We start from the raw sequence: 69,967 nt of genomic DNA, 5'->3' as shown, positions 1-69,967 counted from the left end.
CAAATGCCACAAGTATATAATAAAGCAATTAAAGCCAATAAACTAAACAACCTGAGATTGCTTCCAGCTATAATTCTATGCTACAATGTTGATCCCAGGTCAGAAAAGCAAATCGATTGGCCCTACACTTACCTGGTCTTATTACTCTCTTCCTCCCCATTCCCACCTTGGGAGTCTACAGATTCCCCAGTCCAGCCTTGTCCTTCCCAGATGACCTTGTTTTCTGAAGCCAAGGTCATCAGGCCATTGGGTTCCTTTCATTCTCTTTCCATGTCAACCTGGGTCTCGCCTCTCCCTGGCTTTCAAAACTCAACCACCAGGCCGTCCTGATCCTACCTGTTCCGGTAATGTATCCCAATCATGCCCCTACCTTTACTTTCTTTGTTCATTTCTGTCTACAAACATGTTCAAATCTTTTTACCCCCAATGAATCTCCTCAATCCTGCTAGGCTTGCAAGTCACTACTCACTTTCCCTCTTCACTTTCTTCCAAGTCATCTACAAGAGGCTACTCTTCAGCTTCACCACTTCTGTTCTACACAGGCTCTTGTCCTGAAGCTGACCTTAGTATCTAGACTACTCAAACGCCCATTTCTAACTCTCCCATCCTTTCCAGTCAATCTTGAAAATGTGAAATAGGCCCGAGGCTACCTATATTTCTCCTCTATTATCCTCCAATATAAACTATGATTTCAGGCAAACAGCTGTGTGCCTAAATTAATCTCATGGTTCACAGCTGCCTCTGCACTATCATGTAATTCCTCTACTTATACTCCTAGGTCTTATTTTCTATATTATGTTACAGCCCCTTACGAGGCAAGTTTTATGTTTTACTTTGCATCCTCCACCCTTTCCACCCTGCCCCAGGCTCAAGCTGTAGGTTGACAGATTTGCCAGACGTGAAAACTATCAGACCTAGGTTTTAGGGCATCAGACACAGCCTCTAGGGATGTTTTTTAGAAGGCATTAGGTTGGACGTTCAGCAGTATATTTTCACCTCTAGAAAATGGAGTAACCTCATAACTTTGTTTTTAAGTGTCTGGCTAGTAAAGTGAATCTAGGCCTCTTCTTCAGAGCAGACAGGACCATGGGTGCTAGGAATTTCTTTGACTTGGTCATTTTAGAGTCATTCTTCTATCCCTGTACGATTTCAAAAAGTAACAATTGGTAATCCTAAATATGTTGGCATATCACCACCCAAATACTCACCTTTCTTTGGAATCTTTAATGTAAGTGTCAATGAGGAGACTATACATTTCAGAATGTATGTTTTCCATGGCAATTTGGAAGCCATAGAAACAACGGGCTTCCGTAATCTGAACTTCTTGGCTAAACCGCTCCACCTAGTGGTAAAACACAAAGGTCAGTTTAAGGAAAATCTACCAGCAGCAACTCAGTCAGTGAACACTGGTTGCATCACACTTCCTCTTTTGTATCATCCTAAGGTAGAAATAGCAATTCATTCTTCTTAATTCATCGCAAGGAGGATGCACTCAACAAGACATATATGCAACCAAATTACTAAAACAGCAAAGCCACAAAAAGGAGAGCAAATAGACAGCTACCAGGGTTGTAGATCTATTACTACCACTGAACATCGTCTTTGAGCTTCTCTACAGTTGGGGGAAAAAATACCGTAAGGAAGAAATAACTGCAAAGTATATTATAGAACAGGAAATGCCATGGAATATAAATACTAGCTTACAGATATATACACATTCAGTGTGGAAAAATTTAAAAGACGAAAAAAGAAAATTATTAGTTCTCTTAAGTCTTGAAATGCATAAAAGGAGACTTTATTTTTGGAAACTCACCAAGTTTTCATTTACTATGCCATCACTTGCTGCAAAGAAAGCCAGCACATGCGAAATGAAATATCTCTCCTCAGGCTTCAGGGCTTCCCAGTGCTGAATGTCCTTGGAAAGGTCCACCTGGAGTACAGAAGTTCACAAGGGGTTCAAACGTGCAGGACCTCACACATATGCGTAATTCTTCAACTTTAAGTCTACTAGTATCGCTTGATCAATATACCCCTCACGCACTTTGCCAGGGAGAACATCTAATATCCTCCCTCTGTGGGCAAGCATTCCCAAGAGGAACACGAGGAAAGCAAAGCACATTTCACACAAGTTATAACCGGCACTGCAGGGGTCTTCCTCTAGAGTTAGGGGCAATGCTTCCAACTGCCTTTTAAGTCTCCTAGTTCCTGAATCCGATTACCTCCTCAGCTGTCCAAAAGGAAGCCTCAGCTTTCTTATACATCTGCCAAATATCATGGTATTCGATAGGAAAGATGACAAAGCGGCGGGGGTTTTCTTTCAGAAGTGGTTCCTCCTCCACACTGGGGGCAGATAGCTTAGGGTTCTGCTGGGGGAGAAAGGATGGAAAATGTTAAGTAGAGGGCGAACCACGAAACTGCCTTTTTTTTTTTAAGCAAAGTATGTCCAATTATCGGGAATTTCATGCGGTTTAATGTATGTCGCTTGTCACACATGGGTTCTGTACATAGCAGAGCAGGACTATAGTAGAGACATAATGGGAAAATGTCCAGATGTGTAAAGTAGTGAATGATCGGGAAGAGACTTTGGCGGGAAAGGAGCGCGGGCCCGGGAGGGGGTAGGGTTTGAGAGGAGACAATGAGGCTTTGGCGCCAAGCGCAGGCTCCTCCTGCACCGCCTGCCTGCAGCGCCCCCTCGCCGGGCGCCCCCAGCCCGCCCACTCACTGGCTCGGCGGGCTCCTGGAAGATCCTCCTCGCGGTCTTGCTGGCCAGCACGCGGGTCCCGCTGAGGGACGGGGGCTGCAGGGAGACGCGTGGTGAGAGGCCTGCCCGCGTCCTTCAGGACCCCGCCGCCCTGTCCCGCCCCTCGCCCCTGCGCGCTCACAGTGTTCTCCTTGTCCGCCAGGCTGAGCCCCTTCATGGGCGAGAGCTGGAGGGGATGCTGCTGCTGCGGGTCAGCGATGGTGGCGAGAGGGACACGGACGGAGAGCATGGCTGCGTACGACTCGTCTAAATGGGGCTGCGCGCAGGTACTGGAAGCCCCTTCACGCCGGCGCCGGAAATTTAAAGGATCCCTCACAGGAGAGCGCCGTGGGCGTGGCCGTTTCCCATTGGATGGATGCCGGCCGCTGGCCACGCCTCCCGCAGCAGATTCCTGAGCCGCGCGCGGACGCCGGTCGCCCTGCTCTCCTGGGAGCCTCGGGACCTACCCCTCCCGGACCTCTGTGGGCCGCAGGCTGGGCTGGGGGCGTCACCGCCCATATCCCTGAGAGCCCCATAGGACAAAGTCTGCAGGCCCTGCGCGCTCCGGTGGCCCTGGCGCGCGCGGGCACTCGCTCGTACCGGAAAGGTTTGGGATTGAATGAAGCAACGCGATTGGAGCCCGCCCGCCGGAGAGCGGGAGAGGATTCCCCACCCCGCCGAGCCCCACCTCTCTGAAAACGTCTCTTGAACCCGTTTCGCGGTTCCGGGTAAATGGTTTTGCAAATGAGGTTGGTGCAAATGCCAGTACAAAGCCCCTGGCTGCGAGGGAACGTGGCTGCGGCGACTTAGATACGTGTAGCTGGGCGGGGGTGCAAGCAGGGTCCCTGAGGTCGGGCAAATGTGTGGGGTGGTCGGTGGTGAACGTACCGTCCAAACGGTTAGGGGCGTGGGCTGCTGAGTCACTAGGACACGTCATCTGACAAAGATTTGGTGCCCTCGTCGGTAAATTGGGCCTCGTAGCCATACCTGACCTGTGGGATCACTAATAAAATGAAAGGATTAAATGAGATAATTCACGTAAAATGCGAACTTTGCAAACTTTCAAGTTAATAACAGAGAGAGGGCCTTTGGTGCAGTTTCCCCCTGAAATCGTGTCTGCTGTCGGACTCCTGTCCTCTATGTCGACATTGTTTTAAAAATTGCAAACTGGGCAAATGTCGACATTGTTTTAAAAATTGCAAACTGAGCAAAAATTCCTGAGAAAAAGTTCAGAGAATGATTGAAGAACTAGGAATTCATTTACTGCTTATTGGGCATCAAAGAGCCTAAAGGGGGGGTTGAAAACCTCCATTCGGATGAGGGTGGAGACATGAACTTAGTAACAGTTCTCATTTTACTTCGTACGCGGTCTTTCAGATTTGCCAGTGACTTCTGCTCTGCATCTGGCAAAACGCCAAAAATGATTGAAGCGAAAGAAGTGTTAAGATCCAGGAAAAAAAAAGATTAACCAGGAAAAGCTCCAACAGCTGAACACAGTCAGGGCTGTCTCTGAGTGAGACTGGACATTTTACAATGTCTTTTCTATATAATACTTTAAAGAGGTGGGGGGTAGAGAAGATACCCTCCCCACAGAGGTCTATTTCTCTTAAAGTACTGTGTTTAAAGTATTCTCTAGCCTCAGAAGAAAGATCAGTGACCATCACATCTCTTAGACAAAGCAACAACTAAAACTTTGGTCTGTCATTTGTTTTAAAGCAACTCGCAGACATTGTCAATTTCCCCGTCAGCATGCACCTCCAGAAAATGGATACTTTTATTGAAGACGTGATAATGGCTTTATCAGCCATAAAACTAACAAAACTATCAGTGATTCCTTGGTATCCGCTAATACCTAATAAACATCCAGTTTCGGGTAATCAATATCCGACGTACTCCTTTTGGTTGCTGTCCCAGGCACCATGTACTTATCAGCTCCTGCTATACTCTGTATGTACAGGAACTGTAAAGTGTAACTCTGTGAGCTAGCCAGAAGCTATTACTTCATTTTCGGTTGAACTGCCACGAGGCGGGGTGGGGGGGAAGCCACCATCCTCCGCCTCACCGCCTCCCACCTCTGAGTCATTCGGGCGTGTCCCGTCCTCCCCCTACATCGGGTTTTTACTTCACAAAGGAGGAAGCAGGGGCAGAAGTCTACGTGGTTCTGCCGAGCGGTCACGCCGGGAGGAGACAGCCGGGTCGGGGTTCTGGTCTGCAGTTCCCCCTCTCTTTGCCTGGGTATCGGAGACGCAAAGGGCCCGGGCGGACCAGGCGGACCAGTCCGGGGGAGGGAGGACCCTCCCCGCAGCGGCCTAGCGCCAAGCCCTGGGATCCGCCTGCGATCTTCTCCTTTTCCCTTCGGCGCGCGTTTTGACAGCTACTCCGCTACTGGTCCGCGAGACAGAGACTCCGCCCCCAACTTCAGAGAGGCTGCGCTCTTCCAAGGCTGTGGGATCCTACGCCGAGCCACCGCAAGCTCCGCCCCCGCAAGCTCCGCCCCCGCTTCCGCAGCCCGCGCTCCGGCCGCCACGCCCCCAGCAGTCGCACTATTACCGTCTCGCGAGGGGGTGTGCGGTGGCCTCTACGGGGCCCCTCACCCCACACCAGGCGGCGTCACTGAGGCCCGGGGAGCCCAAGTGATTTTTCCCAAAGCCACTCATCCCTCTATATACCTGACACCGTGCTGGGGACTGTCACAATAATACTAATGACAACTCCACAGCCACTGGGCAACTGGACCACTGGACCAGGTGATTTACACTTTTAATCCAGACGACAGTGTGGAGTAGGTGTTTTTAGCTCTGTTCTTTAGATGAGACTAAGGCCTGAGAGGCCAGGAGGGTGCCCACGGTCACACAGCTCCTTACATTGCGCAGGTGGAACCTTTCTCTCCCAACGTTTTATTAAGAATATTTTCAACATACAGAAAAATGGAAAGAAGTCTACAGTGTTCACCCACCACCTAGGATTCAACGGTTGTTTCCCTTCCGCCATATTTGCTTTATCCCTCTTTACGGGTGTGTGAGGCTTTTGTTTTTTCTGGATCTTTTTTTTTTAAATAAATTTATTTGATTTATTTATTTTTGGTTGCGTTGGGTGTTCGTTGCTGCCTGCGGGCTTCTCATTGCCGTTGGCTTTTCTTGTTGCAGAGCACGGGCTCTAGACCGCGGGCTCAGTAGTTCTGACGCACGGGCTCAGTTGCTCCGTGGCATGTGGGATCTTCCCGGACCAGGGCTCGAACTCATGTCGCCTGCATTGGCAGGCGAATTCTTAACCACTGCACCACCAGGGAAGCCCTTTTCTGGATCATTTGAACCTGGGTTGTAGATATGACACTTCACCCCGAGATATTGCAGTGTATTGCACAAGTAGCTCCTAAAAATAAGGACATTCTCTAACATAACCACAGTACCATATTCAGACCTAAGAAAACTAACATTATTTCTCTAATGTCACTTAATATCTTGTCCATAATCAAATCTCCCCAGTCATTTCAAATATGTCTTTTAATTTGGTTTGTTCATTTTTGATGCAGGATCCTATTAAACGCATGCAGTACATTTGGTTATTGTGCCTTTTTAGTCTCTTATTTTTTTAATACAGTTCTTGAATTTGTCACAGTTTTATTTGCCTTGGGGCATTCTTTTTTTTTGGCTGCGTTGGGTCTTCGTTGCCGTGCAGGCTTTCTCTAGTTGCGGCGGGCGGGGGCTACTCTTCATTGTGGTGCGCCGGCTTCTCATCGCGGTGGCTTCTCTTGCTGCGGAGCACAGGATCTAGGCGCTTGGGCTTCAGTAGTTGTAGCTCGCAGGCTCAGTAGTTGTGGCTTGCGAGCTCTAGAGCACAGCCTCAGTAGTTGTGGTGCGCGGGCTTAGTTGCTCTGCGGCATGTGGGATCTTCCCGGACCAGGGATCAAACCCATGTCCCCTACATTGGCAGACAGATTCTTAACCACTGCGCCACCAGGGAAGTTCTTTTTTAGTCTCTTTTAATTCAAACAACTACTCCATTTTTTCCCCCATGAGGTTGACTTTTCAAAGTTCAGGCCAGTTTTCTTGTAGAATGTCCCACATTCTACATTTGCCTAATGTGTCTTCACAGTGTCACTTAATTTGTTCTGTTAATCCCTGTTTTTACTGTAAACTGAAAGTTAGATCTAAAGGCTTTATTAGATTTAGCTTATCTTTTTTTTGTACATAAGCTAAAAACTACCATTTGAACCATTTTCAAGCATGCAGTTCAGTCGTAGTAAGCACATATACAGCCTTATGCAACCATCACCACTATCCGTCTCCAGAACTTTTATCATCCCATTAAACACTAGTTCCCCATTCCTCCCTCCCATCAACTTCTTGTAAAAACCATTCTACTTTCTGTCTATGTGAATCTGAGTACCTCGTACAAGTGCAATCTTACATTATTTGTCCTTTTGTGTCTGACTTTTTTCACATAGCATAATGTCTTCAGCATTCATCTATGTTGTAGCTTGTGTCAGAATTTCATTCCTTTTTAAGGCTGGATAATATTCCACTGTGTGGATATCCCACAGTTTGTTTATAAGATTTCCTTTCTGCAATCCATCAGCCCCTTCCCTCCATGGAGTTCTTTTGTTTCCCAACTACTAGGAAGCAAGGTCAACCCTCCTCTGAACGGAGCTACTCCCTGTGTGACTCCAGAGCACCTCCTTCTTCTTTCTGAACTTGACATTCCACTTTCAGACCTTCAGGATGCTCAGAGTTCTCCGTTAAGGAAAAAGGGTGCAGGTTCTAGACCCAGGCTGCCTGCGTGTGCATCCCAGCTTACCCACTGGCTAATTTCCCCAGTTGTAAAACAGGCATAATAACAGCATCTAGAACCTACTTCATAGGGTGGTTGTGAGGATTAAATCGAGTTATTACGTGTAAAATACTCATGAAAGTTCCTGGAACATCGAAAGCAACAGGTAAATATTAGTTGCCATTATCATAATTTGTCCAACCAGCCCTCTGTAACACGTATGCAGGCCATCTCCAGTTTTTCACTATTATAAACAACACTGCGGGAATTCCATGGCGGTCCAATGGTTAGGACTCCACGCTCTTACTGCCAACGGCTGGGGTTCAATCCCCAGTCGGGGAACTAAGATGCCACAAGCCGCGCAGTACAGCCAAACAGACAAACCAAAAACAGTGCTGCAATGGACATCTCTGTGTTTCCTAGAAGCAGAGTTACTGGGTCCAAAGGTGTAAGCATTTAGAACTTGGATAGGTACCATCAAGTTGCGTGTTAGAATGCTGGCCAGTCTCCACTCTCGCTGGCAGTGTCTAGGAGTGGCCCTTTCTCTGTATCCTGGCCGTTAATCTTTATGGATGGAAGCTCACACTTCCTTGCCTTAATCTGAATGTATGTGATTATTAGTGAGATTGAATATGGACATACGGACATTTATATTTCTTCTCTGAATTTCCTGATATTTATCTACGTATTGATTGAGCTATTTATTTTCATAGTCATTTTTAAGAGCTCTATACGTTTTGGATGGTACCTCTTTTTCTATTATATATGTTGCAGTTATGTTTCCTGGTTTTTCATTTGTGTCTTTTTTCTGTCTTTTTTTTTTTTTAGATTATAAGTTTTTATTTTGAAAGAGTTTAAGACACACAAGAAGTTGCAAAATTAGTACAGAGAGTTCTGGTGAACATTTCACCCAGGTTCCCTTCGTAACTTACACAACCGTGTGCATTGTTTAAATCAGGAAGCTGACATTCATTCAATCCTATTAAGTTAATTATCAACCTTATTTGGATTTCACCAGTTCCTACCCATACTCGTGCGTGCGTGCGTGCGTGTGTGTGTGTATACACATGGTTCTTGGAAATACTATCACATATGTAGATTTGAGTTCATCACCAGAAGGAAACTCCCTGTGCTAGTCCTTAACACTTATACCCTCCCACGACCCTGACTCCTGGGAACCACCCGCCTGGTCTCCATTCCCACAATTTTGTCATTTAGAGAATATCATACAAATGGAATCCCGGTGTGTACCCTTTGAGATTGGCTTTTTTCACTCAACATAGTTCCCTTAAGATGACCGAGGTTGCCGAGTGGATCAGTAGTTTGTTCCTTTTCATTGCCGAGTGGTGTCCACGGTATGCATGTGCCACCTGGTGCAGGACATCTGGGTCTTCTCCAGATTTTGGCTAGGACGGATCAAGCTGTTAGGAATGTTTGCATACAGGTTTTGGTGTGAACATTCGTTTTTATTTCTCTAGGAAAAATACGCCAGGGTGTCATTGCTGCATCATGTGGCGAGGGGATATTTAACTTTACAAGAAACTGAAACTGTCTGGCAGAGTGGTTGTACCATTTGCATCCTCACCAGCGATGAACGAGAGCGCCAATCGCTCCCCTTCCTCGCGAACACCTGGTATTATCAGTGTTTTATTATTTTAGCCGTTCTAATAGGCGTTTAGCATTATCTTATCAGAGCTTTATTTTTTATTTTCCTTATGGCTAATGATATTGAACATCTTTTCATGTGCATTTATTTTCAGTCCTTGTCTCCTTCTCATGGTTGATTTCTAATTCAGTGGTTCTCGTCTAGGGGTGATTTGAACCCGCAGGGGACATCAGCAATGTCTGGGGACATTTTTGGTTCTTTTCTTCCTGTTGAGTTTAGAGAGGTGTTTTTTTTTTTTTTCTATGCATGTCCTTTGTTGGGTATATGGTTTGCAAATATTTTCTCCCAGTCTGTGGCTTGTTCATGTATCGTTTAATATCATTTATGGTGTCTATTACCATTCAGAAATTTACAAATTTTTCTGTGGTAGAACTGTTAAAGTTTTCCTTTTCGAAAGGTTTCTGGTTTTGCTGTCCTGCTCAAACACGATACAAAGATACATTTTCTCATATAACATTGATAGCTTATTTTTTATACTTGAATCTCTGATTTGCTGAATAAGGTTGAGACCAAGCTCTACTTTTTTTCTTTAATTGATAGCTAATTGTTCCAGTATCCTTATCGAATAATCCATTTAGCCTTTCTATTCTAATTTTAAATATATCTTTATCCTTTAGAGTACAATACTAAATTTCCATATGTACATGGTCTATTTCTGGATTCTCAGTTATGTTTCACCGATCTATCACAGCGCTGCTCCATATTCTTCTCTTTTTTTTGATTTATTTATTTAATTTATTTATTTTTGGCTGCATTGGGTCTTCGTTGCTGTGCGCGGGCTTCCACTAGTTGCGGGAGGCGGGGGCTACTCTTCATTGTGGTGCGTGGGCTTCTCATTGAGGTGGCTTCTCTTGTTGCAGAGCAGGGGCTCTAGGCGTGTGGTCTTCAGTAGTTGTGGCATGCGGGCTCAGTAGTTGTGGCTCATGGGCTCTAGAGCACAGGCTCTGTAGTTGTGGCTCACGGGCTTAGTTGCTCCGCGGCATGTGGGATCTTCCTGGACCAGGGCTTGAACCCGTGTCCCCTGCATTGGCAGGCAGATTCTAAACCACTGCGCCAACCAGGGAAGACCCTGTCTAGGTGAATCTTACAATTTATTTGTCAAGTTCCAAATTAAAACCACTAATGGAATTTAAAAATTGTAATTGCAATCTAATTGCATTGATTTTATAGATTATTTGGGGGAAGATAATATCTTAGTGTGTCTTCCTGTTCATAAACATAGTATACTCCTTCATTAAGGTTTTGTTCAATGACCACCAGTAGAGTTTTATAATATTCTTCTTGTAGGTTTTGCATATTTCTTGTAGGGTTTAATTCTCCGTCTCTTTATAGCTTAGTTCATGGTCCTTCTTTCTGTCCTGAGGCCATTACAACCTGACTCCCACTTAGAGCTGTTGCAGTAGCTGGTCTCAGGGCCTGAGATGCCCTTTCTCGCAGCCTCTTTCATGGCTGACTCACTCTTCTCATTCAGATATCAGCCTCCTGTCACCTGCTCGGTCACGCTGTAACACACCACCCTATTTCAATGTTTTACACAGTACTTGTCAGTCTCTGAATTTTTTCCTTTTAAAATGTAAGCTCACGAGAGCAAGGACCCAGTGAGCTGTGTTTACTGCTGCAGCCCCAGCGCGGGATCCCAGTATGTTCTTGATAAATATTCATTGAATGAATGACAGGAGAGTGAATCAAGTGAGTCTATGATCTGGGCTTCACTTCACTCTCTTTACCCAGCAGTATCTGTTGATGTTTGACACACATTTTTACAATAAATTTTAATATTTTCCCAGATCACAGAGAGTTTTTATAAGTTGAATTTAATCAAAAACTCTTTTGACATCTGCCAATAAAATGGTATGACTTTTCTCCGTAAATTTATTGATGCAGTTGCTTCATTGCATCCTGGAATGATATTAATGATAATAGCCAACTCATACACAGCATTTACTATACACCAGGACTGTCCTAAGCACGTTAAAAATATATTTATTTAGGGGCTTCCCTGGTGGCGCAGTGGTTGAGAGTCCGCCTGCTGATGCAGGGGACATGGGTTCGTGCCCCGGTCCGGAAGGATCCCACATGCCGCGGAGCGGCTGGGCCCGTGAGCCACGGCCGCTGAGCCTGCACGTCTGGAGCCTGTGCTCCGCATCGGGAGAGGCCACAACAGTGAGAGGCCCACGTACCGCAAAAAAAAAAAGAAAAAAAAAAAATATATATATATATATATATATATATATTTATTTAGGCTGCACCTGTTCTTAGTTGCGGCGTGTGGACTCCTTAGTTGCAGCATGTGGACTCTCAGTTGCGGCATGTGAGATCTAGTTCCCCGACCAGGGATCGAACCTGGGCTCCCTGCATTGGGAGCTCAGATTCTTGCCCACTGGACCACCAGGGAAGCCACCTAAGCACTTTCTGCATTTACTTATTTTAACTCATAACAACCCCATGAAGTAGGTACATCATCATCCCCCTTTTACATATGAAGAAAGTGAAACAGACGGATTAAGTAACTGACCCAAAATCAAGCTGGTGAAGCCACGTTTGAACGTCCATGTCTTATTCCTGAATCTGTGCTTTTAACTACAAAGTTAGTCTGTATCTGTCATGGTCTTTTATTCTTTTATTACTCTACTAGAACCAGTAGGATTATTTAGATTATTGCATCATTCATAAATAAAATTGTTAGTTTTTTATTATGTTCTCTATTCTCACGTAGTCTGGAATCCAAGTAGTTTCATTAGAATAAAATAAGAATTTTAACATATTTTCTTTGCTCTGATATAGTTTAAATGATCTATCTTTGGTAAGTTTGATAGAATTTGCCTGTAAAAACTATCAAGGATTATCACCTTTTTTTGGGCAGAGGGAGCTAAATATTTGACAACTTTTTCACTTCCTTCTATGGGGTGAATAGATTCAGTGTTTCTATCTGCACCTCAGTTAGGGGTCAGTTGAGAATAACAGAAACTACTATAGCCAATTTAAGCAGAAAAGGATTTACTAGAGGGAATTAGTGCTTATAAAATTATTGGAAGGGCTAGAGGGGTGGGTGCCAGGGGCAACTCCCAGAACGCTATAGAACTCCCCACGGGAGCTTCCACCAGTGCCTTGGTCAGCAGACTGGTATGAGGAAGCCAGTGCCCAATTGCAGGGTTCCGGTCCACACTACTTGTCACCAGCTGGATGCGCTATGCCCTTCCTCTTGACACCCATGTAGCTATAAACTGCTATCTTTTACTTTGAACTTTGTATTTGGGAATAATTTTAGATTTACGGAAAAATTGCAAAGATGTTACAGAAAGTACCTGTATTGACATCTATTTAGCTTCCCCTAATATTAACATCTTACGTTTATTAAAAGTAAAAAACTAATGTTGGCACCAAACTATTAACTACAGACTTTATTCAGATTCCATTAGATTTCTCACTAATGTCCTTTCTCTGTTCCAGGATCCAATCCAGGATCCCCCACTGCATTTAGCAATTTTTAAAAATGAAATCATTAACGCCCTTGCGCATTCTTTTGAGTATCCTTTGGGCAAATCCCACAGGTTTTAATAGGTAGTGATCTCATTTTTGCACTTTTCTAAATAGTCTGAATTTTTGGTTTTGATTTCCACCTTGATCTGAGTTACATAGAACGTCAAAAATGTTCATAATCCATGTTGGTTTGATTTCAGTTTGGGCTATCTTTTAATTTCCACTCTGTTTTTATTGCATTGTGATCAGAAAATGTGGCATGTTTTTCTCTCTCATTAAGAAAATGTTGTTAAGTATGGAGAATAATCTAATTTTTAATTTTTTGAACAATTGCCATATTGTTTTCCACAGTGGCTGCATCACTTTACAGTCCCAAGAGTGCACAGGGTTCCAGTTTCTCTACCTCCTCACCAACATTTGTTATTTTATGTTTTTTAGAAAAAAATAACCGTTGTGGCTTTGATGTACATTTCCATCATTAACGTTTATAGGAGTATTTTAATAGGTGGACAATGTAGAGTTTGGAATAAAACTGATACTATTATCTGCTGCATATCACATAACCCTACCTAGTGAAAAAGGTTGAAAAAGTTCAACAGGAGACCAGATTCGTCTGAGGTGGGACATTGAAACGGAGGCGCCGTGACGTTAGTGCACGGCCTTTGGAGCCAGACACACCCAGGTGGATCCTGCCTGCCACATCCTAGCTGTGTAACTGAGCAAGTTGCTTTTTCAGCAAGCTTTACCTCCTCATCTGTGAAATGGGGATTCGTGCTGTGGTAGGATGTTGTGCGGCTTGAGTGAGAATTCATGGCAGGTCTAGCCCAGTGCTTGGCACGTTGTGATCCTCAATAAATGGTAGCTGTTATGATCATTGTGAGCTTTGCTCCAGGAGTTTCCAAGACCCCACCCCATACCCCCCATCCAAAAGCTCCACCACCGTGTTGCTTCAGGAGACCCAGCAGAGGTGTCGCTGTTCTCTCTCTGCCTGTGCCTGATGGGAAGCTTATCTTGGCCCAGCCCCGTGCGGTGCAGGGAGATTAGACAGGTTGGTGGCTGGGCCTGGCAGATGCACATTTTTAAAAACCTGCAGAATCACATTTAGGGTGGGTTGACACACCCCAAAGTGGCAAGAAAATGTTCCAGGAAGTAGAGGGACAGGATGAGGTCATGGAGCGAGTGTGGACAGGGGGCCAAGATGCCTGGGTTCCACACTCAGCGCTGGTCCTGACGCACTTTGCCCTCATCTGTCTCGTCCCACACAGAGCAGAAGTGCAAGTCCTTACGAGGCCCACAAGGCTCATGAGGTTTAAGCGGGTCAGCTCCCCACCTGTCCTCCTTGCCCTTGAAGATGTGGGAGAGGGACATGACCTTGGTAATTTCTAGTCTCTTGACCCATTCAGGAATGGCGACCAACTCAGACCTTCCTAAGGAAGCCCGATTTCAGGCTGATCGTGGGGGGCAGGGGGAGGGCGAAGAGAAGCTCTGACTTCTGCTGCATTTGGAGCTTGGAGAATTAAGCCTGAGGCTCTTGGGAGCACAGAGTGGGAAGTGGAATCTACGTAGAGGAAAGCAGAACAGAGATGGAGCGGGAGACTGTTGTTAGAACTCTTCTGGCTGCAAGTGGTCGACACTTAAGCATAAAGGGTGTTACTGGTTTATGTGCCTGAACAGTCCGGAGGAGACGTCCCGCCGTGTCTGCCCCCAGCACCTGCGGTGCCATCAGCCTGGCCCCGCCTTTGTCCTCCAGCCGGTCTCTGGGGCGGTCATTTGGCTGAGCCCCTGCCCCCCCATGTCGGCTGAATTCCTGAGCACCTTCCTACGGGTGGCAGCCCCACCTTTCTCTCCCCCCTGCCCCTCCTAAGACAAGCATGTGTGCGTGAGACCCTCCAGCTCTGCTTTGACACAGGAAACTATTCAAGGAGAGCTCAAAACCGTGCAGGAAAGGTCTAAACACCACTTAATGTTAGCTTGAACAGAAAAAAAATTCAACTGATATTTAGTTCTTTAAAATCTGAACTTTTGGGCTTCCCTGGTGGCGCAGTGAGAGTTGAGAGTCCGCCTGCCTATGCAGGGGGCACGAGTTCGTGCCCCGGTCCAGGAAGATCCCACATGCCACGGAGCGGCTGGGCCCGTGAGCCATGGCCGCTGAGCCTGCGCGTCCGGAGCCTGTGCTCCGCAACGGGAGAGGCCACAATAGTGAGAGGCTCGCGTACCTCAAAGAATAAATAAATAAAATAAAATAAGCCTCCCTGCAATAATAGGGAGACTGGGGGCGGATGTGAGCCATGCAGCCTTCTGGAAGAATGACGCAGACACAGTCAGTGGAAAGGCCCTGAGGTGCGTGTGTGTCTGGTTGAGGCCGAGCAAGGACTCCAGCGAGGCTGGAGAGAGATAAGAAAGGGCAGTGGAGGTAGTCAAAAGTGGCCAGATTCTAGATATGTAGTTGGAAGGCAGAACTAAGGGAATCTCTGGTGGTTTGAAGGTGGGATGTGGGAGAAGAGGAGTCAAGGAGGACCCCAAGTAACTGAGTGGCTGGAATAATAAAGAATTTAGAATGATGCTGTAGCATCAGGAAGAGGTGGCTGCTCTCTTCTCTGTGGCCCATAGCCTCTGTGGACCTTTGCCCAGTGGTCTGGGTGGCATGCCTGTGCCAGAGTTATAGGGGTAAAGACAGAAGGCAGTATGACAAAACTATTTCACAGTGTACCAAGATATGGAAGCCAGCACCTCCTTTGATTTCCATGAAGGAAAATACACAATGCTTTAAACTTTTTATTTTGAAATACTTTTAGGCTTATAGAAGATAGTACAGTTTCCATACTGCACACAGCTCCCCCTACTGTTAACATATGGCATAACCACAGCACAGCTACAAAAATAAGACATTAACTTTGGCGCAATGCTGCTAAAAACTGCAGACTTTACTCACGTTTCCCGAGTTTTCCCCCTACTGTTGTTTTTGTGATACAGGATCCCTCCCTGTGTTTTGTTGTCATGTCTCCTTACTCTCCTCCAATCTGAGACAGTTTCTCGGTCTCCTTGGCGGTTGCCAGGCAGCTCTCTCCTTTCTCCTTGGGCCCCAGGTCTGGGCAGGAGTCTGGGGCCGGGGTGAAGCTCTGGCTGCCCACCCAGGAAGCCTGCCCAAGAGAGGAGTAGCCCAAGCTGGGTCTCTCCCTGGCCTGGGCCACTGCACTGCTCCGCAGCTCACTGGAGCTCCTAGCCCAGGGACCACCGATCCACTATCCCAGTAGACCACGGCCACTTCTGATCAACAGAGCTGGGCCTGGGAGGCAGCAAAATGTCCCCCTTGTGTTGCCTGTTTCCTCAACAGAGCACAGATGGTTAAGGAAAGGGTGGCCCCTCCTGAACTCTGTCAGGATCAAAACACTGACTCTGAAATTTGCCCTGAAGCTGAAGAACACTGCAGCCAGTAAGGAGAGGCCCATCTGCTCCTCCGCGACGCTCCCACCCTCCTCACCCCCTCGCCCCCTTTCGCCCGACCAGTGACCCAGAGTTCCGCAGTGTGCAGCCAGAGAGTGAGCTGCTGGAGGTACAGTTTGGAGTTAAGACCACAGTGATGCTGCTGGCACTGTTCAAGTCAGGAAGAGGCTGATGGCCCAGTTACCATGGCAACCAAAGTTTGCTTTCAGGGCAGCTGGTGTTCAGCACTTATTTGTTGTTTTTGTGTGTGGGGGGGTTGCACTTTAAAAAAAATTATTTTATTTTTGGCCGCGTTGGGTCTTCGTTGCTGCCTGCGGCTTTTCTCTAGTTGCAAGTGGGGGCCACTCCTCGTTGCAGTGCATGGGCTTCTTATTGCGGTGTCTTCTCTTACTGTGGAGCACGGGCTCTAGGCGCACGGGCTTTAGGCTCGCGGGCTTCAGTAGTTGTGGTATGCGGGCTCAGTAGTTGTGGCGCACGGGCTTAGTTGCTCCGAGGCATGTGGGCTCTTCCCGGACCAGGGCTCAAACCCCTTGTCCCCTGCATTGGCAGGTGGATTCTTAACCACTGCTCCACCAGGGAAGCCCCGCGTATAGCACTTTTTTTTTTTTTTTTTTTTTTGGCGGTACGCGGGCCTCTCACTGTTGTGGCCTCTCCCGTTGCGGAGCACAGGCTCTGGACGTGCAGGCTCAGCGGCCATGGCTCATGGGCCCAGCCGATCCGCGGCATGTGGGATCTTCCCAGACTGGGGCACGAACCCGTGTCCCCTGCATCGGCAGGCGGACTCTCAACCACTATGCCACCAGGGAAGCCCGATAGCACTTTCTGATCACTTACTTTGTGCCCTCTCCTTGTGTGTGTGTGTGTTTTTAATTTATTTATTTTTGGCTGTGTTGGGTCTTCGATGCTGAGCGCAGGCTTTCTCTAGTCGCGTCCAGCGGGGACTACTCTTCATTGAGGTGTGCAGGCTTCTCATTGCCGTGGCTTCTCTTGTTGTGGAGCACGGGCTCTAGGCGCGTGGGCTTCAGTAGTTGTGGCTCATGGGCTCAGTAGTTGTGGCTTGCGGGCTCTAGCGCGCAGGCTCAGTAGTTGTGGCGCATGGGCATAGTTGCTCCGCGGCATGTGGGATCTTCCCGGACCAGGGATCGAACCCGTGTCTCCTGCATTGGCAGGCAGATTCTTAACCACTGCACCACCAGGGAAGCCCTGCTCCTCTTTCAAAACCCAGCTCTGGTGTTTTCTCCATGATGCTTTATTGACCTCTCCTAGACTTCTTAACTCACGTAAATTGTCTTTCCTCTGATTTTGTACCTATTTCACATTTCTCTCTTTACTTTAATTTTTCAACACAACTGTCTCTCTCGCTGGTCCCTGAGCTCCTGGAAGGCAGGGATTATGGATCATTTATTTGTATACTCCCCAAATTTACCATATGGTAAGTGCTTTGCAAATGTTTGTAGAGTTGAATTAAATTACATCTACATACAAGGGGTGTATCCTTGTTCAAACAGATTGAGTTTCTTTTCTGATGATTTCATTTTGGTATAAGTTTGCTTTCAGTTTAAATAATCAAAACATATTTGGATAAGTATTCTTTTTTTTTTTTTTTTGTGGTATGCGGGCGTCTCACTGTTGTGGCCTCTCCGGTTGCGGAGCACAGGCTCCGGACGCGCAGGCTCAGCGGCCATGGCTCACGGGCCCAGCCGCTCCGCGGGGCATATGGGATCTTCCTGGACCGGGGCACGAACCCGTATCCCCTGCATCGGCAGGCGGACTCTCAACCACTGCGCCACCAGGGAAGCCCATGGATAAGTATTCTTGAGTGGATCAAAAATAACTTTTAATATATTCCTAGTGTTGATACTTGCAAAAAATCGAAAAGATTTTTATTTGTATAAAAAAGATTTTTATTTGGGGCTTCCCTGGTGGCACAGTGGTTGAGAGTCTGCCTGCCGATGCAGGGGACATGGGTTTGTGCCCCGGTCCAGGAGGATCCCGCATGCCGCGGAGCGGCTGGTCCCGTGAGCCATGGCCGCTGAGCCTGCGCGTCCGGAGCCTGTGCTCCGCAACGGGAGAGGCCACAACAGTGAGACGCCCGCATACCGAAAAAAGATTTTAAAAAAGATTTTTATTTGTATCCAAATAAGAGAGTGAAGAAGGAAGGGAAATGCTCTTCATATTTTATCTGTAAGGAAAAAACACAATCTAGAAGTAGAAAAGTAAAGGTGACTTTCAGATCTAGTTTCTGGTTCATACACAAGAAGGAATTTAAACATTGGGAAGGCTGATTTGTCTAGAAGAACCTTTTTACTTTGGGTTTCGTAACTCAGCAATCTCACCTGGGGGCTCAGGTGAGCATACTGAGTTATGTGTGAAGACAGGAATAAGTTACTAAAAATTGTAGGTGGTTAATATTAACTTCCTTTTCTTTAATGAATAAACCCTGTCATCCAGGACTAATGGGTGAAACTCAGAGCAATTTCAACTAAACCAGGGCTCCACACACTTTCTGTAAAGGGCCAGATGGTACATGTTTTAGGCTTCATAGGACAAATGGTCTCCAGGGATTGAACCCTCACCCTTGGCAGTGAAAGTGCACAGTCCTAACCACTGGACCTCCAGGGAACTCCCTTTTTTTTTTTGACAAATGGGCTCTGAAGCAACTACTCAAACCTTCATACACTAGAAATGTTAACTTTCTGAGAAATGTAGGAAAGTAAATTTGCTTCTTTTATTACTCAGAGATTTTATGTGGCTTATTGTATTGGTAAGGGTTCTCAGAGAAATAGAACCAATAGGATACGTATAGAGATGTATATAAGAGGAAACTTATTCCAGGAATTGGCTGACAGGGTTAGAGAGGCTGAGAAGTCCCACAATCTGCCGTCTGCAGGCTGGAGACCCAGGAAAGCCAGTCTAAGGCCTGAGAATGAGGATGGCTGACATCCAAGGGCAGGAGAAGACTATGTTGCAGCTCAAGAAGAGAGCAAGAATTCTCCCTTCCCCACCTTTTTGTCCTCTTCAGGCCCTCAACCACGTCGGTGAGGGCCTCTGCTTTACTGAGTCCAGAATCAAATGCTAATCTCTTCTGGAAACACCCTCCCAGACACACCCAGAAATAATGTTGTGCCGGCAATCTGGGCATCCCTTAGCTCTGTCAGGTTGACACATAAAATTAACCACACATCTACCATTAAAGTAACTTTTACAAAAAAAAAAAGAATATATTTAAGACTAACCTCATTATTAAACTTATTCATGTTTAAAATACCCAGTGAGATAGAGTAGGGTGGTCTTTGAAAACTGCAAACCTGACTCTCTTACTCTCCAGGGCCCCGCATGGTTCACAGAATCGAGTGTCACTGTCTTTACCGTGGAGTATCAGCAAGGGTAGGCTGGATTATGCCACAGTAGGAAACGCACCCAGCAGAACTCGCTTGGGACAGCCAAGGTTTAGTTCTTACCCAGGCTCCACGTCCATCATGAGCTGGCCCCTCCAGGACCCTGGCTGACAGAGCTGCCACCATCTTTAACACAGCCAGTCACTGAGGGGCTCTTTCAGCAAGATTGATTGCTCTAGTTCAGAAGAGACACACTCACTTTTGCTCATGAGTTATTGGCCAGAGATTGCTCCAGGACCACCCAATCCCCAGGGGGGAAGTACATCCCTCCCACACATCCGGGAAGGAATGTTCACAGAGCAGTGCTCACGACCATCAGACGCGGGGTTCCAGATCCGTCATGGTATTCCTCCAGCTTCTTTTCCCATCTGTGACAGGACTAGTTTGTAAGAACATGATTAGGACTTTGTGTTTTGATCCTGTGTGTGTGTGTGTGTGTGTGTGTGTGTGTGTGTGTGTGTGTGTACAGGGATTGGGAGAAATTCTCTGGCAAGAGAGTGTAAAAAGGTTAGTTTAGGATGAAGCCGTTACCTTAATCACTGAACTACTTAAAGTTCTGGGTCAATAGCGTCAGAGGAACCAGCGGGGCCTTGGTGAGCCCATGCTGCCCTTCGTCTAGGGGGATACAGCTCTGCTATACAGGGACAGCTTGGTGAATGGAGCGTGGGTAGACTGCAGCCTCGACTTGCTGTTTGGTCAGATACTTTTGTGCAGTGAGCAACCTGTACAACCCTACATGTAGGGCGACCTACTTATCCAGTTGAAAGTCCCATGACCTGGGAATACCCCCAGACCCAGGCAAGCAGGAATGGTTGGTCACCCTACCTGCATGGTAGCCCTGGGTACCAGGGTAGTAGTTCCTTATACTCAGAGGTCCGTTTGTCAATTCTACTAGGTTTCTCATTTATCTGGGCATAGCTAGCGTAATGAAAAGACCCTGGGTTTGAGTCCCAGCTCTGCTACTTACTAGCTTTGAGATCTTCGGTAGTTCCCCCGCTCTCCCGAGCCTCAGCTTTGCGTCCGTAGAATGGAGGAAGTTGATATCCACATCAGAAGGATGTGTTGAGCGGCTCCTTCAATGAGTTACAGCCTGTAAGGGAACCAGGGCAGCTTCTCAGGAAACGGTAGTTGATAGCACTGAGGAAGAAGGTACATTCCAGAGGACAAGAGATCCTTCCCAGCAGGAGGACTTGTGCAAACAGCTCACAGGCATTCATCAGGAACAGCTGTGAGCAGGCTAGGACTTTAACTCCACTTTACAAGTTAAAGAGCTGCGAACAAAAGAGTCAAGAGACTTAACGTTTAACCTGAGCTTTAAGCGGAGACCTCTGTACCTTCAGCTGATTATCTCACTAGTTAATTCTTAGGTCTCCAGCGAGAAGTGGGGCTGTGAGCATCTTCCCAGCTCTCTGGAACCATAGGCTGTTTCTGTGCAGAACTGACCATCCAAAACAGGGCAGTTTCCACATTGCAGAGTTGCCATTCATGGTGAGGATGTTTGCGCTTAAAGTTCGACATTTCATGTATGTTACACACTCTTTTTTAGCCAGTGGTATTGCAAAGGTTAACTTCTGTGATAAACAGAGCATGTTAATGGCCACATGTGCACAGGCTTCATCGCCCCCTCCTCACCATTGCCCTCTCCCCTCTCCCCTCCTGCTACACAATTTCCTCGGGGTGATAAATAACCCTAACAAAGCCTGGAATCTGAGTATGCTTTGAGTAGCCTCCACATCTCCAACTCAAAACTGTGGGTTCATGGAAAGAACACTCAGCCTATGGCTTCTGTGCAGTGGCTCTGCAAGGAGAAGAGAACGGGTTCTTCAAGGCCAGCAGCCATGGATACTGTACTGCACAGTCACGATGCCTGCCCTGTCCACAGCCCCTGGGAAGGACAGTCTTTCCACACAAGCCATCACCACAGCTCAGTGGGCAGGTGTGAGCACCTGAACCTGGAGGAACGCAACTCCAGAGCGGCCAGCAAACACCCCGTCCACACACAGCTCCCCACTCCAAGTAAAAACTCAGCAGGAAAAGTCTTATTCACACAGTAGCAGAGTAAGCCACACCAGCGACCTGGTCCTTTCTCCACGCGTGAACGGGGTGGGGGATGACGCACTGTCCGTAGGAAGAGTCCCAGACCTCATCTGTCAGAAGGCTGACTCCCGTTTCCTTTCCAGCCCCTGACATCATAGCTTAGGTTGTAATTTCTCTTCCTGTTTCATCTGGCAGCTCTCTACTGTCAGCTTTCCATCTTCCAGAAGTGTGTTGAAATCTCTCATTTGTGATTTTCTCTCCCCTTTACAGCTCCTTCCCCATCCCTTTTTTCTTTTCTGAACTTCCTTTTTTAAACTTCAATATCTTAATTTTAGGGGGGGTCTCAAGTAACAAGAGAAGCAAACTCTGCCTGATCTGTCATTTTGAACCAGAAGCCCGTAGATGTTTCTCTAAGCAGTGAGAACTGGTCAGCTAATGGAAAGTCTGCATCACAAATCCCACTTTCCATCTTTTGTTCAAACGGGGTATAAGTCATCCATGTTTACCGCGTAGGGTGAGAATCTTTTACAGTGTTATAGAATGGGCCAAATCAATCATGATGTAAACATGCCAACTCTGAGGACTTAAGATACGTTATTTCTTTTCTTTTTTTTAAATTTTTAAATTTTTGGCTGCATTGGGTCTTTGTTGCTGCATGCGGGTTTCCTCTAGTAGTGGCAAGCGGGGGCATCTCCTTGCGGTGGCTTCTCTTGTTGTGCAGCATGGGCTCTAGGCTCAGTAGTTGCGGCATGCAGGGCCTAGAGCGCAGGCTCAGTAATTGTGGTGCACGGGCTTAGTTGCTCCGCAGCATGTGGGATCTTCCTGGACCGGGGATCGAACCCATGTACCCTGCATTGGCAGGCGGATTCTTAATGACTGCGCCACCAGGGAAGTCCAAGGTATGTTATTTCTGAATAAATCTTGCAAAGGAGTTCTGTAACTCATTAATAGTCCTTAATGAATGGTGTTGACTCTCCTTTACAACTTCTCCCACCCCTGTCAGTGGTGAAGCCATGAAACCAAATGCAAAAGCTTGGAACTTTGCAAGAAGACAATAGCAATTATATGAGATACTGCTCTCAAAAGGTATGAAGGTATCAGCAATAATTGATAGCACTGTGGCTCTCTCAAGTTACTGATTAAGCATTAAAAATAGAAACATGAAAAAAAAAATAGAAACATGGCTTGCCTACATTTCAAATGCTATCTCATTTCTCATCTGAATACAAACACTATCCTTCTGCATATTCATAATGACGGGCACCTATACAATATCTCTCTGCTATGTAATAGCTAGTGATGGGTCAGGGATGGTGGGAAATCATAGAGGTTCTGAGCAGAGAGATCTAGAGGGCTCCTGAAGAAGGGCACTTGAGTGGGGCTTTGCAAGGAGGGCAGGGGTTGCCCGCCCACTGCAATGAGGGTGGTCCTCAGGCTGCGGTAAGGAAAGGACCTGCTTCATCTCCAGATGCCAGGCTAGTCCTGTTGTCAAGGGAAACATCACTCAGGACACATCTCCTGCCAAAAGTATCAACAACTGTAGTTCTCTCGCAAAGTTTAATTTATTCATTGCAGGATGTTCTTTTCCAGGAGTTTAAGCAGACAGCTCCCACCCTGGGCCTCATCTTCCACCACCCTCACCAGCCACCACCCCAGTCACTGCATAAAGAAGTCCTTTAGCTGGAGAAGTGTGGCTGCCAGTATGGCTGCTTCCTTAAGAGGGATCAGACCCCATTTTCAAGGTCCCAATATTCCCGGGACTTTGCCAACCCTTTGGGACAAAGAGATTCTTGTTTATTTCTAGAGATGATCTTAGGTGGCATTGGTCACGTGGGAAAACTCAGGTTGTTTGCTTGTCATGGGAAGCTTCTAATAAAAGTAGTCTGGGTTTTTAGCACAAGTAGATGGAAGCCAGGTCCCCAAATGTAGCTGATTTTAAATGCACTCTCAGAGTGGAAAGAACAGAGGCTTTGGCAGATACACTCACTGAAGCTGAGTGAGCCAGACACGTCTGGGGAAAACAGGGTTGGAATCAAGAGCGGTCAGAAAAATCAGTTGCCCTGGGAGGTGAACACAGGGAGCTCTGGATATATTTAAACTGTGAGTCACATGACTAGACTCTACTTACGCAGTAGTAAAACATGTTTTCCTTTAAATGATTAAACTTAGTTGAACTTAGTACAAGAAAGAGTTCTTTTCGCTGTGAATGTTTTTCTACCAGGTTTAAAGAGTTTCAAGATGAGATTTGTTTTCTTAAAAAGAAAACTTGTATCAATAGCTTCCAAACTAGACACATCTGTGGAATCAGAACACCCAAATGACACCAAATAATGTATTTGGCCCATCTCCTGCATCTGGATGGTTAAGACAGCACATCAAAAAAATGTAAAAACAAAAATAAAGAGGAGTTACAAATCCTTCGTCTCTTGATAATAAAACAAATGGATATAGACTTGAATCCCATGTTTATTCCATTGTCTTGGGCATAAAGCTTTCAATGCCTACTCCTGAAGTGATAAAATAGTAAAATTTCAAGTCTATGGTAGGGAAAGTTTAGCCAAAATTTGATTTTAACAATTATTCTGCAATCCCATCTGGATTCAGGTTAATGTCAAGATGTGAGTTAAACCCAGGATGTTTGAGTTGTCTTGCTTTGGAAAGGTTAGATTTTTTTAAGTAAGTGAGGAAGGGAGAGAAAGAAGTCAAGTCTTAAAATGCAAAAGCACAACCAACAATAACACCATCGGGTTTGAATTAGACAGCTTCGGCCTTTTTCTTATTTGGGGGTTGGTTCACTTAAAAATAATCAACGTTTTTCTTTCTTTCTTTTTTACTATCCAATGACCAAAAGCTAGAATTAATTACTATCAGTACCTACTGGCTTTTTCCTTGGGGAGAGAATGCTTTTTCTGTCTCCTTTCAAATTTTTTCTTTCCCCAAAGTAGTTACTTTTTTAATGAGGCTCGGCATTCAAGCACCAGATCTCCTTTGGGGCAGGAGGAGAGGGACGGGAAACCCAGGGCCCACCACTGCCTGCTGCCGGCTCCCTTGCGGAAAGGCTGCAGCTGGGAGTCCGGTCCGGGAGAATCGCCCCCTTCCCTCCTTCTGTCCTGTCTTAGGTCGCACGAGGGAGCAGGGCAGAAATTGAAGGGTGGGATGCCCGGCACCTTCATCATCTTACTCCATCCTCAGAGGTATTTTTACCGTCCAGCCCCTTCCCCCAACTTAACATGTGAGGAACAGGAGGCTGGGAGAGGTGAAGTCCCCATCGCGCTCTAAGCTCGGGAGGGGCCGGGCTGTGGAGTCACCTCCGCACTCATCACCACCCCACGCAGGCCGGTCTGGGCGTGTTGCAGGAGCCCCAGTGCTTTCAGTTCTTCCAGGCGGCGGGGACCTGGAGGGTCGGGGAGCCAGAGCCTGGAGGGCTGACCCCGCAAGGAGAGGCGGGGCCCGAGGCGGGCCGGAGGGAGGAGGAAGGAGTCGGAGGAGGAGGGGACGCCGCGCCCCAGTGCCCTCGCCATCCAGTGCCCGGATACCCGGCCCTCGCTCCCCGCCCCCGGCCGCCGGCTCCCCGAGAGCCCTCACCCGCGGCTCTCGGCCCCCACCTCCAGGCCGGGCTCAGCACCTCAGCCCCGGTCGCGCCCCCTCCCACGTTCCCCTGTCCCGGGATCTAGTGCCCCCACCGCGACACCACGCCCCACGTTCCGCACACCGGTGGCTTCGCCCCTCCCCCAGGCCCGGCTCGCGTCCCCCCGCCCCCAGTCGCGTCCCAGACCCGGGATCTCCCCCTCCCCCCGCTCACGCCCGGCCCGGGTCCGCACCCCCGGCCCGGCCGCGCCCCGGCCCGCGTCCCCGCCCCCGGGCCGCGTTCCGGCGGCGCCACAGGCCTGCTAGGCGGGCGCGCCATGGGCAGCGGCAGCAGCCGGAGCGGCCGCGCCCTGAGGCGGCTGCGCAGCCCCGACAGCCGGCCGGCGGGGCCCGGCGGGGCAACCCCGGAGGGCGGGACGGGGCCGCCAGTCTCGGTGACGGCGGCGGCGGCCCGGGAGGAGGCCTGGGAGGCGGCGGCGGAGGGGGCGGCCGGCCCCGGCCCCGGCCCCGGCCCCGCGGCGCCCCCCGACGGCGGGGACGAGACGCTTCGCCTGCTGGACCAGCTGCTGGCCGAGTCGGCGGCCTGGGGCCCCGGGGAGGTGGCCCCGCGAGGCCCGGCGCGTCCCCGACCCGCAACCGGCGCCGGGAGCCCGGTGAGTGTCGGAGCCCGCGGAGTCGGTGGGGCAGCTGCGCCGGTTCCTGCCCCGGAGCCCCCTCCCCGCCGGCCCGCACGCCGCGCCCTGTCCCTCCGGGGCCCCCGCCCTGTTGCCCTGTCCTCCAGCCCCCGCGGCCGTCCCGCCGCGCTCTCCCTGCTCGCCCCCTTCCCCTCTCTGCCTCCTCTGGGTGCTGGTCTCACTGCCTCCAATTTGGGGGGTGACAGTGCTGTGCTGGCAGCAACCTTAAAAGGCAGGGAGACAGACATCCCTTAGCAGAAATGCATCTCCCAGGCTTGCTTCTGGCCAGAGCTTGCCTTTTTTTCCTTTTGGAACTGCGGCTCCTTCCAGCCTAGGTAGGGGCTGGCCAGCGGGGCTGCTTTCTTCTCAGGTACCTCCCCCTTGGCCATTCCCCGGGCACTGTCGGAGGAGGATGCTAAGAGGTGGGACCGGTAGCCAAACAGTGTTTACAAAGGCCCCTCGCGTCAGACACATCAGGATCTTTGCCTTGTGGTCAAGCAGTTTGCATACTACTGGCTATTTTTGAGATGCTGTGCAATTTCTTTTTGGCTTCCCAATTCTCTCTTCCAGAACACTTGTAATAACATCCCCGCTGTTCTAGAAAAACAATAAAAGTGAGCACTCTGGCATGGCAACAGCCTTCACTCCAGCAGAGCTGAATGAACAAGATCTGTGATATCAGCTCCTGGGCTTGAGGAGGATGTCCAAGGCAGTTCCCCCCTTCCCTGGAGTCCTGCAGGCTTTGCTTAACAACTGCTGGGACCAGAGGGAGGTGTCTTCCGGGGCAGCCACCAAGCAGTGGAATCCTAGAAGCTCCTCAGTGAGGTGGGGAGGGGTGGGTGGAAAGGACTGGGCCAACCTGGACACTGCAGGGTCTTCCTCCCCTGTCCTCCTGCCCAGCCCCTGCTGCTCTCCCAAAGTGAGCTGCAGCAAGTGGGACCCAATTATATAACAAGATTCCTTTAAGATTACATCAGAGTTCCATTATATAACCCTCAAAATGGATAAACAGTTGAGAAATTTTGGGGGAAATTCTGAGATGGCATGGAAGCAATCTTTTAGGGATCAGTTGTCAAGTGCTTTGGAAACTTCAGAAGCGAAAATGGAAAGAAAACAGAATGGATTTCCCTCCCCCGTCCCCACCCCCATTCGCTGAGTATCACAGCAACTCCTAGGGTGCATGGGCTGCCTTACTCATTCTTTCAGTCATTTCTCAGGTATTGCTTGAGCACTTACTGTGTGCCGGGCATCGCTCTGGGTGCTGGAGATGAACACTGATGGCACGCAGTCCTTGCCCTCAAGAAGTTGACAGTGTAATGGGGGAGAGGGATCTGCAAACAAAAAGTAGAATACCTGTGGGCAGCCTGTAGAGAGAGTCCACAGGAGGAGCAACTGGTCCTCTGGAGAAGTCAGGTCAGCATACCAGCAGGACAGCACTTGAGCTGGATCTGGAAGGGTCTATGGCCCTAGCCAGGCAAGCAAGCAGCGAAGGGCATTTGGGCAGAGAGAAGCCTGCGTGCAAAGGCAGTGGCGGCCGGGGCATAGGGTACCCAGGGTGTGGGTGGGAGCACGGGAGTTGAAGAGGTTGGGAAGGGTGAATGCCAGGCTACGGACATGTCACGCTAGGAGTATTCCCTGCTGAGGAGTTTGGACTTTACCGTAAAAGCCGTGGGTATCTTTGAAGGACTAAGGGGAGTGACATTTTGTGTCTTAGGAAGGTTGGACCAACAGCCATGGGGAGGAGGAACCGGGCAGAGTAAGGACTAGGGGCAGGATGTCCAACTGGGGCTGCTTCAGCGGTCCAGACGGGCAGGTGCTGAGGGCAGCAGCGCAGTGCGAGGGCTGAAGGGGATGGAGTCGAGAGAGACTAGGAGGTGAAGGCAGCCCGCTGGGTCGCTCTTTTGGGTGCGGATTGTTTGTAGCTTCTGTACCGTAGATGTTTCTTTTTTTTTTTTTTCTTGCGGTACGCGGGCCTCTCACTGTCGTGGCCTCTCCCGTTGCGGAGCACAGGCTCCGGACACGCAGGCTCAGCGGCCATGGCTCACGGGCCCAGCCGCTCCATGGCATGTGGGATCTTCCCGGACCGGGGCACGAACCCGTGTCCCCTGCATCGGCAGGTGGACTCCCAACCACTGCGCCACCAGGGAAGCCCCTAACCATGGAGTTTTTCAGCTCTTATTGTGTATATGTTCCAAATCAAGGTAAATTTTTCCCTTACATTTTGGTAGAAGCAACTTTCAGTTAAATTTTTTTTTTTTTTGGTCTGTGAACCGTAATACTTTGTAATGAAACACTAGGTAAGAGGATTTTCACTCTGGATTGTAAATTTAGGAAAAATTATGGGCAAATTTGAGGTAAGACACAAACGTGAAGGATACAGTAGTCTCTCTGCACTGGGGCTGTGTTACAAATCCCCATGTCCAAGAAACAGGATCTCAGGGAGAAAATGGGATGAATGAGGCCAAGGCCACTGGGGAACCCGTGACAGTCTGTGTGTGGATTTACATTCACTGAAATATAACTACTGAGACACTTCCCCAAATAAAGAGCATTTCCATGACATTCCTAGTTTCCAGTCCAGTTCCATAAACTCTTGGTACCAGTACATGTCAGCTAGAAAGAAGTCTTTCCCTTCATGCAGTTTTAAGTTTGGGTGCGTGTTCACTGCAGAGATGCGCATGAGATGTTCGGTTTCCTGTCAGATGACGTGCACAGTAAAGAAGGGGAAGGAGGATTACATCCGTTGGGCACCTGTTCTGTGTTAAGGACTGAATTAGGTACTTCCTGGTCATTGTCCCACGTTCCCCTCTTCAAACAGCCTTTTAGATAAATAGTGCTTTCTATTTTACAAACAAGGCCATCTCAGTCCCAGGAGATTGATAACATACCCAAAGCCACACAGCCAGTAAGTGGGGGTAGCAGAGTTTGTAGCAGGCCTGCCGGGCTCCAGCCCCTCCGTAGACAACCTGGAACGTTCCATGCCTTTTCCATTTTCCAGATGTCCAAGTCACAAGGCAGATCCCGCACTTCCAGTGCTCTGCTCACAGTGGCACTAATGCGTGGCCCGTTTTTCTTTACGATTTTTTTTTTAACATTCAGTAATCCCTAGCATTCCCCAAGCAAACTCATCAAGAACCTGTATTTTGTCTGATAAAAGTACCACCCGTCTTGCCCTCATAATACCCCCTGAATGTTACTTTCGGCAGCCTCCTTATTCATTCAGATGTTTAGGTGCTTAGGGGTCATACAGTTTTTACTAAAAGTTGTGAGACTCCCAATTATTCACTTAGTACATCTGTCACCAGCAGCCTTTTACTTGAGCATTTTCATGAGCCCCTGCGTGTAAGCATGTTGCTGGTTGCACGGGGGCAGAAGCAGAAGAACAAAGAGGCAGAAGACTCAGGAAGAGTCCTTTCCCCATCCTGTATCAGGTTTGATTCCTGTGAAACAGAGGGCTTTGCAGTTCACTTACAGCCACTCGGAAATTGTTCAGATGTTGTAATACAGCCGCTATTTATTCAGGCTATTCTAACAGCCGCTCCTTACATCCATTGCTTTGCTTAATCCTCATCAGAATAGGTTCCTGCCAAATTGGTGTCGCCTCCCCCCAACTTCATGTCGGAGGGGAGTGTACAAGGCCCAGAGAGGTAGCTCACTTGGCCAGTATCGTGCTGTTTGAAAGAGCCAGTCGGAGTCGTTCTGACTATACCTCTGTAGAGCACTGTGTATACTGGAGTTTTAACTGAGTGAATTTGCCATCAGGAGGGATTCTCACTTGTTCCCTGATTCCTCTGGTGCTCAGTTTTTCTCTGAGATAGGTCTCCATACCCCGGCTTCTGTGATTGCGTACAAGATGTGTTCCAGTCTCTAAAGATGTGTTCAGCCCAGAAAAGGTTATGCTTTCTTTTAAGAGTTTGTTTTTGAAGTTAGAATAGGTAATATACATGCACGTGAGAAAAAAAATTGTTCTTGGTTGTTCTCTGCAATAAAATACTTAAAATGATCTTATTCTTGAGAGATGTGGGTTTTTTTTAAAAAATATTTTATTCATTTATTTATTTAGGCTGCGCCAGGTCTTAGTTGTGGCATGTGGGCTCATAGTTGTGGCACGTGGGCTTCTTAGTTGAGGCATGCATGCGGGATCTAGTTCCCTGACCAGAGATCGAACCTGGGCCCCCTGCATTGGAAATGCAGAGTCTTACCTACTGGACCACCAAGGAAGTCCCACATGAGAGGTTTTAAATAAAAAGATAAGCCCTGTATTAGCTTCACTCTACAATTGTAAAGGAATATATGCTCATTGCAGAAAAATTGGAAAACAAAAAATATATAATAAAAAATATATAGAAAAGGAAATAAAGATTGCTCATAGGGCTTCCCTGGTGGTGCAGTGGTTAAGAATCCACCTGCCAACACAGGGGACATGGGTTCGATCCCTGGTCCGGGAAGATCCCACATGCCACGCAGCAACTAAGCCCGTGCGCCACAACTACTGAGCCTGCTCTCTAGAGCCCACGAGCCACAACTACTGAGTCCATGCGCCTAGAGCCTGTGCTCCACAGCAAGAGAAGCCACCGCAATGAGAAGCCCACGCACCACAGCGAAGAGTAGCCCCTGCTCGCCGCAACTAGAGAAAGCCCACGCGCAGCAACGAAGACCCAACGCAGCCAAAAATAAATAAAAAAATATATGTCCATGCCACTCTCTCACTTTGTCACAGCTTTTAAAGATATATATCATTGAATTATAACAGTCTTAAAATTTTTTTACGTAATCAATCTCATAAGCGGCTTTTCATGCAGTCTTAGGTGCCCAAGGCAGAATTCCTTTCCCAGAGTCAGAAGAACTTCAAAATCAACAGTATTTTAGTGAGATATTGAAACTGAAAACTATTTAGGGTGGGAGAATTATGTGTGAAAATCTAAGGGTTTGGATTTGTCTTGTATTAAGTTATTTAATCAAATTGTGATTTTTTTTAAAAAATGCAGCAGTATCTCTCTCAATCAGTGGTCTATTAATTAGAAAAACGTACCATCTAATATTGGTCTATCCATTCAACGTTTAGTTTTTGAGCACCTACTTGTGCCAGGTACTGTTCTAGGTGCTGGTTATACATAAGTGAACTAAACAGACAAAACCTTCACTAACCTTCGGTCATGGAAGTCCAACAGTGCACAAAATAAAGTATAAAGAACAAAAAAGCTGTAGGGGCTGGGGAGAGCGGGAGTGGTGGCCTGGTGCCCGGGCAGAGAACAGGGAGCCTTGTGGCCACCGGAAGGCCTTGGCTTTTTTGGGGGGTAGGGGGTGGGATCATACCGGTGGCCCCTGCGTTGGGAGTGCAGAATCTTAACCACTGGACCACCAGGGAAGTCCCAGGCCTTGGCTTTGACTTTGAATGAGGGAGGGAGGCTGGAGGAGTTCTGAACAGCGGACGGCATGATCTGGTTTTTTGAAGGCTCACCCTGGCTGCCCTGTTGAAGACAGCCTGGGCTGGGATGGAGGGGCCGAAGCTGGGAGCAGAGCTGGGAAGCTTTTGCAGGAATCCAAGTGAGAAGAGGGATTGGTCTGGACTAGAGTGGTAGTGAGTGAGCTGGGAAGGACTGGTTGGCATATGGACCTAGATTAGAACAGAGACAGCCCATTTACTAATGGATTGGCTGTGGGTTGTGTGAGAAAGGAGTCAGAGGACCCCAGAGTGTTTGGCTTGAGCAGCTAGAAGGACGTAGTTGCCTTTAACTGACATGGGAAATGTGGAAGGGGCAGGGTTTGAATGTTGTGAATCAGGAAGTTGTTTTAGAATATGTTGAATTTGAGATGCGTGCTAGGCATCTACATAGAGAGATCAATTGAAAAGATCTCTGTAAGAGTTTGGGGTTCAGGGGAGAGGCTGGGTTTGGACTTGTAAATTTGGCGGCCGTTAAAACATAGAAGGGTTGAGATTAGATCAGCCCACCAGTAATACTGAGGTCGGCTCACACCTGAGTGTGTGCCAGGTACTGCTCTGGGTGTTTATGTGTGTGACCTGTGTTCAGAGGTAGAGAAGATGAGGGAACATCCTAAAGGGAAGAAAACCAAGAGGATGCAGGTCTGGAAGCCAAGGGAGGCAAGTATGTCAAGGGGGAGGTAGTGACCAGCTCTTGTAAATGCTGCTCGATGGGACGAGTGAGGTGAGGTCTGAGAGCTGACCATTGAATCTGGAGGCTTGGAGGTCCCTGGTGCCCTTGGCAGTGCCGTTTCAATGGAGCGGTGCGGGAAGCCTGACGGGCTGGCCTTCATGGAGAATGGGAGGCAGGGAACTGGAGAGTAGCCAAGGCTTTCAGGAAGGTTCTTTTTACAGTGCAGTGTTGGTGGGTAGCCATAAAGATGGCTCCATTGGGACACTGAATTAACCATAAAATCTCAGTCCCAGAATGGGCTAGATAAAAGAAGTTTGGGGGATTAAATGTGCTAGTGACATTCAAGGGCACCCTGAAAGAGGATATTCTGATTCAGTCTAATAGATATAAATTCAGTGTTTTTACTACCAGGTGATGATAATTCATCTCCCCACCGCCGCCTAATAAATCTTAGTCACTCAAGATCTAGGGAAGATCATTGTCTGTCTTCTAGGCTGAATGAACCCACTGTCCACCATTTTTGCAAAGGTTCCATTTTGCTCCAGCGAAGGAGGACCAGGGTGACTCTTTCTTGTCTTTTACCGTCAGCCAGGGATTCCCAGTAATCCTGGCTCACAGCTGCTGTGGGATGTGAAGGTGAAAAAAGGCATCAGAATGATTCCGTGGCCGGAAAGCAGATCTGCCAGAGGGCTTTGAAAGTGACGGATACTCTAATGGACTTCTGGCAAAAAGCCACTATTTTGAAGACAGTTACCATCTGTCCGCTTTCAGATCTCTAGCAAAGAACACAAATTTAAGTGGCAGTAAGTGGCATTTGATCAACCTAGGAGTCATAGGAGAGTAAAGCGCAGTGCTGACCCCCAAGGCTCATACCGTGTTGGGGGAGGGTTGTGAAGTGAGCGTTCCTCATGGAAGCCCTGGAGTGGAGGTAAGTAGGAATTATTACATACAAGGAGTTGAATAATCCCATCCAAGGCAGAAGTCTTTGCATCCAAGAAGACCTGACATCTGAGTTGGTTGTGAAGGATCGGTAGAATTTTCCAGCAGTCAGTAAAGGAGGGAGCATTCCATAAAGAGCGAGCAGCATGTAGAAAACCCCAGAGGGACCAAGTGCTTTAGGAGAACAGCATGTTGTCCATAATGGCTGGACAGCAAGGTGATGATGGCTGGGCGGAGCGCAAAAGACAACGAGATCGGTTTGGGTCATGATTTCACAACCTTCTAGGCTAAAGGGTTGAACTTTATCCTGTAGGCAACAGGGAGCTAGTGGAAATTTTGTGTTTTTTATTTTTAAATGATTATTTAAAAAATCAGAATAGGTAATATACACGCACATGAGAGAAAATGTAACAGGTACACTGAAAGGAAAGTTTCCCCTCCACCCTGTCCCCCACTCTCTCCAGTTCACTTCTCCAGAGATGCCCACCTTATCGAGTCCTTGTGTCTCCTCCCCAGCCTGTGTTTAGAAAGACAAGGGGTGGCAGGAGGGCGGAGGATGAGAGGCGATGGCGCGGGAAGCAGGGTGCCCAGGTGGGAGATTCTGCAGAAATCCAGGTAAGAGGCGATGCGAGAAGGCGAGGTGCACACTGGTTGTGAGAGCAAGGGACGGCGGGCTGCCGCACAGGCACCCGGGTTTCCTGCTGGTGTCGTAGTGTCGACAGCCATGCTCAGTGTTGTGCAAGTGGCTTTGGGGTGTGAGGCAGACAAGTGCGTGGGCCGTCAGAAGCTCAGGTCCACTGTACAAGGTGGTTGGAGCTGGCACGTAACTCTGTGAACTTCAGCATCTAGATGGGGCGACGAGGGAGAGCATGTGGGTGGGAGGAGAAGAGTCCTGAGCTGGAGCCCTGGGGAACTCCAGGAACCGGAGGAAGACGCTTCCTCTCAGGAGATGTACGGAAACAGCCAGATTTAAAAGTGTTTAGAAGCGCTCGCCTGGAGATGGGGTCAGAGGTGTGACCCCAAAGGGCTCCCTCCCTCCGTGGTTCCGGGATGTGGGCTGCGTCCATGGTGGGAAGCCTGACCGTAGTGAAGGTTGGAAGCGGGGTCTCCAGCGCCTTGCCTGAGGCCGGGCCCCAGCGGCTGGTGCCGAGTGCTGGTGCGGGGAGGTGGGGGAGCGAGGTGGCTTGGGCGTCACTGCAGCGTCTCAGTGAGGTGCTGAGGAAAGTGAGGCGCTGAGGAGGGCTTCCTTGCCCAGGAGCTTCGGGCTGCCCCAGCGCCTGGGACGAGCCCTAGCTGGACTCCGGTGCGGACGGTCAGCAGTGGTTTGTGCAGACGGAGATTCTCATCACCTGAGCACTAAGAAGGCAGCCTCCAGCCCAAGGCTACCGTTCAGATTCCCAGCAGACTCAGCCGCTTCGGTTTCTTCGCAGTTTGAGAATCACAGATTGCTGGAGCTGAAGGGACCTTAGAGACCACCGAGGCTACCTTCTCATTTACATCCCAGGCCTTTGGGTCCCAGCAGGGTGATTGCCCAAATCCCCAGCAGGACCAGGATCCACGCCAGGTCATCTGCCTCCGGGGGTGGGGATCCGGCTGCCCGTGTGAAAATGCGTTTGCAGGTGCTTCATAAGGTGTTATAACGCTGTAGATACGTAATTTATCATTATTTTCCTTCAGTCCCACCCTTTACCTTCTCCAGACCTTCTGTCTTCTGGAAGCACTTTCCTGAAGCAAGGCCTGGTGAGGGGAGGTGGGCGCCCTAGGACTGGTGGCTTCAGAGTCAGAGCCTCCTTTTGCAAAAGTCCTTTGTCACTTTAGGAACGCAAAGCAGCCCTCCCAGCAGAGTCCACTGGGCCTGCAGCGTGTGCTGCCTGGGAAGCCATGAAGTGGAGCCGTGTGGGGACAGTAGCGCCCCCGGGGGTGAGAGGACTGAACCCGACTGGGAAAGTGCTGAAACCTGCCGAGGCCGGGAGATTCGGTACCGGGAGACCGAGTTCATGCTTCTCTCCACTGCAGGTGTTAACATTTCCATAATGAAGCATAAGCAAACCTGGGCTCCACAGAAGGACAGTTCTTAGAGAGGAAGGGGGAAGTCTACTGATAAAACACAACAGGCTCGTCGTGCAGCGTGAAAGAAGCCAGGCAAAGAAGGGTGCCTGCTGTCCGACCCCATGTCTTTAGGCTTCTAGAGAGGCACACGGGTGTGCGGTGACAGGGGCCGACTAGTGGCCGCCTGGAGATGGGAGGGCGGAGGAGGGAAGCAGGGAGCATCACCGGGGGTGATGGGTGTGGTTCAACAGTGGACACACCTGTCAAACCTGTCAGATCGTATTCTGCAGACGCCTGCAGCTTGTTCCAGGTCAACTATATATATTATTGATATGGGTACTTTAAGAGTTAAGGGGAGAACTCTTTAAACAGAAGAAGCAGGATACACATATTGTTAAATAAAATATTCAGTGGGTTTTCTAAAGATTAACCACTGATACTTCACTTTTTTTCAAAAAACCCTAGTTGTAAGAGTCAGAGGAGACTTTTTTTTTAATTAATTAATTTATTGATTTTTGTCTGCGTTGGTCCTCATTGGTGCACGCAGGCTTTCTCTAGTTGCAGTGTGTGAGCTTTGTTGTGGAGCACGGGCTCTAGGTGTGCAGGCTTCAGTAGTTGCGGCTCGCAGGCTCTAGAGCGCAGGCTCAGTAGTTGCGGCGCACGGGCTTAGTTGCTCCGCGGCATGTGGGATCTTCCTGGACCAGGGCTCGAACCTGTGTCCCCTGCATTGGCAGGCGGATTCTTAACCACTGCGCCACCAGGGAAGTCCCAGAGAAGACTTTAAGAAATCATCTTATTGAGTTCTTCCTCAGATGTTTTCTGCTTCTTGTCCAGCTGTGGTGTGAGTTTTTCAAAGCCCCCCCTAGGATCTCGAGTGATGACACATCACATGCTCATCCTGAGTTCAGCCGGGTTCCCACGGCCCCAGTCCAGGCGCCATGGCCTCCCCGGGGTCCAGATGTGGCCTACCGAGCAGGAGTGGCAGGCTTCCTGCTGGCTGGGAGCTTGTGTCTGCGCTAGGCCTGGAGCAGCCGCCAGGGGCTGCTGTGTCTTTGCTTTTCACAAGCTCCCGAGCTGCTTCAGCAAGTTGGATCTTCTGGGAGGCCTGCCTAACACGTTTTGCGTCTGAGAAAGTCAAGTTAAAGGCTTAAACTGACGAGAGGAAGAACCCCACGTTCAAACCACAGAGAGAAACACAGGTAAAGAAATGAAAGATATAACAAAGCTGAGCTGTCAGGGAAATTAGAAAAGAAAGAGTATGGCCTTCTGCGTGAGTGCAGCCTTGAGGCGTCCAGTCCACATACCTGATGCGCCACATCATCGCGGCCCTGCCGCTGGCAGTGTGTCCCCGTTAGTAGTGAGTAGAGCAGCGCAGAGAAGTGGAAACTGGCTGACGATGCAAATGTTTGATTCCGATTTCTTGCTCCTTCACTCAGTTGCCCTCCTGATGGGAGAAACCATATATGTAACAACTCTTACAGAACCTGGTGATGAGAGGAAAAGCCCCAGCAGGTGATGGCAAAAGCTAATTCCAGCAGAAATGGACAAGAGGGAACTAGGGCCCCTATTGGATGACTTCATAAAAAATAGCTGAAGGGTAGTTGAGTAAAAGGATTACTTTACTTCTCTGTTGTCCCTGAGAAAATAACCAGGCTCCGTGGCTGAAAACTGCAGGGAGGAAGATTGGTGTCAATATTATACGAGAGAACTTTCTCATGTGCCCAAGAGAATTGAAAGGAGGGTTTCAAAGAGATATCTGTGCACCCGTGTTCATAGGAGCGTTGTTCACAATAGCCAAAAAGTGGAAGCCCCCCAAGTGTCCCTTGGTGGGTGAATGGATAAACACAGCGTGGTATACACATGCCGTGGAATATTATTCAGCCTTAAAAAGGAACGAGGTTCTGGCACGTGCTACAACACGGATGAACCTCGAGGACATTACGCTGAGTGAACCGAGCCAGGCAGAAGAGGGCGAATACTGTATGATTCCACTCAGGGGAGGCGCTAAAGGACCCATTTCTATCGGAAGTACAGGGGTGGTTGCTGGGGTTTGGGGGATGAGAGTTGTTTAATGTGGACAGGGGTTTACTTCTGCAAGATGAAGTTTGCGAGACTGGTTAATGTACCTCACTCTACGGAACTGTACGCTTACAAATGGTTAAGATGGTAAACTTCAGGTTAAGATGGTTTAAGGTGTGTGTATTTTACCACAATTAGTTGTTTTTTGAATAAAAAAAATTAAAAAGAATTTTCAGCTAGTCTGAGCTGCCTGAGCAGGAATGGGCTGCTTCGGGAGGTGGTGGAGGTGAGTGCGTGTGTGTACGTGTGCACGCACACGTGTGCGTGCCTGTGTGACTTGCCCTCCTCTCTCTCGTCTTCGTCGCCCCTCCCTACCCTCTGTCTCTCTTCCCATTGTGAATTCCTTGCTGACTTGGGAGTCATCTCCTCTTCATCTTTACATCCCCAAAGGCACGAATATTCAAAGGAATATGCAGGGAATACTGAGTCCCCGGGGCAAGGCCACTAGCCCCTAGCAGACACTAGCCGGCCCCACAGGTACCCCCGGAAAGAAGTTGTGCACCTTCGCTGCGCAGCCTACCTCCGCGTGGAGAGAGCGCCAGGCAGGCAGGACAGGCTCTTCTGGCCAATGCGTGGGGGTGGCTGTAGTGGCCGGCAGCTGCCATGGCCCATGCCACAGAGCTGTGTGGCCAGTGCGTGGGGGTGGCTGTAGTGGCAGGCGCTGCCGCGGCCCATGCCACAGGGCCTGTGTGGCAGGACACACCCAGGCTTGCTTCTGCTAACCACCACTAACGAACATCTCCCAAGAAACACATCAGAACTAGGTTCTCAGGGAAGCGTATGCTGTCCTGGAACCTCTCAGGCCTTGAACACCAAGGTCTTCCCTGCGCTCTCCTCCTCACACCTTCAGGTTCTCTTCCAGCAGGGCTGTGTCAGAGGCTACTCTGGGCTGGACGTTGGGTCAGATGTTTGTAATGGTGTTTACTGGTCACTTACAGGATAGGCATTGTACTAAGGATGAGACAGAAGAGAAAGAGACAGATTATCTTTCATATCTCTGCAGCCCTGAAGGCTAAGTACCTATTATACAAATGAGTAAACTGAGGGTTAAACTGATTGCACAAAGTTTATAGCCCCCAGTCTGTGCTCTTATCATTTTGCTCATTGTTAACATGTCTAAGACTTAACTTCTCTGGTGACATTGCACCTCAAAAGCATAGGGTGTGGGTCTCCACAGCAGCTGACAGAGCACTGGGCACAATGGGGTACTGATGATTGATTAATCCCTGGCGATTGATTAATCCCTGGGATTAAGCCTCAGAATAGGAGGATGGAGGGGGACTTTAAAAAAGAATCTGGAGAGAATGTAAGCAGATTCCTGTGGGGGCAAAAGCCCAGTTCTGCCTATTGGTGGTGTAGGATTATGTGCACAGGGAGCACCGTGGGAAGCTCATCCTGCTCTACTATTAAAAGGAAAAAACAAAACCTTTAAAACTCCCCAATGTCTGCAGAATACGTCAGAATGAGACTCTTGATTAATCATTTATTTAGGATTAGTATCTCTCTCCCATTTGTTGTCTTTTTGTGTTGCTTCCAGAGAGACTCTCTCAGTTTGACCTTCCAGGTAACTGAGCTTCTCTTCAGCTGTGTCTAATTTACTCTTCAGAACACCTCCTGAGGTTTTACTTTCTTCCATCGTAGATGGCATTTCCAAAATCTCTAGCTGGTTATCTTGCACAACAGCTTATTCTTGTTTGACTGAGACTGAATCATTCTCCTTTTAAAGTCACGTTCAGTCTGCTCAAATCACTTTTTTCTCAGGTTTAATTCTTTGAACTGATGAGTTTGGTTCCTGCCTCCACGTGTCACAGAGGAGGGTCAGGATATGCTCCTGGTGAGTGTGGCCATCGTTAGTGGTCTGGGAACAGCTTCCTGTGCTTCCTGGTGTCAGCGGCTGCCCATGCTACCCCCCCTCTCCTGTCCCAGTCTGGGGGATGCACCTCTGTGCCCTGTCGTTTGCACAAGCAGGCCCCTCCTCTCTGACCCTTGCCCCAAGGCCCTCTCCTGCTCTGGTGTCTGTCTCCTCTGAACTTGGAGCCCCCAAAGCTGCTGCTTTGTCCAGCAGCCCCCTCCTGTGTGTGCTGGGGGCTGTGGTTTCCTCCATCGATCTAACCCAGTCTGTCTTCCAACAACCCCTACTACCGGGCTTCCCTGGTGGCACAGTGGCTAATAATTTGCCTGCTATGCAGGGGACATGGGTTTGAGCCCTGGTCCAGGGAGATCCCACATGCCACAGAGCAACTAAGCCTGTGCACCACAACTACTGAGCCTGCACTCTAGAGCCCATGAGCCACAACTACTGAAGCCCGTGTGCCTAGAGCCCGTGCTCCTCAACAAGAGAAGCCACTGCAATGAGAAGCCTGTGCACTGCAATGAAGAGTAGCCCCCGATCGCCGCAACTAGAGAAAGGCTGCGTCCAGCAATGAAAACCCAATGCAGCCAATAAATAAATAAATTTATATATATAAGAAAAAGAATATGCCTGCCAATGCAGGGGACATGGGTTCGAGCCCTGGTCTGGGAAGATTCCACATGCCACAGAGCAACTAAGCCTGTGTGCCACAACTACTGAGCCTGTGCTCTAGAGCCTGTGAGCCACAACTACTGAGCCTGCTCGCTTAGAGCCTGTGCTCTGCAACAAGAGAAGCCACTGCAATGAGAAGCTTGTGCACCACAATGAAGAGTAGCCCCCGCTCGCCGCCACTGGAGAAAGCCCGTGTGCAGCAACAAAGACCCAACACAGCCAAAAATAAATAAAAATTTAAAAATTTATATATAAAAAAAGCTCTACTACTTTCTAGTCTTGCAGTACTGTTAGAGATTTGTGAGTTGTTTTGTTTGTTTTGTTTTGTTTTTTCCTTATGGCCTTTTCTGTCATTTCGAAGGATTTGGGATGAAAGCGGGAAGCAGGCCTGCATGTTTGGTTTACCATTGTAATCATGGCTTCTGATGACCCGTGCACTTGTAGTCCACACCTCGGTGTCTGGCATTGGATTTTTCTCTAGTTGTGTCATCACGCTAGTTTTTTTCTGCCCAGCTGTGAGCTGCTCTGGGCAAGGACCATATCCTGTATGGGTAATAGAACATGGCGCACGACAGGGCACATGGACTTGATGAATGCTTATTCACGACCTCTGATGACTCCGTGTATTTGCATATGCAAATATGTTCCTTATCTGAAGTGCCCTTCCCCTCTTTTCCACCTGGTAAACCCCTACTCTTTCAAAACTCCAGCTAAAATGTCACTCTTGCCACTCTTCTTGGAAACCTCCCATGGTGTTTTTCCCATTCAGAGTTGGTTTCCCCTCCTCTCCCAGCCCTTTATAACTCGGCTACAGAATTTATCACATAGCATCGCATTGCATTTTTATGAGACTCTCCCCGTGAACTGTGAGCTCCTTGAAGACTGGGTTCTTGACAGTCGTGGCCTGTCCTGGGGGGCACTGCTCGTGCCAAGGGGGGATCTTGTGCACAAAGCAGGCTGACGTCTGGCTGGGCCATGGCCTTGCTCAGCTTCATGGGTCAAAGGCTGGTGTCCACAGTGCCCTCAAGTGCCTTATGCTGGGAACACAGTATGGAAGGTTATTCAGACCCCTCTGCTGCTGAAAACAATATACTGGATATAATTAATGTAGTAAGAGTGTCCTTGAAACATTAAGTGGCTGGTGAGATAGTGAGGAATTACCAGCGCAGATCCAAGAAAGGCAGAATCAGAGATGCAAATAAGACGTTGGGCTGCATTTGCCTCAGGTGAACTTGAGCTTTGGGTCTGATGGTGTCCAGCAGTAAAGGGAACAGAATTTAGGGCCCAATGAAAGTAATAGCAGATCCTTCCCTCATAAATCCAGGACCTTCGGGGGACTGCAAGGAAAAGTGTCACAGCACAGAACCGTGAAGGAGGGTACAAGAGCCACAATCTAGCTGCCTCTTCAGGTTTGCAGCCCCAGTTCCCATCACCTAGGTGGTCCAAAATGTCTGAATGCATGGATTTAATTTCAAGTGGCCCCAGACCAGGAGTGCCCCCTGGTGCCCGGACAGAGCAAGCTCATGTCCTCTCTGGAGGAAGGCATGTTCCTCTCAGGACAGAGACCACCCACGAAGTGTTTTCAAGGCTAATGAGCATCAAACAAGAAAAAATAACCAACCAGCCAGAGAACCAAGCGAACACTAGAAGAGACAAGGCGACAAAGAAGACCAATGAAGGCTTCAGTTATTCTTGTGGATTACCAGACACAGATTATAATCAACTATGTTTATTTTATCTTATTTAAGGGAAATACCTTTGAAGGACCAGGACCTCTAGAAAGTGACCTAGCATATTTTAAAAAGAACCAGATAGAACTTGAAGAAATGAAAAATACAATAAACAAAATTAAAGATTCTGACGGTTTGTGTTAACAGGAAATTAGACAGAGATGAAGAGAAGATCAGTGCCCTGGAAGACAGAACTGAAGAAATGACCTACACAGAGAGACCAGGATCTGATAAAGGACAACTTGAGAAAAAGCCACAGCAAACCCAATATTACATTTGAAATAATGAAAACTTTCCCTTTCAATAAAGGAACAAGACAGAGATGCCTGTTATCATTTCTTTTCAAGGTAGTACTGGAGGTCCTAGCCAGTGCAGAAGGGCTAGGTGAAAAGTGTGTTTCCCTTCTGGGACCAGAAGGGAAAAAATCAAATGGCCATTTTTCTCAGATAATGTGAACGGGAAGAAAGACAGTCCAAAAGCATCTACAAATAAGTTATTAGGACTAATAAGAGAGTTTAGTAAGACTGGTGAACACAAAATGTGTATATTTCAATCGTATATCTGCAGAAACAAACAGGAAGAAAATAAAATTTTATTTAAAAAAGGATAATATCAAGTATCTAGAAATTGGTCTAAAAAGAGATATCTATGACCTCTACAGGGAAAATAAGACTTCTTAAAAGACACTAAAGAAATCCTAAATGAACGGAGAGGTGTTCCCTGTTTTTAAACTGAAGACTTGTTATTATAGATATCAAGTCTGCCTAAAATGATCTGTATATTAATTCAACCCCAACAAAATCCCCAAGGGGGACAAACTGACTGCAGTACACATATAAGGAGGTGCAAAGAACCGGGAAGAGTCCAGGCTTATTCTAAAGCTGTGGTAACTGAGACGGGGTGGTGCTGGCACAGGACAGGCATGGACCATTGGAAGAGTTTGCAGACAGACACGTGCGACGTCTGTGCACCCTTGACTGAGAACAGAGAAGGCACAGCCGAGCAGCAGGGCAGGCTGCCAGGCAGTGCTTAGATGGACGTCAGGACTTCGACTCCTGGAGTGAGAGATGGGGACATGCTGGCCGTTAGCTGCCGGGGAGGTGGGGAGTCTCTTGGTGTGAGCTGTGTAGGTCACTCCCCTCTCCCAGCCTCAGCTTCCCACATGCAAAATAGGCGGATGGAACTAGACAGCAGGGGAGCCTTTCCACTTTCCAGCTCTGGTTTATTCAGCCCTGGGTTGAATGTGGTGGCCGTCTGTCAGCACAAAGCCAGAGCAAAGACAGGCTGCACCGCTGACAACCTTCTGATGCCTCTTCCTTTTGTCTTTCTCAAGGTGTCCCCGAAACGGAGCACTGAAGACCACCCAGAGAGCAGCAGTGTCTCTGAGTAAGTACAGGGGCGGGGCGGGGGGGGGGAAGCACATCTCCACCAGAGTCACAGCCACCCTACCCCCCGCCCTCCCCACGCCTCCGCATCCCCGGCCCTGGCCCCACCCATTCACTCAGAAGCTATTTGCAGTGGCTCATCTGTAAGTGAGGCACAGTCCTTGGCCTTCAGGAGTTTCCAGCCTAGAAGGATGGCAGGTGGGTCCCCCGTGATCCCATTACAGCGTTAGCAGGAAAACACATTTAAATCCCCTGGAAAGTGTCATCTGAGGACCCCAGGCCCAGAGACAGGCCTTCTCTGTCTGCACGGCCCTGGGCTGTGGGAGGATTCCAGGGCCCCAGGAGCAGCCGGCACCGGGAAGCTGTGCGGGGGGGTGACCTTGGGCCTCTGGCTCATCGTGCCCTTGGCTTTCTCATCTCTAATTGGCTCACGGTGATCGGCCCTGGGTCACTGGGGGGTAGGTGAGTGTGATGCTCAAGACCAGAGATGTGAAAATTCTGGCTCAACAGCTATTTTTATTACCAATTCCAAACGGCTCAGGGCCAGAACTTTGCCGGTTTCCCTTATTTAACAAACATTTGAGGAGACCTTCTCCCGAAGATTGGGGTCTCTTCACACGGGCTCAAGGGAGGTCTGAAAGGGCACAGAACTGCCGAGGGCTCGTGGAGGAGCTGATGTTTAAGTGGCTCGCAGGACACGTATTTTCACCAAGGAGACAGGGCAGGTGCGTTCCAGGTGGTGGGATCCACAAGCAAGACGCAGGTCTGAACAGGACACCACGCACAGGCTGGTGACATTTAGCACAGGGTCTGGGGGGAGAAGGAGGGCCTTGAAGGCCAAGCGGAAACCGTGGGCCACTGCTGTCCAGTCAGAGGACGCTGGGGTCAGCTCTGGGAGCTGGGACTCCACCGTGGCCGCGGAGGTGAAGCGGTGAGCACGGGTACACGGGCTCCGCCCCTTGCCAAGGCCAGCGCTTCACTCAGCAGAGAGGAGCATCCCTCCCGGTCCCCCCTCACAGGCCCTGCTCTTCACTTGTTTTGCAAACCGTCACAGGCTCCGCTTAGCACAGCTGCCTCCGAGTGGGCTCAGCGCCCCCGTGCACTCCCGTGCTGGACCGGGCGCTGTGTCTCGCTGCAGTGACCGGGCGCCAGGGCTGCGTCTGCTCCGCTGACCTGGACGCCCGAGCACGTGGCGCGGCTGAGGACCTGGGCCCGGCGCGGTGCCAGCGGAGCTCGGTCCCGCCTGCATATTTCTACTGATTGTAAAGATAACTGGCAGTGACTTTCTTAAGTTTTCATCACCCCAAGGACTTTAGGAGGATTAAGTTCTGCCTCGAACAAATTAGCTGTTTCTTCTTATTTTTAAATGAATAGGTCCCTTCACCTCACATGCAAACTCCAGGACATCCCTCACTAGGAGTACTTCATTCATTCATTCATTCACTCCCTCAGTATACTTTAGTGGGAGCGTCCTGAGTGCCACGCTAGGCCCTGGACTCCAGGCTGGGTGGGTCCCAGGCTGGTCCTGGCTCACTGGCGGCAGAGGGGAGAGCGTCATGAAGGTGAGATCAGGGCTGTGCCTCCCGGGAGCAGGCTCTGAAGCCATACAGGCCTTCCCCAGGGTCTGGACTGGCAGTAGCCGCCCTCCTCTGTTCCCCAAACTTGGGCTCCCCTGCCTGTAGGGGAACCTCTCTGAGGAGGGAGCGGCGGGTGTCCTGCCACCACGTCCACTGTGGCCTCTCACTGCCAGCGGCTGGCCCTGGGCTCCTCCACACAGCCAGCGTGCGCCTCCCTCCCCGCCCCCCAGACTGGGCGCACACTGAGCGCAGCCCCCAGCACCCTCCTCTCCTGGTTCCTGCAGCGCCCGCCCTTCCAGCCGCAGACAAGCCCACCGTCCCCTTCTCCACCACCAGAACCCCTCAAAGCAGCGCTTCAGGGAGAAGTGTCCTAATGCGTGCAGTTTACTTTGAAATGCATCCAGACATCAGATAAAGTAATAGACACGGGATAAAGTAAACCCAGCAAAATGTAGCAGAAAAAGATTTACTTAATTGTTGAATCCACAATTTCAACTTTTCGGTATGCTTGAAAGTCTTCGTAATAAAAGGTTGAAGAGGAAAATCCTCCCAAACTCAGTTCAAATATCTCCTCCTCAGAGACTCTCACCCTCCCCTCCCTCCGTGTCGACCTGGTGAGTCTCCCTCCTTCAGCAGTGCCGGCTCCAGTTTACACCACACCTGTACCTGTAACGCAGCGGGTACCTGTGACAGCCTGTCTTACCTCTTCTCAGCCACATCTCTGGGCCCTCACAGCACCAGGCCCAGAGCAGGTGCTTCACAGATGCAGCTGAAGGGAACGTTCGGTGTGAACCTGGGCCTGTGGGCCTCGACCCCCAGTCCTGACCATCCTCGATGTCGGCCACGCCCTTTCCCCAGGGTTGGGGTGTGGAAGCAACAGAGCTGAGCCAGCCGGGCTGGCTTTGAGGACAGGGCTGGGCTGGCCTGACCTGAAGTCTGTGAGGATCCGGTAGCAGAAGCCTAGGGCCTGTGGAGGGGAAACAGGGATTCAGGAGCCTTCTGTCTGCAGCTGCTTCTGAAATTTGCTCATTATTTATTCTGTAAATGCTTGTGGGATGCCTACTATAAGCCAGGCCTAGGCCAGGCACCCCGTTTTCCTAATGAGTAAACAGATACAAGGTATGATTTGCCCATGGTCAAAGGGCCAGTAAATTCTAGACCCAACAGACAGTATAAATGACTCGCCTCATTTTGCATGTGGCTCTGTAGCCCAATTATAATTGATTTGCTCTCTCTGGGGAAGAGTAATGGGTTTTTGTTTTGCATGACTTTAGGAATCTCTGACATAGTGAATTATAATTTAAACAAAGATTCAATTCTTGACTCCTCAGTCCCTCTAGGAACCATCTCTCCCTTTTAATGTCGTGCTCCCCTCCCCCAAGTAGGGGGAGACCCCACCTCGGTCTTCAGGCCCCCGGGCCCGCAGCCCCACGGCCCTGGTGGACAGTGTTGCCCGCCAGACAGGCTAGGATGGCGTGAGGCCGAGTGGAGCCCTGGCTGCTGGGGCTGCAACACCTCCTGTCGGCCTCCCCATCAGCCTCCCCTGCCGGCCTCCCTGTCAGCCTCCCCTGCCGGCCTCCCCCGTCAGCCTCCCCTGCCGGCCTCCTCATCAGCCTCCCCCATCAGCCTCCCCTGCCAGCCTCCCCTGCCAGCCTCCCCGTCAGCCTCCCCTGCCGGCCTCCTCATCAGCCTCCCCCATCAGCCTCCCAGTCAGCCTCCCCTGCCGGCCTCCTCATCAGCCTCCCCCATCAGCCTCCCCTGCCAGCCTCCCCGTCAGCCTCCCCTGCCGGCCTCCTCATCAGCCTCCCCCATCAGCCTCCCCTGCCAGCCTCCCCGTCAGCCTCCCCTGCCGGCCTCCTCATCAGCCTCCCCCATCAGCCTCCCCTGCCAGCCTCCCCGTCAGCCTCCCCTGCCGGCCTCCCCTGCCGGCCTCCCCTGCCGGCCCTGCCTTCTCGCCCCCTTTCTTCCCCATGTCCCAACTGCAGGGAGCATCGGGTGCCTAGAGAGAAAGGCCTTGCTGAGCTGTGGGACCGGGTGAGGACAGTCTGTAGCCAGGTCACCATGGGCCCGTGGGCAAGGCATTTCTCCCCCATCCACAGAGAGGGGGCTGGCCTGGGTGACCCCAGAGGGCTGTGCGGGAGGCACGTGTCATCTCTGGGCTTGGGGAAGTGGAGTCCCGCCGTTAGACCCTCATCCTTGCTGTTCAGCGCTGGGGGCCTCTTAGGTGGCACACACCCTGGGGTGACAGTCAAGTGGCCCAGAGCCCAGCTCCTGCCCTGCATTCCGGGACAGCAGACAGGGCCCTGGAGGCCGCTCTGAACATGTCAGGAGCGCGACGGCAGTGATCAGGTGGGCCTTAGAGATCATCCAGCCCAGCCCCCCAGCTCACATGGCAGCACGTCTCTGGCTGGCAGGTGGGAGCTCAAGGTCCCTTACCTGGCAGTGGGCAGCTCTGGCCTAACTCCTCCTTCAGAGGTAGCCCCTCAGGCTGGCAGCACCCAGTTCGGCCCAGGTTTCACAGCCTCCCACCTGTCAAAGGTGCTGAAGGGGGCAAGGCCATGGCCAGGCACAGGTGGACACCGCCGTGGGACAGCCTGCAGGACAGGGAAGTCGGGGGCACAACAGAGTCCAGAAAGCCGGAGAGGGGGTGGGCAGCCGGATCCAGGCCGGAGGGAACCACTTCCAGGGGCCCAGGTGGCAGGATGAGGATCCGAGATCTGGTCACTTAATACACTGCCCAGCAGGTTGGGGGAGTGGCCAGGATCCTGACGCCCAATCCTGTCCCAGCGTGGCAGCTCCTGTGAGACACCCCCGCCCACCCAAGGGGCAGGCACAGGGCGTGAGTCAGGCCGATGGATAGTCAAGACACAGTTCACCTTTGCTGAGGGCTGGGCAGGGTGCAAAATTCAGTCACACGCTGTCCATGCATTAGCTCATTTATGCCTCAGAATGAATTTAAGAATACAGCTCCATTTTAGAGAAAATTATCACTGAGCTAGTAACTGGCAGAGGTGGGATTCAAGCTGGGTCTTCCCATCCCCGGGCCCTCACCCTTAAGCATCAGAGGCACTGGCTTCCTCACAGCGTAAGGTCTTGGGTAACATTGGGGAGATGAAACCAGAGAATCAGGCAGGGGCCTGCTGATGGAAGAGGTTGAGGAGGTGTTCCCGGGGCAGAGGTTTTCAGTTTTAGTTTTAGGATGGATCAGAATTCCATACAGGGGCCACCGTGGTTGTCCAGTAGAGATGTGGAGTTTGAAGGTAACATCTTGTTTCCCATGTCCATGTTTCTCACCCACAGAGCCCCAGGCAGCTGCCACAGGAGGCCTGAGAGGCAGTCAGCCATCACATACGACTACTCTGAGGAGGAGCTGATGGCCAGCATCGAGCAGGAGTACTGCTGCTAAGGCTGGTGCTGCAGCAGCCCCGTGGTCAGCCAGCGGCCAGTGCGCCGTTCCTCCCAGCCCCAGCCCCAGCCGACTGGGTCTCTTAGGAACCTAGGCTGGGCGCACACATCCCCCTGCCCTGCCCAGGCTCTAGCTGGAGCTTAGCCACCTTCAACATGCAGTTACTCCCAGACCTTTCACAACTGCCCTCTTCAAATCCATATTCAGACAGTCCTGAACGTGGCCGGCAGCTGGCCATCATGCTTGCTGGCAAGAGGTGATCGGCTGTGCAGATCCAGGCCACAAGGAAGGCACAGGTGCTGCCCCACAGGTGCGTGGGCAGGTGACCTGCCGGTTACCTGCCCCTCCTCTCAGTCTCTGGGGAGATCCATCTACAAGGTTCTCCTGGGTCTTGAAATGCTTCCCCTTTCTGAAGGCCCACTTGCCACCTGCTCCGAAGAAGCCTCTTTACTGAGCGTGGCTCAGACTGGACACTTTGCGAACTCTAACACACGTCCCAGAGGGCCCCAAGGAGGTTCCGCGCTGGAGGGCACACCCAGGAGGTATGCCTTAGCGAGCTGGAGGGAGTCACCCTCTGTTCTGCAAATGAGTCGCCTGGAGATGTTATTGAAATGCAGATTCTGATTCTGTGGGTCTCCAGCAGGGCCTGAGAGTCTGCGTTGTTTCTAACCAGTTCCCAGGCGATACCCAGGCTGCTGGATCCCAGCCATGCCTGGAGTAGCAGGGACCTTGTCTGAGCTTTAGGCCTGGCTGACTCTTCCTTCCCCGGTGCTGGAGGCTGCCCAGAGCCGCGACCCACCCACCTCCCCAAAGAGAGGCCTGTGCCCCTGCAGTGGGTGCGGTGGGACAGGAGCCAGAGACCCCGGGTCTGATCCTTGCTCTTGCACTAACTTGCGGTCACTTCCCCCCCTGGTCCTCAGTGAGTCCTGGAGGCACGCCCCGTCCCCCAGCTCTGACCATCAGGGATCACACAATCCCAGGCTTCCTCGGTCTCTCGTCCCCGTCCCCTGGGGGCACGGGACTGCCTTCCCTGCTGAGGGTGACCACTGGCCACACCTGGAAAGGGTCTTTAGGGCTGCCGGCTCTTCCCACCTGGAAGAAGGTAGAAAAATCATAGCAGTGAGGCCAGGAGAGCCTTAGAACATTCCCAGCTGACTGATGAGAAAGCTGACACCCTGTGAATCAGGCAGGGCCTGGAGGCGAGTGCTTCTTGCACTAGACGTGCACAGAGGGCCTGCTGGGTGCCGAGCGCGGCCCCAGGCCTTCTCTTGGTCGCTGGGTGTTGCTTCTGAGCCCCAGCCTTCTGCTCTGGAGCTGAGTGTGGAACCTGCTCATGAAGGGGAGGGCGGGGGGGAATGTGGCTGAAATAGAGGCAGGAAGAAAAACATCTCCATGTCGAAGGTGACAGTGACACATCGATGTCTGGAAAAGTCTCAGTGCCACACATGTCTCCTGGCTTCTGTGGTGGCGAGTTCCTCTGAGATGCTACAAAGCCCAGGGATTTAGAAAACATGCTCCGTTCCCAGCTCTGCGAGATGCTGTGCCCGTCCTCTTGGGGAAGAAGCCAGGCCACGGCCCTCCTTCTGCCCCTCACACGAGTTCTCAAAGGGGCCCCGCCTGGCTCAGGTTCCCTCTCCTCACCTAAGGTGAGCTTTTCCAAGACACTCCCCTTTGATGTTCTGAAGTCTCAGAGCCACTTCTCACTGGGCTGCCATCCAGTGAGATAGCACCACTGGGTGGACGCCCCTGGGGAATTTCTGTTCAACCCCCCCCACTCGTTCTCACCTTATGAGCCCCTGCTGCTGTGAGCCCGGCCCTCTGCTGGATGCCAGGGTTCGTGTAGCAAGATCTGGTCTCCACTAGTGAGGACATGCTGTTTCTAGAGGTGCACCTGTAAACATGGCTGTCAAAGAACTGTAGCCAAAAGCCCTCTGAAGATCTAGCCTTTGTGGACTGGGGATGTGGTTCTTTTTCTGGGCTGGCGATAGTTAGTCAGGAGAAAAGCCTTCTTGGTTGCCTTTGAGAGGACAAATAACGTTTGAGGCCTGGACGTCCTGCGCTCTCCCAGGAAGGAGACGATGTAAAACCAGACCTTTGGGGTGGTGACACCTGGACCCCCGGCACCAAATCAGACCTTAACAGGTGGGCGGGGCTCAATTTTCTGGTGTGATGAAACCCCTCTGGAAACAAAAAGCTGCCTTTTCTGTGACGTGTGGACCCTGGGAAGGAGCAGTGACACATTTTAAGTCCTCAAGAGGTGGATGACATCCGATGGACACCCTGTGGAGCTGGTGCCCCGGGGTGTGCACATGAGACGGAACAAGCGTGTGGTTTCGTGTGGCACTGAGGGCACCCGGCTGCGCTTTCAAGGTCCAAACCACCAAAATCAGGGGCCTGTGGTCAGCTGTCGAGAGTGGCACCACGTGGCAGCAAGGCGTCCACACAGCAGGGTGTCCGCTTGGACTGGGTGTCTCTGTCCTTGGAAAGTGGCGGCTACAAAGACCCCAGCCTGGGATAACTAAGCCCAAGAGGTTTAGGAGTATTTGCAGGGAAGGGGAGAAACTGTAGAGGGAGGGGCTGACTTTTCTACTAATCTGGTGAGGAGAGGATTTGAGTGAAAAATAAGAATAACATGACCTTAGTAGCACAGGTTACAGACATGTTACTTTTTTTTTAATTTATCCAACATCTACTTGAAGAGGGCGGGCTCCAGGCCAGGCCCTGTGCCGGGTGGGCCCTGGGGGATAAAATAAAGATGTGATGCGAGTGAGCAGAGTGAGGTGGGAAGAGCCGTTGCCGTCGGGGTTCCAGCATCCTCGCTGCTCCAGCATCCTCGCTGCTCCCCGTCCTTGGGCAGCTTGGATGACGGGGACTGGGCTCCCCAGGGAGGCCCTGCAGCTTCTCCCTGCCCAACGGCGACTCTTCCTCCTCCCCGGTCGCTGCGAAGCCTGAGGGACAAACGGCCATGCGCTGTGGCCCCGCGGAGCCTCACGGATGAGAGGTGGGCGGGTCGCGGGGGTGCGTAGCCCGCGGGCGTCGCGCGGAGGGAGCTGGGGGCGGGGGGCTCCAACCCGGGTCCGCAGACACTCAAGGGGACCCTGGCTTCGAGCCCGGCCCCATGCCGGCAGGAATTTTCCCGGCAGCCCGGCAGAAGCGCTTCTGAGGGTCCCCGGAGCGGTTTCTGCGGATTGGGTCCCCCGCGCGGGGAGCCGAGCTCGGGTGCGCCCCCTCGAGGCCGACCGCAGGCCCGCAGGCCCCCAGGCCCGGCGGGCGGGCTGCGCGGCTGCTGAAGCCCGGGTCCCGGGTTCTTCGGAGGCTCAGAGGTGCGTGTGCGGACTTGCTGCCCCGCTGTGGCCTTTTGGTAGGGGTGTCTCTCAGAAGAACCGCCTGGGCACCACCTGTCACAGCTCGCGTAATTCCCACACGCAGAGCCATCTCCCTGGGTTCCAACATCCAGCCAGGTGGGCACGGGGTCGGGGAGCGCGCACACTGAGCCCGAGGCCCCGTCAACGTCCTGACCCACCGCGTGCGCCTTCTATGCTCTCTCCGAGCGCCTTATCCGCTAGGGCGGCCCTCTAACCACGTCGGGTGGCCCTCTGAGAAGTGATACGAGACGGCTCCTCAGCCCAGAGATGGACACACGTGTGTCCGTCCCCCCCCCCCCCCCCCCCCCGCGCACAGGACTCGCCTCGGTTTCAGGCTGTTCCCCTCCCCCCAGGCGCCCCATCTGGAGATCTCCAGGGTTTTCTGGGCCGTCCTCTCTTTCTTGGCAGTCTGCCCCTCACCCCCAATGCCTTGGCATCCCTGGACCCTCAGCTCCATCTCCTCGACTCAGGGACTCCTCTGGGTCCCTGCACCACAATCTGGAAACCTCCTCAAGGCAGCAATTCTGGGCAGTCACAAGATTCACTTATTTCCTGTCTCTCAGGGTCACTGTCTTTCATGACCTAAGGTCCAGCTCCTGGAAAACTCTCATTTGATACCTTTTGTCTGGTTTTTTTGGGTGTGAGAGTATATTTGTTTCCTGTTACTCCATCGTGGGCAGAAGTGGAATTCATATTACTATCACTTTAATGTTTAAACTGTCACAACTTGGCCAGTGGGAGCCCCTGTGCCGTTTAGCACAGTCCCTGACACTCCTGATGGCAGCCGGCAACACAAGAATACTCTAGGCCCATTCTGTTATTTCTGGGCCCTAGCTCCCTTTGATAGAAAACTAAGGTTTTCTTCCACGTACAAAGTGAAAGTGCCAGACCCTGAGACAGGCACACTACCTGCTGTCTCTACCTAGTCTTCACTATAAATAAGGAGCCTAAAGGTAGAGTACCTTTCTCAGCAACACATAGCTAGATGGAGTCAGACCTGCACCCAGGCCTGCCTCAGGCCAAGTCAACACTACCTACCAAAGCAGCCTGCCAGGAGTCTGGTAGACCTTCCCAGGGCCCCTCTTCCCTGGACTCCTTCAAGACTAGGGGTTCTGACCACTCCAGTAGGAACTTGCCATATTTTACTGAACATTGCAAGTCTAATCTACCTGCTAAAATGTAAGCTGCCCCGTGATAGAAATCATATCACATCCATCCATCCATCCATCTATACCCCTACCCACCCATCCGCAAGTCTTGTGGGACCCACAAGACTTACAATCAAATTCAATAAAACTGGCAAGTTCTTCCGAGTGGTTAGAACCTCTAGTCTTGAAGGAGTCCAAAGAAGGGGAGCCCTGGGAAGGCTCCCAGAGGCTACCACCAGAGCTGGGCGGTGAGAGCTTAGCTGCCACTGCCCCACCTTGTCATCATCTCACTCTGCCTGTGCATCTCCTCCCCCAGCACCACTGGACTTGTAGCAACCTGTTTCTTTTTTTTTTTTTAAACAGTCTTCTTTTTCAAAATTAAATTATAGTCTACAATATTATATTAGTTTCAAGTGTACAACATAGTGATTTGATATTTTTCTACATTGTGTAATGCTGACCCTGGTGAGTCTAATTACCGTCTGTCACCATAGAAAGTTATTATGGTATTATTGACTATATTCCTTATGCTGTACCTTACATCCCTGTGACGTTTATTTTATAACCTGTTTCTTCCTTATCATCTTTGCTTGTTGACCAGTTTGTCTGCTGAGATGAGAACAGGCTGGGGAGAGGAAACCTGTTTGCAGAGCCAGCTCTGGGCAATTCTGGGACAACTAGGCTTCCTACAGAGTGGTGAGAGGCTTTTGAGAACGAGCCTCCCTAACTTAGCAGGGCCTGAGTGTGTCTCACCCCCCTGGGGTGTGGTGTCCTTGGTGCCCGGACTTCCTCCCAGGATGGGGCCTGGGTGTTAGCAACACATCTGAAGTCCTTAATTTAAAAAGTCCCTAAACAAAGAGGCAGGTTGAAAGCAAAGGAACAGTGGATGTTACAGCCAGAAAGTAAAATCTTGGTGGCACAAAGGGAGGAGAGCAGGTACAGAGTCACAGAGTTGAGGCTAACAGGTGTGTGGCCAGCACCTAGGCGCAAAGGGGCTTGGAGTTGGAGAGACTTTTCTAAGTGCATTGCTAAGTGCAAAGCGCATTGATCCTTTACCGCCTCCCCACACACCTGCACACACACACACACACACGCACGCACACATGCATAACCGGGACTAGCGTGGCTTATGGAATCACATTCCAGAATGGTTGGCTTGGGAAGGCAGTCAGTCAACAGGGTAGTGACAGACTGGCTGTGGAGCGGGAAAGGAGCCCAGGGCGCCTCCAAGGTTTTGCACCTGAACAGCTAGAAGGATGGACTCCTTGTCCTTTTTAAAGGCAGCGGGGTCACTGTGAGAAAAGCAAGTGTGGAGGAGATGGGGAGTTCAGTCGTCTCAAGTTTGGGATGCTGGTTAGACAGGTGTCAAGCAGAGAGCTGGACACAGGAATTTGAAGCCAGGTGTGGAGTGTAAAGGAGAGACATACATGCGGGGCTCTTCATGGTAGAGAAGTTATTTTTATCTAAGTCCCAAGGCTGGAAAAGATCACCAAGGTTGTGAGGGGAATAGAAGAGGGGTCAGGGAGAGGAGGGGGACCGGCGAAGGAGCAGCGAGGTAAGAGGAGAGCAGCACGGTGCGGCCCGCAGGGGAACCCACCAAGCCTGTCCAGTGCCGTTCACAGACAAGCAAGACGGGCACCAGGAGCTGAGCCCACGCGAGTGCCTGGCCATACCCACGGGGCCTCCTCTCGCGGGACGTGGATGCACAGCCCCAGCAGAGCGGGCTTGAGAGAGAACGTACTCCAGGGGCAGGAGCGGAGACTGTGGCTCCCTGACTTACCTTTAAAGCCTGGGCTGGGGGTGGGGGAAGGGAGGGAAGAGGCTGCCTCCCATACTCCCCTCTTGACACACGGAGGGCATGAGGATGGGGGTCACGGGTTACCCAGCAGCCACGGTCCTCTACTGCCAAGACCGGACCTGACATCAAATTGGCCAACACAGAAGCTGCTCCTTCACACATTTCTTTCACAAAGGACCCACCAAAGAAGCCAAAGGGTGCCCTGAAAGCAGAACAGAACCCAAGAAAACAAAGAGGGTCAGGCACCGGGTACACCGGAGTGCAGTTAAATGACACAGGACACAAGTCCAGTTTGCAAATCAAAAAAGTTTTATATGATCCAAAGAAAAAAGTTATATCACACATATTCATTTAAATAATAAGTCAAAGTCTGTTACATAAAACATAATTCTGAAACATTTAACATTTTATTAACTACTTGAAAGGCTCAAAGTCAAAAAAGATCAAGCAAAACTGCTCAGGCAGTAAAGTGCACTGGGGGACGTGCCGCCCGCGCCCTCCTCCGGTGCCCGGGCCGCAGCGGAGGGACTCCACGCTGAACACGCACCGCGGGGTTCTGGTTCTCACGTTGCATTTTTCAGATGAAGCTGTTTCCCAATTTACAATCTTTCAATCAACAGAGGGCCAAAAATGTTGTTTACAGAAGTTATTTCAAAGTCTAATCAGGAAATGGAAGTGTAAATCAAAACTCTTTTTTTTTTTAACACATCTATCCTTTAGCAACAACACTGCTCAGAGAATGAAGTTCTAGGTGACAAGCAACCAAATACTCAAAGACGTTGTATTATCTACCAGAACTTTAGCAGGACTAACATCACTTTGTGTAATTAAAAATATCCAGATTTAATGCCACTTACAGCATACACAAAGAAATGTTTATGCTGATTTAAGATATAAGTGCAAGAAAGAACTGGGTGGTGGGGAATCACGAACTATAGACATTTAATTCTGGTTCTCTTCCAACTGTAGCATGTCTCATGACCAGTAGGAATACTCAATTACAGAAGTCTCCAAAGACACGGAAGCCTACTAAACACACAGCCGGCGCTTACAGAACTGTATGTCAATTAGCGGTTGATACTTCATGGGTATCAAGTAACATACAATGAATGACCAGGCAAGGATTATTAGACTAAAAAGACCTGAACACAAAACCTGATATTTATTCAATATTTCACCTTACCGTCATTTTAATAAAGGTAAATGCAAATAAATAAGAGGCAAAGACAAAAATCTAAATACACACGGCACAATAAAAACCATTCCCAGGCTCAAAGGGCAGAGCAATATCACTGTGTTCCTTACATGCACTCTCTTGCCTGGATTCCCAACGCTGCCCAACCAAAGCAGTCTCAGCAGCTTCCTGGACACCTGGACACTGGGGTGCAGTCTCTGTAATGCTAGGACCTGTGCTCACAGCTTCAAAGTGATGCCCATGGTCTATTCTCTAGCCAGACTGCAAAATACCCCATTCCAAGTAATTATCTGTTTGATCAAAACAATTTCTTTCAAACAAAATGAATGAAAGGACAGCTTGGTAGTATTACTGCCGCTTAGTGTAACTTGCATTTCCCGTCGTTCTTAATACTTAATAAATAAAGGAATCAGAACACTGGAGCTGGACCATACGCATGTCCGCTTCACCTTACATAAGCTTTACTTTGGTGGAAAGTTCCTCCAACTACTAAGGACATCTTTTTCTCTAAGTTACTCTACCCACAAAACACTTGGATAAGGCCACAGCAAAAGAAGTCAAACTGACAACTGACAAAGCAGCTGGGTTTGAGTGCTTACATTTTCTTTTTTGGGGGTTTGAGGTACAAACAGGAGACTCTGAATGGTCTGCTCTCAGCAGAGTACAGACACTCAGACCCTACATCAGCTCTCTGCTCACCGGGTATCTACCGAGTATTTTACGTTAATCTCTGGGGTACATTCTTCACAAGTCACACCATGGACACAGGTGACTAAGGTCTACTTAATGAAAATTTTAATTCCTTGGGCTACAGCCTTAAAGAAATAGTTGTCTGGAATTTCCCTTGGAAATGTTATGAAGAAGCTGACTGCGAAGTTTTTTCCCCCCATTTCTTTAAGAGGCCCCTATTCAACCAGTTCTGATTCTAAAAAATTCTTAGATCTAAAAGGCCTGATTACAAAGTTGTAAAGTTTTTTTGTCTGAATAATGTGCCAACTTTACTAAAAGTAGGGTTATTATAAAAACATCGTTAAACATTGAAAAGAAGATTGTAAAATCATCTATATAGAAATTGGTAATTTGAGAACCAATATAATTTTTTTTTATAAAAAACAGTATAAAAATTAGTAACGTGTCTCATTTCTACAAAACAGGAGTAGGAAGGTTGTAAAAAAATCCAGATTTTGTAAAATTTATTGCCGAAATGTTTGTTTGAATGCTGGTGATTTAGATTATCAAATTTTCTTCCATTTTCCTTAAAACAACTTCTGAAACTACAAAAGATATTGAACGGGGTTCCCCACCAAAAAAGACAAGTTAACATACTTTCATCAGAACCAGCTCCCCTAGCCCTCAAAACAATTTCTTTTGGAGAGAAAACCATCACTTCCATTCCTGAAAAAAGGCTTTGAAAAATTCCCATCCACAACTCCCTGGAGGACCTTTCATGCAGAGGCCGGCAGGTGCACCAGCGGGCTCCCAGGGTTCTCTGCTGAGGCAATTCTGTTCAGTTTGCCAACCTCCGCCTGCCAGCCAGGGATCTTCTTGGTGGTCATATGGCGCCGGGCATGCTTTGTCAAGTGGTCGCTGCGCATGAAACGCCGATCACACACTGGGCATACAAACTTCTTCTCTCCAGTGTGAGTTCTGCGGTGGCGAGAGAGTTCATCTGAACGAGCAAATTTTTTATCACAGCCATCCCAGCTACAGGTGAAAGGTTTCTCTCCTGAGACATAAGGAAACACAAAGTAAAGAAAACATAAATGTGCAGCACCTTATTGGACAGGTTAATTCATGTCGTTTTAAAACTGTATTCGTCAAAACCTAAGCAGCAAGTAATATCCTATTATTCTGGTATCAGGTTATTTGGAAGTCAAGAAATCGTCCAAGATGCATTTCTTCCTGCCACACCTAAGATGTAATATGTCAGGGCCCAAAGACATCAAACTAATCTAATCCTTCTAAAGATATTTTTAAATAAAAATAAATCTTTGACTGTGAACTTGGGGTAGGAGGTAAATTCTTGAAAGGAATGACTCCTTCCCTCTCTGGAAGCTGCACATATAAAAAAAAAATCCCTCCTAGCACCTGCAAGACTTCTCAGAATCATTAATTCCATCTTCATATTTGTTATTACACTGACAAAGAGGTTAATTGCAAAACAGGTTAGAATTCTAACAGCTACCTTCTTGTTGTTACAAGCTTCAAGCATCTGTCATTCACTCAAAGTTTCAGAGCACCCGGCAGGTGTCCTGCCCATACTGTGTCTTCCTGGAGGTACAGGGGTGAGTGGGAAGCCCTTGTCTGCAGAATCCTGGGCCTTTCCAGCCAGCAGGAATGCTCCGTCTCCTGCATCCTGAAGCCCTGATCTTGACCAGGTTGTGACCACCATAGACCGCTTGTGCAACCTTGTGAAGGGATTTGATAAATGCTGCTGCGTGCTGTCATGTGACCTACCTTCCCGAAGGTTTACGACTTGTCTAGTTCATCCATCTATGTACAGTTTAACCCCCAGCACAGCACTTTGTATGACAGGTGGTGAATAAATGGTTTTGAATGAATGAGTGTTGGAGAGAGATTAACTAAATACCTGATGTTTTTCAAAGCTGATTTAAAAGGAAAATTCATTATCACAGTGATGCTGTGATGGATTTCAAAGACCCCATGTTGAAAGCATAAGGTTACCTGTTCCCAGGAAACTACCACCAGTGCTGGCAGCATACCAGATGGCCAGATGTTGGACAGAGAACCACCACCCTTTGGCGTGGGATTTACAAAGTGCCCTATGTTTTCAGCATGTCAAAAATGTAGCCTTTGCTCACTCGACCATATCCTAATTAAACAAATTTTCATGTTGGTACAGTGAAAAACTATCTTATCTAAGGTAAACCTACCCAAGATTTCTATTTCTTATAAAAACTCCAATTTAGTGTTTGTGAAATAACACAAGAATTTGATTCTTCAGAACCTTTATGGTTACTTAAATGTAAGTACTTTGGGAAACCTGAAAAGAGCTTGTATGATCACCTTATCTTCCTACCAAGGGAAGCTGACTGAATAAACAGTAAAACCTCATTCCTCTGTGCTTCCCCACATGTGGAATCTGTGTTTGGATGTGATCTGAAGTTCACCTCAGCAGTCTCAGTGAAAAGCAGGGCTTGCCAAGTCAATGAGCTCCTTAGGGGTGCCCATTCACACCGATACAGCCGTGACAGCAACCCTGCATCACCAATGACTAGCGTCAGGCTCTTGGGACAGACACCAAGAGTCTATATCCAGTGAGATCAGACACCTATGTAAGTAACTAAAAATACAAAGGGAGAATAAGGTGAAAAACACAACAAACCACCAGGGTCAAATAAAGAAGGAGAGATCAGGAAAGAGTGCTAAGAACTAACTTTGGGATGGCCCTTAAAGGGTTTTCAGTAAGTAGAGACGGGCAGAGGGCAGAGGGTGAAGGGCAGAAACGTGGAACTGGAGAGAGACGGTAAAGGCAGAGAGGCAAGTTCTTCACAGGCCAGGTTTGGGGCCTTAGCCCGGAAGCACACAGCCCCTTCCGCAGTGTGGAGGACAGCAGGGCTCCTGCCGTAAGGCCCGCCTTCCAGATGCGGCTTCATTCTGCAAGCGGGAGCTGCCACGATTGGAGTTCTAATGTGTTAATTAGAAACCACTCTACCAGGAAAGCATTTCAAAGTAAAGTACTATGACAACTCCCTCCAATTCAGCCTTTCCTAAACTGTATTTCACAATTCACTGCTGTCCCCCAGGCAACTAGCCGGCATCTGGGGTTCCACAATCAAGACAGCTTACGAAGCACATCTTTACTGCAGAACCTGCGTCCTGTTAACTGGGCTTATTATATATACATATGTGTGTGAACCTTTGAAAGGTGAGTTTAACAGACTATTTAACCACAGGACCCTTGAAAACAAAACAAGTGACACTAACTCAAAGAACAAGAGTGTCACAGAACACCTGAGACGTTCTGCTCTAATCAACTACAGCAGAAGTTCTACCTACCAGGCAACCTCACACCTCCGCTAAACATGGTAGCCACCAGCCCCATGTAGCTATATAAAAGCAACCTTAATGAAAATGTAAACTTCGGTTCCTCAGACACACTGTTCACATTTCAAGTGCGTGTGGCTAGTGGCTACCCTCCTAATGGACAGAGAACATTTCCATCACTGCCGAAAACTCTACTGGATCTGACAGGACAATGAAGAGATCATTAAGTCATTTTAGTTAGTTTCTTTTGTGAGTCCTTCTGAATTAAAACCACATATTTCCAAAAATAAAAAAACAATATTCTTTAAAGTTCAAATATTCTAGAATTCAAACTTTTCCATACTTTGGAGAGCTCTTTCCCCATAGTAAGCCTAAGTAAGTCACACTGATGTTTATTGAACGTGAATGGACACTTTCTAAAATGCAAAGAAAGAATGTCTACTGCAATGTGAAGAGAAAGGGGGAATGTGAGCCTCACCCTAAAAGCCTCTCTCAATCACAGGTTCACAATCACAGAACTATATTACATTTTAGCTACTGGGGTGACCAGATACCATGTTCCAGGAAAACCACTGACAGCTGTACTAACGTTCACCCCAAGACTATGAAGGCTTTTCAGAACCAAAGAAAGATGGCCACCTTCTCCAGCGGTTCTCAGCTTCGCTCCCACTCAAAGGCGGCTGGACGTGTGTTTCCCGATCACGGGATCCGACATTCCCTATGCCCTACCTGCTTCAGTTCTCACCTGTGTGAGTGCGAAGATGAGCCTTGAGGTGGGAACTTTTGAAGTAGGTTTTCTGGCAGCCTGGGAAGTTGCAAACATAGTTCCTCCTTCGGGAAAAGTCTACCTGAGGGGCGCAGTTCTGACTCGATGCAATGAACACTGGAGCAGGGGCAAGGGGCAGTAACTTGGTATTCCCAACAGCCATTCCACTCGACGAACATGTGGCAGGCTGCGGGAGGGCCCCCTGGGGCAGAACCAACATCACAGTTCCCTGAGGCACAGACGGTCCCACGAACACAGGCTGGGGCACTGGAGCAGCGTGGGGTAAGATGGGTTTGACAGTCCCTGCAGACACTTGGGGAGATGGCTTCAAAAAAGCTGATAACATGCCACCTTGTCCAGTCACAGGGATCATTTGGCAAAGGACAGGGGGACTAGGAATGGGCACAGAAATCAGAGGGGTGGCTTTCCTTGGCAAGTCATTTTCATAATTCTTTGGTGAGCAGGTCTGAATTGCAACGGGCCACCCTGCCTGCTGGTCTTTGGTGGGGCTCAGGCCACTGGACTTGTGCAAACAAGGCTGACAGGACGCTGAGTTAACGCTGAGCACACTGTCTGTGAGGTGTGTGTCCTGCACAGCTTCCACATGCCCCAAAAACTGCGCTTCTCCTTCCGCGTTGGCCGAAAGTTGGTGTGCTTGAGTCTGGGTGGTAGGAACGTGGGCAGAAGCAGGACTCCCCCCAGTGTGGCAAATGACACTTGTCACCGTGGCCCTGCAGTGAGGGCTGACAGCCGGCTCCAGCAGCTCTGCCTTCAAACCAGGCAGGGCACGCTCTGCCCTCCTGCTCAGCACTCCGGCTGCCCCAGTAGAGGCTGGGGCGACAGCCACGACCACGGGTGCTTTGGAATCAGTTACTTGGGAAGGAACAACTGTCCCTGTTGACGGCTCCAGGAGATCAGGGCTCTGAGGAGGAGTCATGCACTTTAAAAAGAAAAAAGTACTGTGTGAAAAGCTTGTTTTGGTTAAATTTTAAGGAACTTACTTTGATCATGTTGTCCCCAAGATCTTTACAAAGAAGTATCTAGAAAAGACTGGTCAAAGTCTGCTCACAATCACACCCAGTGGATATAAAAGCTGCATGAGACACTTTACTTTCTAGCTTTCTCTCCCTTTCCCGACCTCTCTCAAACCCATCCATCTGCTCGGTTATAAGGACGCCAGTGCCATTCCTGGCCTCGCACAGCTACTGAAATGAACAATTTGCATATTAGGGCTGCAAATGAGAAATCAAACTTATATTCAAGATGAAAGCTTTACACAATAATTTTACATTCTCAAAAATTTTTTAAAAATCTCGGTGGTAATCATTTAACACACACATATCCAATCATCACACACGTATCCTGTGCCTACTGGATGAGAGGTAAAACCTGTCAGAATGACCAATAAAAGGCCCTGCTCCAACCAGGGGTTCTGCCTACAGTGAGCCTCTGTAACACCTCCCCCACCACTCCCACTTATCTTCAGCCTCTCAGTGGACGATCCCAACGCTGTGACGTGCTCTGGGCAGCCAGGCCCACTACCTGTACAATCCTCTCCACTACCCCCAAGTCCCTTCTCATCCCTCTCTCTCCAAATCGGTTTTCCACACTCTCCTTCCAGGGCAGGCTTCCAGCCCAGGACAATTAGATTATAATTTTCAGTTTTGTTAGCAATTGACAGCTCTCGACTTCTCCAAGTTGCGAAGCAGTTTTCCCCAGTAACTTCAGAGCTGTAGCAAGTTAAGAAAACAAAAACCAAAACCAGTGCTTGACTACACCCAACTCACCCAAGAAAGAAGCTGGCTGCCACAGGGTGGCAGAGGCCAGGGTCTCAACCCAGCTAACAAAGGCTGTCCAGTGCCAAAGCACAGGCTTTCCCCAGCTGTGGCAGTGGCTCCTGACCCTGGCCTGGGGTATCTGGGGAACCTAAGCCTCCACCCTCAGTTCCCCAGAGAAATGAGTACATTTTGCTTTCTCCCATTAATCTGTACGTTTCAGCCTATGGACATTTTCACCCCGTGGCTGCTAGCTATGATCAATCAATGGAAAGCATATTTTCAAGAGATAAAAGAAGTTTTCACCCTTAGGACCCATACAGGGGAGGGTATGAACTTGCTTGCCAGCATCGGGTGACTCTCCCCAGGAGCTCTTCAGCATGTTTACTGAAGGTACTCCAGCCATTGCACAAATCGCTCCTCTCCCCCTCCTCTTACCAGAGTTGATAAAGAATGGAAGTCCTTTGGTAACTCGGGTGTGGCTGCATCCACGTGCACAATGGTGGAAACATCCCCAGAGTCAGAGACAGGTGTGAGGGGTCTTATCTTTAACAAGTCCCCTTTCTGGGATCTCTGACCCCAGGAGCTCATACAAACAAGAGCCTCGACAGCTTCCATGTCGTTCTGCTCCAAGATGCTGCACGTAGACCTCTCGCTGTCGTGTCGCTTCCTCTCCAGGATTGACTCGCATATGTCCATGATGTCAACCTAAAGTCGACACAACACAGCGGCTGAGTCCCTGGAAACACAGGGAGGGGGACACTGGGATAGCACGGGGACGCGCACACCAGAAGCCTGCCCCGCCCCCGGCAGCACGCGCACGCGCTCTGGCTTCCAGGGAAGGATGCCTGCCGAGCGCCGAGGACCACTCGCTCCGAGCCAGCGTTCTGCAGCGGCGCGTGGGGGGCAGTGGGGGGAGGAGGAGGAATGGACTCAGTCCGCCAGCGGCTTCCACGGAAAATCCTGTTAACAAAGGTTATTAAGCTAGCTTCTCCTTCGGGAAATGATTAATAACACTTCCAGAGGTGTGAGCTGCAGTAGCTAGTACCAAACTGTCCCCGGGGGAGGAGGAAAAGACACTGATGGCTGAGGTTGGGTAAGATGAGAGCGCAGCCCTTCTGAGTCGGCGAAGCCACCAGAGCGTCCCCACAGACGCATCTGCGACAACCCCGGAGGCTCCACACCAGTGAGGCCGTCACTCAGCAGAGCCCTGGGCGGGAGAGCCTGCACTGGCTCAGCCCCGGTCCCCACACCCAGAAGCACCGATTCACGCCACAAGGCCAAAGCGGGGAGAGGAAGAAAGTGTAAGATGTGCCACAAGCCCGGGCCCCGAGGACTTTCCAGCGCAGCAGACCGTCTCTTGTCAAGCAAGAGCGGGGCGGGAAGCGACTGAAACTAACTGATCTCTTCGCAGAGAAATTTTACATCTACTAAGATACACACTTCCACTCAGTTTGCCTAAACATCCAACCTGTCCTGCCCAGGTGTCCCCCGAAGCACACAGGCAACGCCGCCGCCTTTACAAACGCCGCTCTAGCCCCACTTCTGCCCGCAGCCCGGGCCTCGGAACGAACTGTGAAGTCACAGACGTGCGGGCTGCCGCCTGCGTGGCCCACAGGCGGGCAGGGACAGGGCGGCCCGGGGCTCCCACACCTCTCTCTCGGCCTCTCAGCGGTCCGCGCGGCTCGACTAGGTCCCAGGTCCAACCAGCGGACTCCTCGCTGCCCTCAGGTCCCGACTGGAGCCCGCCAGGGTTGAGGCGCCGGGGCCCGCCCCCCGCCCCGTGCAGCCTTCCCGCCGGCCTTTTCCCCGCCCCTTGCCCCGCCCCCACGTTCCCACAGCCCTTGCCCCGCCCCCACCTTCCCGCCAGCCGTTGCCCCGCCCCCTCGCCCTTTCCACCGCCCGTGCGCCGCGTTCCCACAGTCCTTGCCCTTCGCCGGCGCCCCGCCCCCGCCGCCCGCGTGCCGCGTTCCCGCCAGCCGCGCCCCACCCAACGGCCACCTCCTCAGGGCCTGGTGACATCATGGCTGGAAATAGCCCCGCACCTGAAGCCGGCGGGGCGGGGCCGCTGCGGGAGCGGTAGACAAAGCTGCGCAGAGAGCAGCGCGAGGCACACGCCCACTTCCCGCCCCTCCCGGCGCGGCCTCGTGCGGCCACCGCCCCTCTCGACTCCCGAAGCCGCCCGGGCTCCTAACGGTGCGCGCGCGGTTATGCCCCGCGCGCCCCTGGCCTCCTCCGCGCCCTGGGCCCGCACTGGCAGCGCGTCCCCGCCTCGCCCCTCGCTCCAATGGGAGGCCACTCACCGCGCGTGCGTCGCCCGAGCCCGCGGAGGCCGGCGTGTGCATGGTGCCGGCGGCCGGGAGGCAACAAAGCGGCCGCGCGGCGGGAGTTCAGTACAGCAGCTGGCGCACGTGCACGGCGGGCGGCGGCGACCCGGAGCTCCAGCGGCCGGCGTGCGCCTCCGCCCGCCCGCCCGCGCGGCTCTGCCCTGGCGCGGCCCTCGCGGTGCGGGAGGGGCGGGGCGGCTGGGGAGGGAGCGGCCGCAGGGGCGGAGCGCGGAGGCAAACCAAAATACACCACGCCCCGACGGGGCGGGGCCTGGAGGGCGCCAGCCAATGCGCACCTAGCCCGTGCGCCGCCGGCCAATGGGCGCCGCGGGGAGCCGCGTGATCAGAGCCTGGCAGCGGCGTGATCGGGCAGGGCGGGATGCTGCATGTATTTTGGTGGCGGCGAGGGGGCGGAGCTTGAGGCCCTGGAAAGTAGGGGAAAGGTCGCGGCGGCGGCGGCGGCGGCGGCGGCGGCGCGGCCGGCGGGGACCATGCAGCTGCGGCCGGGGAACTCCCCGAGCGTGTTGGGACGGCTGGGAGGAGGATTACGCTTAAAGGGGCCACCGCCCGCAGCCTCCCGGAGCGCAGGTCCCCATGAAGTGAATCCGTCCAGAAGAGGCGGCTCACCTGGAGACCTCAACCCAGATTTTGCTTTCTTGTTTTTTAATTGGTATTAATCTACTGTCGCTCTTAGGAGTGCATCCCTGGCCTGGAAGAGTTTTGAAAGCTGGCTAGCTCCAGGTGACATCGCCTGCATCTGCCTCTTACTGCAGCTTCTAGGCCTGTGTCTGCCGCTGACCCCGGTCCCCAGGCAGTTCTGGGCTGCAGTTTCCGCTTAGCTCAGTGGGGGTGGGGGGCAAGACGGGTACCCACCCGAGAGGCTCCTGGTGAAACCCATTCTTCCCAGACCAGGTGTAAGCGTCACTCCCTATGGGAAGTCCTCAGTCCTGAATGAGAGCGATGTCTAGGACACCTTTTTTTCCCCCAGTACTTCGGTTGCCTGTTTCTCAGGGTGCGGTTTATCCAGTTCTGCAGCTCCAGGTTCCTGAAGTGCAGGCTGTGTTTATGTGCACCCTCACAACCTGCAGCGAGGCATGAGACAGCCCTTCATCCATCCACGTGGCCCACATTTGCTGGGTTTCGATATGGCTCGGCACAGCGCACGGTGCAGAGGCCACAGTGCGGAAGCCTTGACCCTAAAAGCTAAGAGCAGGTGAACGTAGAGGATCCCTGCACTGTGGGGATTGGCTCTGAGCAAGAGAAGCTCTGGGCCCAAGGAACAGGCCATCAGAGCACCAGGCCCTCCCCCTTAAACTGATAAGGAAGCAGGTGGGACCCAGGGCTCTGGCCAGCTTGTTCCTCAACAGGCCTGCTCTGTTGGGCAGAGGGAGCATAGGCTGACCTGCAGCTTCTCTCCATTTCATCTTCTTCAGATCCTTCGCAGTACCTTTCATGGCCTGTAACTTCTGTTTCTTCGGTTATTTGTTAATTGTCTCTCCACCAGAAGGAACCCTCCCAAGGTTAGGGACCTTGTTTAATTCACTGTGAACCCCCAGTGACTGGCTCGCTGCAAGTACGCAGTAAGCACTGGTTGAATGAGTGAATGAAGGCCAGCACCACCTGGCCTGCCCACTTGGACATGCTGCAGACCCCTCTACTTCAATGTCCTTGAAACTCAACTTCCATTCTACCCCAATCCGGGTTTCTCGCCTCCAGAAGGGCACCACCAGATACCTCATTCCTTCACCCAGAAATCTGAGAGTCACCTTTGACCCTTCCTTTTCCTGCACTTGCTTCCTTCTGCCAATTACTTTGTGGTGTTCTTCCTAAATCTCTCTCAAACTCTTAACTTCTCTCCATCACCTACTCCTGCTCTGGTCCAAGCCACCATCTTCTCTCACCTGAATTATTCTGCTGCTTCCCAACGGGTCCCCCTACCTCTGGCTTCGTCACCTGTAATCTGTGCCTCATCTCACTGCCACAATGATCTTCTAGAAGTAGAGATGGTACCGAACCCATAATCAAACCCTCAGTTTGGAATCCAAACAGCTATGGGACTGAAACAAACTCCTTAGGTGGGAATCCATGAGTCTACGTAACCAGGCCCCAGCCAGTGCGTGCTGCATCATTCTGGCCAGTTCCCCAAATCCCTTTCCCTCCTGCCCCCATTGCCTCTGTACAGAACCCTGTGCCGCCCACATCAGGTCAGATCACTGTCTTCTGCTTTGTACGTGGCGTTCCTTCTGTGTGGAACACCACAACCCTTCTCCACTTTTACTCTGTAAGACTGCAGTGTGACTCCTCAGCAAAGCGCTTCCTGACCCCCGAACAGCAGGACGGCTCAGCCAAGTGCTAAGTGCAGGGTTTTGGCGTCACACCCGGATGCAAATCCCAGCTCTGCCAATGTGGCCAGGCCATGTGGCCGGCTATGTCTCTGCAGAATAGGAGGTGGCATCGACTCTCCAGGAGTCTGGAGCACAAGCTTCTCTCACCTCCAGCTCAGTTTCTGCTCCCTGGACAGCAGGAATACCTGGAAACTTGGGCAGCAGGCTGGCTTGGGGCTCTTCAAGCGTAAGCCCCTACCCTTCCTGCATCGGTCCATGTGACAGAGAGACAGGTCTTCGCTTATGCTTGTCCCTTCTCTCTTCTTCCCCACCTCTACCCAGATATGGCTTCTCCATGAAGCCTTTCTCCCCCGCCTCTCTCTCTCTCTCTCTCTCTCTCTCTCTCTCTCTCTCTCTCTCGCTCTCTCGCTCTCTCTCTCGCTCTCTCTCTCTCTCACACACACACACACACACACACACACACACACACCAGTCTGTGGTTGCTGCCAAACCCCAGATGCTGGTCCTGCCTATAGTCAGTGGATATTGACAGTTTATAAACTGAAGACAGTTGCAAGTCGTTGACACAGAGCCATCACCGAGGCCCTCATTGGCACCAGGCCCCACAGACCCTCAGGCAGAGCGCGGTCCAGCAGGCAGACTGGGCCTCGACACAGATAACTCCTGGATAAAGTAGAGCATGATGCCCCCAGCTAGACGGCCACCATTTTCTCATGGGTCCTCCCAGAGAGTCTGTGTATATGGAAAAAATACTTTTACACAGAAGGCAGCGTTCTGTGCACCTTCTGCATCTTGCTTGCTGATTTCACAACATGTCTTGGAGCCTGTTGCAAATCAGTACAAAAAGGTCACCCTCGTGATTTATCACGGTTAGATGCTATTCTGTTATATGGACGTGTTGTACTTTAGTTAACCACTCCTGCTTAAATCACTGGGGTATTTAGACTATTTCCAGTTCGCCAGGACGTCATGTCCATTCATTGTTTGCCCACATGCAAAAATAACTACAAGATTACTTCCTAGAATTGGAATTGCTGGAAATGCTCTTGCATTTCTTTTCCTTTTCCCTTTTTTTCCCTTTTGATAAATTTTATCGAAGTATAGCATAGATATAGGGAAGTGCAAAAACTTAGGCGTGCAACTCGGTGAATTTTCACAAGGCAAGCACACTGTGTCACCAGCATGGAGACCAAGAAACAGAGTATTAGCAGAATCCTAGAAGCCCCCTCCCTGACCCCCTCCAGGATAATCCCTATCATGGCCTCTAACACCATAGGATGTTTTTGCATGTATGGAAACTTGTACAAAGAGTATCATATGGCTTGTTCTCTGTTGGGTCTGCCATGGAGTTGCATGTAGTTGAAGATCATTTATTCTTGTTGATATAAAATACAGCACAGTGTCCATCTATTCTCCTGTCGATGGACATCAGGACTTTCCAGTCTGGGGCTATTATGAGTAAAGCTGCTACGAAAATTCTGATACGTGGGTATGTGCATTTTTAATTCAGGAAAATTGTCAAATTGCCCTCCAAACATGCTTTTGTGTCCATTTACCCCGTGAACAGTGAACTGCAAAGCCAGTCCCCTCTCCCTTCACTAATACTGAACCATCTGGAATTTTTGACCTCTACCAAGCTCAGTGGAAAAAATGAGAACTCATAACAGTAGATTGCATTTCTTTGGTGGGGTTTCCTTGAGAGTTTTTCATGTATTTGAAAGCCATCGTGATTTCGGTTTCTGTGAACTTTGAAGGAATTTTAAATGACAGTACAGGAACTTGAGCATGTTTGTACACTGAAGTGAAGGGCTCAGAGGAGGAAAATGAGTGACGCAAGAGGGAGAGGGAAGGGAAGGAGGTTGGGGAGTGGTGTCAGGGGAGGGCTGGGAGAGCACTTAACAGGGAGGCCGGCCCTGGGCGGGAGGAAGGACCTGCTTCATCAGAGAACAGGGGAAGGAAGAGAAGGTGGCTGGGGAGTCAGGAAGATTCTGGGATGCAGAGGAGAGACGGCCAGGGTGATGACCTGTGATCTACCTTCTTGGTGACGTTAGGAGCCATCTGCTGGGGAGGGGGCCCTAGTGAGATGAGAAAGGTTTGGAACAGACTCAGCGGGAAACGTGTTAAGGACTCGGCCAGGGAGAGTGACAGCAGTTGCCCACTGCACTGAGGACCCAGTTAGGATGCTGGAGTGACCCTGGACAGAGTATTGGGTTGGTGTCCGAGCTCCTGGTATTAAAGTGCTGGATCACCTGGGCAGGTCTCTTTGTCATCTTTGAGCCTGTTTCCTGACCTGCAAAATAATCAGTCGTGAATTGTGATCAAGTTAGCTTTCAAGGTTTTGTTATGAATGAGAAAAATAAGGGCAAAGAATACATTTCTTCCTATGGTTAAGCCCAGTGTGCAGACTCTCACTTACTCAGAGATTGTATCCTCCTAATGTTTCCTTGTTACAGTGTCACGTCTTTTAGGAAGCGATGGTGATAGCAGATGGTGCATCATACTCTAAGTTGTGAGAACAAAACACTGGCAACCCTATGGCAGCCCCTCAAACTTGTCCTGAAATTTTATGGTCAGTGAAATGCCCAAATCTGGGAATCTCTGTACTAGATGTTTTCGGAGGTCCATTCCATCTTGGATAACCGTGGTTCCACAAGGGTCGTTCCCTTTGTTGAACTTGGAGGAGCTGATTTCAAGGCCTAGTCAGAAACAGATGGTTGGCGTGACTCCACTTCTCTCTGCCTGGGCCTGGCAGCTGCCGAGAGGCAGGGACCCACAGCGGGCAGGCAGGCTCTTTCCTCTGACCCTCAGCATCCCCTCTCCAGGTGGCACGCTGGCCAGCCCGGGTTTTGCCAGCTCTTGAGTGTTTCAGCCTTTGGCCAGAGCCCAGCTGTGGAGCTAAGAGGAACAAAGCGAGTCTAGAGGCTGCCTTCCCTGCCCCGACTGCTGCCAGGGTAGGTGGGAGGGCCAGGGAGAGCTGGCTTGGGAGGGGAGAGCTGGCCGCTGGCAAGGCCTGGGTCCAGCCCATCCTTCCTGCCTTTCTCTTTCGCTGGGCTGAGCTCACTGTCTGGAAGCCACACAAGGACCGGAACATGGTGTAAACTGACTAGCTGCTTGACCAGCAGGCTGGTTGACTAAACGACCTAATCAATGATTGATTAGTGGATGGATTAATGAATCACCGACCCACCAACCCCCCTGTTGGATGATTGATCCACCAACCTGACAGCAGGCATCCGTCACTCCTAACACCCTCAGTTTCTTCATCTGTAAAATGGGGTAGTAACTGAGGACTAGAGAGATGAAGCAGCCCTGGCTGGCACAGGTGGAGCCAGGCTCCATCTCTCAGACCCACGTCCAGTGCGTCTTTCTCCCAACCATCTCCTCCTGGAAAACAGGCACTAAGAGCATGTGTGAGTCCTGTGAGTGGACCTGGGTGGTGGCGGGGGCCTTGGCAGCTCCCATGAGACACAAAGGGGAAGGTCAGCTCCTCCCTCTACACACAGACACACACACACACACACACACACACACACACACACACACACACACACACACACACACACACCCCTTCATGGTGGCTGCAGCTGCCTCGTGGCTGCTGTGCTCTGCCTTCTCTCTGTGTGTCCCCAGGCCAGGGC

The 69,967-nt window shown here is 50.4% G+C and overlaps 3 protein-coding genes across 6 annotated transcripts in view; 1 reads left to right on the top strand and 2 right to left on the bottom strand.

Moving 5' to 3' along the window:
• The window catches only part of RRM2 (ribonucleotide reductase regulatory subunit M2), a gene marked incomplete at both ends in the record, with an annotated part of 5,487 nt that extends 2,497 nt beyond the window's left edge, over window positions 1-2,990 (bottom strand). Inside the window, 5 exons of one of the 3 annotated variants that reach the window (XM_082852040.1) lie at window positions 1,209-1,342; window positions 1,814-1,930; window positions 2,220-2,363; window positions 2,711-2,797; window positions 2,883-2,990. In XM_082852040.1, coding sequence (XP_082708166.1) covers window positions 1,209-1,342; window positions 1,814-1,930; window positions 2,220-2,363; window positions 2,711-2,797; window positions 2,883-2,990 — 590 coding nt within the window. Of the gene's footprint in view, window positions 1-1,208; window positions 1,343-1,813; window positions 1,931-2,219; window positions 2,367-2,710; window positions 2,798-2,882 lie in introns of all 3 variants that reach the window. The other 2 variants (XM_082852041.1, XM_082852039.1) reach the window with 2 other exon arrangements.
• A 22,450-nt stretch (window positions 2,991-25,440) lies between these two features.
• CYS1 (cystin 1) lies at window positions 25,441-47,888 on the top strand (the record flags this gene model as incomplete). Of its 2 annotated transcripts, none has more annotated exons than XM_082851399.1 (3): window positions 25,441-25,776; window positions 42,568-42,620; window positions 47,497-47,888. In XM_082851399.1, the coding sequence occupies 3 exons, from the start codon at window positions 25,441-25,443 to the stop codon at window positions 47,600-47,602; spliced, it is 495 nt and encodes a 164-aa protein (XP_082707525.1). In that variant the 3' UTR covers window positions 47,603-47,888. The 2 variants fall into 2 exon arrangements, with proteins under 2 accessions (XP_082707525.1, XP_082707526.1); XM_082851400.1 differs by having other exon boundaries at window positions 47,491-47,888.
• A 6,313-nt stretch (window positions 47,889-54,201) lies between these two features.
• KLF11 (KLF transcription factor 11) lies at window positions 54,202-64,108 on the bottom strand. Its single transcript, XM_082852444.1, has 4 exons — window positions 63,961-64,108; window positions 62,096-62,365; window positions 59,862-60,822; window positions 54,202-56,834 (listed from the first exon to the last, which is right to left on the bottom strand). The coding sequence occupies exons 1-4, from the start codon at window positions 64,000-64,002 to the stop codon at window positions 56,554-56,556; spliced, it is 1,554 nt and encodes a 517-aa protein (XP_082708570.1). The 5' UTR covers window positions 64,003-64,108; the 3' UTR covers window positions 54,202-56,553.
• Window positions 64,109-69,967: the final 5,859 nt, after the last annotated feature.

Source organism: Leucopleurus acutus, assembly GCF_964270905.1.
Source record: "Leucopleurus acutus genome assembly, chromosome: 12".
Classification (NCBI taxonomy): Eukaryota; Metazoa; Chordata; class Mammalia; order Artiodactyla; family Delphinidae; genus Leucopleurus; species Leucopleurus acutus.
This window is presented reverse-complemented; position numbering and strand designations above follow the sequence as displayed.

Excerpts from the sequence above, each read along its gene's own strand:
- KLF11 (XM_082852444.1), bottom strand. The coding sequence starts at position 64,002 with ATGCACACGCCGGCCTCCGCGGGCTCGGGCGACGCACGCGCG. Across the intron at positions 62,366-63,960 it reads GCTCGGGCGACGCACGCGCG|GTTGACATCATGGACATATG; the intron begins GTGAGTGGCCTC and ends TGTCGACTTTAG. Across the intron at positions 60,823-62,095 it reads TCCATTCTTTATCAACTCTG|TGCATGACTCCTCCTCAGAG; the intron begins GTAAGAGGAGGG and ends TTCTTTTTAAAG.